Source organism: Rana temporaria, chromosome 2, assembly GCF_905171775.1.
Source record: "Rana temporaria chromosome 2, aRanTem1.1, whole genome shotgun sequence".
NCBI lineage: Eukaryota > Metazoa > Chordata > Amphibia > Anura > Ranidae > Rana > Rana temporaria.
Genome location: NC_053490.1, coordinates 194942931 through 195015019, shown reverse-complemented (window position 1 = coordinate 195015019; position 72089 = coordinate 194942931).

The window sequence follows — 72089 nt, the reverse complement described above, 5'->3', positions numbered from 1 at the left end:
TCCCTGCAAAACTATCATACAGGATCTGTCTGAATGAAAACGAGATTATCTGCAATCTCTAATAACATCAAATAACCACATTGCTCCTGGAAGCCACTATAATGACAGGTCGCCAGCAGCTGCAGCTGTTTGCGGGTCTCTGCACAGCCTGTGCATATTCTGTTTGCATCCAGCAGCACTTACCGCAGGTAATTGCTGGCTGTGAAGAGAGCTGCGAATGGCTGCAGCCACTGGCGACCTGTCATTATAGTGAACTAGGGCAACACAGAGTCCTAGCAGGAACTGCCACTACAATCCACACCAGCCTTGTGTTGGCAGAATTTTTAATAAACAGTTGTTAATGTGATCAGGGCTGTCTTAATACATGGGCACTCCTGGGCACTGCCCAGGGGCCCCCGGGTGAATGAAGGCCCCATGATAGTATTGCATTACATCATGTTTGCCAACTGTCCTTGATTTGTCAGTCACGCTTTTTACTATGCTGTCCCACGATGCCCGTGTCCCAAACAGCGTCCTGGAACCCGTAGTGTGCCCTCCTGATCCCGGTTTTGTGCCCTCCTGACACCCCTGTACGTTGCCCTACTGTCTCTACCCCTGTACTTTGCCCTTTGTGTTGATTAGTCTTTAATTTATGGAATGTGTTCTTACTGTTTAAAAAAACAATTTTATTGAAAATACTAATAAATATATGTTTAATTCTATCAACTATTTATACTTTAATTCTTGAGACTAGGTGCGTAAATTGGGGCCGGATGGTAGGGACCCCAGTGCATTACTTTGCCCAGGGGCCCATGATGCTATTAAGACCGCCCTAAATATTATTATCTACATGGGTTGAATAAACTTACAGTAGTCAGCAATATTGTGAGACAAATAGCCATTTTCCTTGGTTCTCACCATAAGTATAGTGACATTAAAAACTGTTTATTGTAAAACCTTGCAGTGAGTGTGTGTGCAGGTGTGGGGCACAGGGATATAATTAGACTGAGACCTTTTTTTTTAGTAACAGCATTACAATCGGGAATTATTCAAGGTCTTTTCTCAATCTTTCCATGCAAGGAACTGAGATAATGATCTGATTTAATAATATTTATTTTAGAAAAAGCAACTTTATTTCAGGCTGGAATAACACGGGATGGGTAAAAAAACACTCATAAAATTTGAAATCATTTCCAAAAGCCTACATGATATAATAAAATATATAGTGGGTATGGATAGATGATTATTATGTGAGTTGAGAATATCATAGTTTTTCCAGTTGGAAATTTGCAACATATATATTAATGACAAATATACAAACTTGACTTCAAATCTTACATAGCTTTGATGAAACATATAGTTTTGCAATCTATTATATACCTGAATCTCATTAACAAATCATAAATCACTTCTAAACTGAATTAATTTTCTACACTATTATTACTAATAAGCCTGAACTGCAGATTTCAGTTGGTATTGTAGAGTCATATGTTACTTGCTATGTGTTTTCATTATAAGTTGTTGCTTCAGCCATGTTCCTTATAGGAGCGCAGTGTTGAATCAAAGTCCTACAACTGGGAATTACAACTGACAGCCATAAGTGAATTAAAAGCAATGGAATGTTTAGCGAGTGAAATGTAAATGATTGTCATCCACAGACAAAAATGACATATATTTCTAAAACAAATATTTTCATGTATTGGTTGTATTACTCATATAAACATTTCTAGCTAATTATTTCCTGGAGCACTGTGTTTGATGCATAATCAACATATTGATATCCAGCCATTAACTGAGGCTTGCTTATTAACTGTATTAACTGCGTTCTTCAATTTTCTTCAAGGTCAGCTCTAAAAGGAAAAGTGAACTGTAATCAAATGTAATTTAAAAAGAAATGTCAGGCAGCTAAAAAAAAAAAAAAAAAATCTGTTAGTTACTAATGCTATTGGGTACAATTTTCAATTGTGCTAAAAAACAAAAACTCCACTCTATAGATTTTATTTAAGCTGCAGCCAAATTTTCAAAGACCATCTAACCAGTTTGTGGGCGGACGGAAGGTGTTGTCATTCCTGTGTTACCACTAGCATTAAAGCCTACAAATCAGATTAGAATTTGATTGGTGACAGTGAGAATCTTCCTTGCATTGATTTTCTTGGTGTCAGGATGTCAAGGACTTCAAGGAGCGCCTAGTGATTATCACAAGCAGGCATGTTTCTTGACCACCAGATTACCAACAAAATATACGTACAAGAACTAATTATATATTCCCACACTTAGGATGCTAACCAATGTAAATTAACCAAAATTACTGGCTGCTGCTCTATTAAGGTATTGTACCTTTAAATTACATACATAGGTGTTTTGAGTGCTAACTGGTTACATAAAAACAAATCCCCACTTGTGTACTTGTGATAAATATATTTCAAAGCAATTAAACCAATTTTGCAATAAACAATTGAAAAAATGAATTATGTGAAATAAAGAATGGATAAATACATAAATAAACATGTTGGGCCAGATTCTCCAATAATCTGCGGCGGCCTCGCGTAAGCTATTTACACTACGCCGCCGCAACTTACTGGAGCAAGTGCCGTATTCCTCAAGCACTTTCTCCGTAGTTTGCGGAGGCGTAGTGTAAATGGCCCAGCGTATCCCCGCGTATTTCAAAGGGGGCGGCTTATATTTAAATTAAGCGCGCCCCCGTTTCGATCGAATTGCGCATGCGCCAGGCTAAAAATAGCCCAGTGCGCATGCTCCAGTTCTCGGTGGAAAACGTCAATGACGCCGACGTGTGCGTCATTGACGTAAAGTCGTATTCAAGAACGACTTAGGAAAACGACGTACCCGACGGGAAAAGACGTCGTGGACCCGACACCATACTTAACATGGCATACGTGGGACTGGTGTAAGGTTACCCCTCATATAGCAGGGGTAACCTTACGCAAACGACGTAAGCGACGGTTACGTGACGCAAATTCGTTCGGGAATCGGCGTATCAGGCTCATTTGCATAAACAAATGAGACCTGAACGTAAACGCCACCTAGCGGCCGTCAGCGAATTACATTTAAGATCGACAGTGTAAGTGACTTACACATGTCGGATCTTCAGCGTATCTATGCGAAAATTATTCTAGGAATCAGTCGCATAGATACGCGGGTCAAAAAAGAGAGATACGACGAAGTTTCCTGAGATACTCCGTCGTAACTCTACTGAGAATATGGCCCGTTGTGTCATTTATAAAGCAGTCCATATCCTTGTATTTCATACGTGCCATTTTTTAGGGTGTCTCTTTAAATAAAGTGCAAATCGTGCTCCCCTTCAGTGTCCCCACTCACTCACCGACCGGTGTGGACTCCTATACTATTAACCACTTCAGCCCTGGAAGGATTTGCCCCCTTAACCCCCGGACCATATTGCTGGTCAAAGACCAGAGCACTTTTTGCGATTCGGCACTGCGTTGCTTTAACTGACAATTGCGCGGTCGTGCGACATGGCTCCCAAACAAAATTGGCGTTCTTTTTTCCCCACAAATAGAGCTTTCTTTTGGTGGTATTTGATCACCTCTGCGGTTTTTAGTTTTTGCGCTATAAACAAAAATAGAGCAACAATTTTGAAAAAAATGAATATTTTTTACTTTCTGTGATAATAAATATCCCTCAAAAATATATTTTAAACGTTTTTTTCCTCAGTTTAGGTGATACGTATTCTTCTACATATTTTTCGTGAAAAAAATCGCAATAAACGTTTATTGATGGGTTTGCGCAAAAGTTATAGCGTCTACAAAATATGGGGTAGTTTTTGGCATTTTTATTAATATTTTTTTGTTACTAGTAATGACGGTCGATCAGCGATTTTTTTTCGGTACTGCGATATTATGGCGGACACTTCGGACACATTGGCATTTTTATAGCGATCAGTGCTATAAAAATGCATTGGATTACTATAAAAATGCCACTGGCAGGGAAGGGGTTAACACTAGGGCGGGGAAGGGGTTAAGTATGTTCCCTGGGTTTGTTCTAACTGTAGGGGGGGTGGCCTCACCAGGGGAAATGACTGATCGCTGTTCATACATTGTAGAGTCATATGGACGGTCAGGCATTTCTCCCCTGACAGGACCAGGAGCTGTGTGTTTACACACACAGCTCCCGGTCCTCGCTCTGTAACGAGCAATCGCGGGTGCCCGGCGGCGATCGTGCCCACTGCCGTAGAACTGGGGTGGCTGGTCGGCAAGTAGTTTAAGACTAGCCCATTTTTTGCGATACGGCACTGCGTCACTTTAGGGGGTATGGGCGGTTACCGTCAGTGCATCGGCGTTACGTGCCATCCGAGTGATGTCCTTATTGGGCGTCGCCCTGTTGTATGGCTAGTATCCATCACAGCTGATCAAGTGGGTGTGTGCAGCATCTCTTCAGTACAGGCAATTGTGCTGTCTGATTGAGGGCCCCGCCCCCACACTGGTCAGCTGACGTGACGTTGGGGGCAGTCTGGTGCATTTGCTGGACGTATTTAAGCACCTTCCCAGCTGCCATTTTCTATGCAGGCCTTACAGCCCTCACTAGCTGTGGCCATCCTACTCGCATTCCAGGTATCCTTTGTTAATTTTAATGTATTTGTTATGCCCTTATCCCCCTACTATGTGGGTCACTGTTTGATGGACCTATTCATTCATTCATTACAGATACCTACCTGTACTATAAGGATACACTACAATTTTACTTTACCCATGGTCGCTGTGCTGTCTGGGAGGGATGCTTTATGCGCTCTGCTGTTTGCCTGCTGGTCTGCCACCTCTGTCCCGGGACAGGCATATGTTTGGTCTTAACTGTATTTACATTACCACTTTGAAATACTATGTAAGTAACCATAATTGACTTACTACCTCTTTTTTGGTGGATCCAATTTTAATACCTTGATCACTAATCAAATCTGTGTTCCAGATATCCCACTACATCCGCCCCTGATGAGTGTTTTTCATATACACGAAACGCCGCGTCGGGCTTACAAAGATGTAGCTATACGCGTTTATGGGACCCATTCTGATCAACCAGTACTTCTATGATCTATTTACATTTTATACTTCACCTATTGCGTGGTTATGCCCAACCTCTATGTGGCTATATATGTTGTCATGGACTGTTATTTATTTAATGTATTTTTACATCAATTATTGTATTATGTATGAAATGTATGTTCTGTACTTTTGTACAAGTTATTTGTTTCTACCAAATATTCTACTTTCTCAATACATGAACATTTCATCTATGGCTTGTTTCATTACTTTGTCCCCATTCAGCCCACTGTTTCATTTAAAGTCCCAAATTCCCTTTGTTGCAATTTTCCGCATACGGGATGGAGATATAGTATGGATGTAATCTCATATAAAGTCCAAGACACAAGGATGGAGATACATCACAGACGTATTCTCATTTAAAGTCCCAAACACCTTCGGGTGGTCCCCCCCCTTTTTTCTTATAGTACCAGGGATGGAAACAGTGATCGGCAGCTGGCAGTGTTCCCCTGCCAGCCCTATATGGGGCTGTCCGTGCAAAGTGTGCATATTCTGTCCACACAAACGGCATACTTTAATTTGCCATTCAGTTGCTGAACACACCACTTAGCTGCTTGCAAACATCACGCACTGTTTAGACCTTTTTTTTTTTTTTCCTTTTTTTTTTTTGTCTGCATCCCGGGATTGCGATGCACTTACTGTGCTTCCCTTTCCCCCCCTTTGGGGGTATGGGCGGTTACCGTCAGTGCATCGGCGTTACGTGCCATCCGAGTGATGTCCTTATTGGGCGTCACCCTGTTGTATGGCTAGTATCCATCACAGCTGATCAAGTGGGTGTGTGCAGCATCTCTTCAGTACAGGCAATTGTGCTGTCTGATTGAGGGCCCCGCCCCCACACTGGTCAGCTGACGTGACGTTGGGGGCAGTCTGGTGCATTTGCTGGACGTATTTAAGCACCTTCCCAGCTCTTCAGCCAGTGGCCATTTTCTATGCAGGCCTTACAGCTGTCACTAGCTGTGGCCATCCTACTCGCATTCCAGGTATCCTTTGTTAATTTTAATGTATTTGTTATGCCCTTATCCCCCTACTATGTGGGTCACTGTTTGATGGACCTATTCATTCATTCATTCCAGATACCTACCTGTACTATAAGGATACACTACAATTTTACTTTACCCATGGTCGCTGTGCTGTCTGGGAGGGATGCTTTATGCGCTCTGCTGTTTGCCTGCTGGTCTGCCACCTCTGTCCCGGGACAGGCATATGTTTGGTCTTAACTGTATTTACATTACCACTTTGAAATACTATGTAAGTAACCATAATTGACTTACTACCTCTTTTTTGGTGGATCCAATTTTAATACCTTGATCACTAATCAAATCTGTGTTCCAGATATCCCACTACATCCGCCCCTGATGAGTGTTTTTCATATACACGAAACGCCGCGTCGGGCTTACAAAGATGTAGCTATACGCGTTTATGGGACCCATTCTGATCAACCAGTACTTCTATGATCTATTTACATTTTATACTTCACCTATTGCGTGGTTATGCCCAACCTCTATGTGGCTATATATGTTGTCATGGACTGTTATTTATTTAATGTATTTTTATATCAATTATTGTATTATGTATGAAATGTATGTTCTGTACTTTTGTGCAAGTTATTTGTTTCTACCAAATATTCTACTTTCTCAATACATGAACATTTCATCTATGGCTTGTTTCATTACTTTGTCCCCATTCAGCCCACTGTTTCATTTAAAGTCCCAAATTCCCTTTGTTGCAATCTGCCGAAGAACTGGGGTGGCTGGTCGGCAAGTAGTTAAAGACTAGGCCATTTTTTGCGATACGGCACTGCGTCACTTTAACTGACAATTGTGCGGTTGTGCGACATTTTACCCAAACAAAATTTACGTCTTTTTCCCCCCCATAAATAGAGCATTCTTTTGGTGGTAATTGATCACCTCTGCATTTTTTTTTTTTGCAATATAAACAAAGAACAACATTTTTGAAACAATAATATATATTTTTTTACTTTTTACTATAACACATAACTCAAAAAAATCTATAAAAAAATATTTATTCTTCAGTTTAGGCCGATATATATTCTTCTACATGTTTTTGGTTAAAAAAAATCACAATAGGCGTATATTGATTGGTTTGCGCAAAAGTTATAGCGTCTACAAAATAGGGGATAGATTTATGGCATTTTTTTTTTTTACTAGTAGATTTTTAGCGGGACTGCAACATTGCGGCAGACAGATCGGACACTTTTGACACTTTTTTGGGACCACTGATATTTATACAGCGATCAGAGCTATAAATAGCCACTGATTGCTGTGTAAAGTTCACTGGTAGGGAAGGGGTTAACACTAGGGGGCAATCAAAGGGGTTAAATGTGTTCCTTAGGTGTGTTCTAACTGTAGGGGGATGGACTGCCAGGGACATGACAGAGATCACTGTTCCCGATCACTTTGAACAGTAGACTCCTGTCATTTGACCTGTCAGAATGGGCAATTGCCTTGTTTACAAAGGCAGTTCTGCGTTCTGCCTCTGTAATAGGCTATCGCGGGTCACCAGCGGACACTGAGTCCCCCCCGACCCGCGCGCAAGCTCCAGCTATGGCGATTTGCGCAGGAGAGCCAAACTGCCGTCATATAACGACAGAGGCTGGTTGGCAAGCGGTTAATGTCACAAGCACTTTATATTGTCCTCGATATTCTGGAACGTATAGTCCTCCATGCTGGTTATGTTCCTCAGTTGTGTGCCATAACGCAGTATTTTTGCTCATAGGTGGATATAAAGAGGATGAAAAATAAGACCTAAATAGCGAAATTCAGTTTATTAAAATTATTGACAAAGTTAAAAGTAGTGCATGAAGAAATTCAACCAAAATGACGAACCTGAAGTTTGCCTCAATGTGCGTCTCACCTGCCAGAAATTACGTCACCACCCGCAGTCAACTGACGCATTTTGCCTCTCCCACAGAGCATTATCAAAGGCTATGCTGAGTGACGTGATGTGCATATTTCTATACTATATGATTTGCACTTTATTTAAAGAGACAGCAGTTGGCACTTTAAAATGTGCATGATTGATCATCGCATTCTGCATGTATGAAGATACAAAGACATGGATTAGGCATTTTTATGTAATCAGGTAGCGCTCACAACACCTATGTATGTATGTAAAATGTACACACAATCTTATTTTCAAATTTAGACAGGGATGTATCTTTAAGGCAGTTGGAAAATGTGTTTAGTTGTACCTCATTATAAATTAGAGCTTTGTACACTATAGATTTTGTTGTTCAGGTTCAATTTAATGAATTGATATTTAGCACCAATATATTCAACAAAACTCATATACTTAGACTTTCTTTGGTACATAGAAAAAAAAGACAACAAAATGTCATATACTCCCAATTCAATTCTTAGCATTTCGCTCTAATTGTGTTCAGCCTGTCACAAACCCTTTTTAATCAAAGTTGAATCATATTTGTAAACAAATTCCCCACAGCAATATGCAGAACAGTATTGGTAATAATATAAAAGATAAAACAATTGCGCCAAAGAAATGAAATAATACAAATAATCACCAGCAGCAGGTGTAAAAGTGAGCTTACTAGCGTCACTGTGGATTGAAAAAAAGAGAAATGAATAATATTTATATATATATATTTTTGCAGTATTGGTAATAAGACAATAAAAAAATAATAAAGATATTTTAATGACACAGATTGTTAAATTTAAAACAAACTAATGTGGTAATGCATTGGTTGGCGGGATTGTAAATAGTGTGTATGTGTTACCTAGATTTCTCGTGGTGAGGGGCTCCGTACTGGGTCCTTGAGCCTAGAGACACTTATAGAGCTTTAGGTGTGATAAAGTCTCTGTTCATAAGTCCACATCTTGCCTGTTGGCTTGGCCTCATTGTTAGTCTCACAAGCCTTTATATGTAAGCCAACTAATACTCTGGGCTCTCTCTTTTTCGCTATTGCTCTTTCTGCTGGGAGGGCTGCTGCTGGGTGAAAAAGCAGAGTGCTGGCAAAACATGAAAAAATGTACAAGGACTGCCTGTTAGTTTTTGGAAATCCAATAAGGGACACTCTGTTAGTCAGGAACTGACATGAGTTTAATTAATGGCTTGTTAGTATACAAGGTCCTCCTGCCTTGAGACAGTGGGGCAGATTCAGGTAGCTTTTACGGCGGCGTATCTCCACGCCGTAGCTTTTACGCCGCCGTAATTTGAAATCTGCGCCGGTGTATCGTTACGCTGATTCTCAAAGGCAGATACGCTTAAAAAATAGGCTTCCTCCGCCGACGTAACTTGAATGCGGCGGCGTATAATTGTGTGCAATATTACGTTGACCGCTAGGGGCGCTTCCGTTGTTTTTGGCGTAGAATATGAAAATGACCTAGTTACGTCGATTCACGAACGTACGTGCGCCCGGCGGTAGTTTTTTACGTCGTTTGCGTAAGGCTTTTTCCGCGTAACGTTGCTCCTGCTATTAGGAGGCACAGCCAATGTTAAGTATGGACGTCGTTCCCGCTTCGAAATTTGAATTTTTTATGTCGTTTGCATAAGTCGTTCGCGAATAGGGCTGGACGTAATTTACGTTCACGTCAAAACCAATACGTCGTTGCGGCGTACTTGAGAGCAATGCACACTGGGATATGTACACGTCAATCACGTCAGGTCATCACACATTAGCATAAAACACGTCCCCCCTTCCACATTTGAATTACGCGGGCTTACGCCGGCCCCATGTACGCTACGCCGCCGCAACTTACGGAGCAAGTGCTTTGTGAATACTGCACTTGCTCCTGTAAGTTGCGTCGGCGTAGCGTAAATACAATACGCTGCGCCACCGTAACTAGGCGCGCAGGTACCTGAATCTGCCCCAGTGTTTATTTGCAGCCTTGCAGAATAAAGGTGAGGAATGGACCTGCTTGGACTGTTCATGGGTGCCCCATTTTGTGCATGGTTTACTGCTGCCAATACAAGTTAAGAATCTTACCTCCCCCCCCCACACACACACAAAATACTTATGATTATTTTATGCAGTACGGCACATTTGACTTGAATAACTCTGGCACACATTTCCTGGAAGCTGGGAATTATAAGAAAATGAATAAAAAATGTTTTTACTTTGTTGTTAACTAAATTTATTTTTGTACAGTTTGAGCAAGCAACTTTTCTATTCAAGCAGACTAATACATATGGGTATTCACGTCTCATTCATGCCTGCATTCTCCAAAGTATTAAAATTTCATGCACTTTGTGATCAATCATAGTGACATTCTGATCCGGTGAGTGCCAGACTCTGCAGATCTTCCAGTTAAGCTAAAACCATCCCAGGAATCTCATGCTTACTTGCTGACCAAGTAGTTTGCTTCTTTTGTCATTTGTTTCTTTGGCTAATGCCAAGCCAGCAGGGTGTTTAGTTATCATCATCTATGTGTTTGTGACACTATTTAGGCCCATTAGGCATTGAATTAGTGTGGAATACGATAAAAATGTGCAACTATAATCCATGAGAAGAAAACATGTAGAAAAAAATGCACAACGACTGTAATAGTATCTATTTGGATTTGCAAGTAGCACATGGACAGCATTAGAATATGCTCAGCATTTAAAATTCTGTACTTTTCACCCTCTATTCTATTAAATAAACTGTTTACTGAAGTCCACCTGCAAGTTATTTCTATAGTGGTTATAGTATTATTTTTATGGATGAATAAATAATAATAAAAGGGCTAACATACCTACTTTTCCTGCAGAAGGCATTCCTCTTAGCTTGCTTAGATGATGCTTGCATAACCAAAATTTTTGGCATTTAGACTAATGATTTCTGCAGAAGAGAAGGATTAACCATTGAAAACTCTGAGCTTCCCCTTCTGCACAGTTTGCAGATTTTAAAGTCCAAATGACTAGCACTAGATGAAGCCTTTAGCAGAATATTCTCCAATAATGTATTTTAGCTTCTATTAAGCTGGATACATGCACTGAAAGTTTTTTTTTTTGTTCAATCCAGCAAGTTTTAAAAAAAATAGGTACCAACACAAGCGAAGTTGGTGCAGCAATCTCCCTCACTGTGCTATTGTTTTCTCTGCGCTTGAATACACAGATCAGCACTTGCAGCCATTAGCTGCAAGCAGGACCGCCATCAGGGGGGTACAGGCAGTACACCTATAAGGGGCCCGGAGGCCCTCAGGGCCCCAGATGTCAACCCCCCTTTTGGCATAGACTCTGCGGGTAGTACGTCAGTTCCAGTCTCCAACCCCTCCCCCCCGTTATTATTATTTTTTTTTTATTAAAAGGCCCAGAGGTCCCCAGGGCCCTGGATGGCAACCCCCCCCCCCTTTTTTTTTATAAATGTTTTTTTTTTATATATATATTTATTTTTTATTAAAGGGCCCAGGGGTTTATTTATTTTTTACTTTTATTAAAGGGCCCAGAGGTCCCGGATAGCAACCCCCCTTTTTTTGTAATTTTTTGTAATTTCTTTTTATAAAAAAAAAATATTAAAGGCCCCAGAGGTCCCCAGGGTCCCAGATGGCAACCCCCCTTTTTATTTTTTTTTATAAATGTTTATTTATTTTTTTATATATATTTTTTTATTTTTTTTTATTAAAGGGCCCATAGGTTTCTTTTTTTTACTTTTATTAAAGGGCCCAGAGGTCCCGGATGGCAACCCCCCTTTTTTTTGTAATTTCTTTTTATAAAAAAACAAAATTATTAAAGGGCCCAGAGGTCCCCAGGGCTCCACATGGCAACCCCCCCCCCCTTTAAAAAAAAAATATATATATTTTTTATTTCTTTTTTTTCTTCTTATTAAAGGGCCCAGGATGCTTCTCAATTTCAGGTGACAGCACCCCCCCCCCCCCCGCCCGGGTTCTCTGCTCCAGGGGGCCCATGCCTGAAGCTGTGTAAGGGGCCCCATAATTCCTGACGCAAGAGCTGATCAGATGCTGGTTTTCCAGTATGTAGTCATTAGATCAGCTTCTGTCAGACAGACTGTTGTACACACTTACTGAAAGTTGGCCAGTTTCTGTAGAACTGGCTGATTTCCAGGCAGTGTGTACCCAACTTTACTCTTTGCTTCCCAGCAGTGCCATCAGCTGAAGTGTAATTGATGGTGTAATTGGTGATTATAGGTCCACTTTACTCCAGCCATAAGAACACACATTGTTATTTAGAGTCACTGTGATACTTTGTAATCACTGAGACGAGGACACCAAAGATTCATTTTCTTGGTTATCTCTCTCTTTTGCATAATTGGGACATAGCATTCACAGGCCATGATATGTTCTTTCAATAATTAAGATACATATGGTAATTGTGCTACTTCTCCCAACCTCCACTCTGCTGTAAATAACAGTCTATAAAATAATTGACCATGCTTTTGTATTGCCAAATATAAAAGAATCAAATGTTCACATTTAACTTTAGAAATTAATTTGTGTATAAGCAATGCAAATGATTGCATGACAACCTCATACATGTGCAGTTATTGAGAAACCAGATTTAGCATTGTATAATGGATGGGTAAAATCATTATTTGACCTCAAAAATTGACCAGTTTGATGAACTGGACCCAGCACCCTAAGCTGACTGATGATAAAGCCCCAATAGGAAATTAAATGACCCAAATAATGCATGCTTACAAGAAATCAGAAAATAAGTATCGGATGCAAATAAAGACATACAACAGTTCTGGTGTATGCTATCCCTGCAATATTGTTATAATATCTGTGTCTAAAGAGAGGTAGCATTATGGGGGTGAATGCATGGGAACCACTACCGTATTTTCTGGGCGTATAAGACGACCCCCTATTTTTCCAGTGAAAACTTGGGTTTTGGGCTATACTCGCCGTATAAGACTACCCCCTTCCGAGACAACACCACCAAAAAAAAAAAAAAAAATCAGAAACATAAAAAAAAACATCAGATTTGATTTAAAGGTACCATAAAACTTTTGATGTAGGACTTTATACTTGTAGTAGGAGACTGCAGTATATGATAATAATGCAGTATAATATATGCAGTATAATAGTATAATATGGTAATACCCTAAAATATACAGACATTATTTCAGGTTAAACGTTGCTCATTTGTAATTAGATATAGTATCTTGTACCTTTTTTAGAGGTTTGCCAACATTCGTTCTTTTTTTAGGTGTATAAGATGTGAGAAGTTAAAAATACATTATAGGTGACTACTGTGTGCATACAGTGTGCACCGCTGAGCCAATCACGGCAGGCAATGCATTTGACTAGATGGTTGATGGATGCAAAGCCTGCTCGGATTGGCAGAGGATGTGACATCATCAGCCTGCGCCACACCAATCCGAGCAGGCTTCATCCAGCAACAGAGTGCAACGTTGCCAGGATTGGCTGAGCGGCGTGCACTGTATACACAGCATTGCCGAGCACCCGACGGCCGCAATAGCAGTACCGAGGCACCAGGCATGGGTTTGGCGGGGTCTTCACACGGCAACGAGCACCCGGCAGGCTTCTCCTCGATCCGGCGGCCTCCTTAACAGGTACCGATCACCCGGCCGGCCTCTGCACCCGGCGTATAAGACGACCCCCCTATTTTGGCAGCATGATTTGGGTGTAGAAAGTCGTCTTATACGCCGGAAAATACGGTAGGTCTTTTTAAGAAAGTATTTTTGTTATAATTGTAAGTGGCACTGGGGGCAAAGCTTTCTTTTTTGTTTTGGATATAGTGGATAGGGATTTGAATGCTTGTCAATTTGTATTGCTGTCTATGCCCCAATTAAAGCGGAGCTCCACCCTAAAGTGGAACTTCTGCTCATCGAATTCCTCCCCCCTCAGATGCCACAATTGTCACCTTTCAGGGGGAAGGGGGTGCAGATATTTGCACCCACTTCCGGCATAGACTCTGCAGGTAGTGTGTCAGTTCCAGTATCCAACCCCCCCCCCCCATTGTGTTCTGGGAAACACACGGCTTCCAGAACACAACAGGGAACAGTGAGGATGGCACAGCGCAACTCGCGCATGGGCAGTAGGGAATCAGGCAGTGAAGCAGCAACGCTTCACTTCCTGGTTCCTTCACAGATGAAGGCGGTGGGGGCAGCCGAGAGACGAGCGATTGCTCGTCTTCTGCTGCCGATGTCGCTGGACTCCAGACAGGTAAGTGTCCATTTATTAAAAGTCAGCAGCTGCAGTATTTGTAGCTGCTGGCTTTTAATATTTTTTTTTACGGTGGAGCTCCGCTTTAAGGAGATTCCTCCTTTCTATTTGTCCTGTTTACCATTATCATTGAAAGTTAAAGTAAAATAAAATCTCAAATTTTGGGTTGTCCCCAGAAAAGTAATTGAAGAGAAATCTTCCAATGGGGACACTAGTTCTGGTGACCTGGGGGTCCCCAAAGGCTTCCCTTAATTTGCAGGGATTTCTTCTCACTTCCTGTTTGGCTATGGGACAGGAAGTGATGGAGAATCTCTGCAATAGGACACAGATAGTGCTCTGTTGAAAATTAAATTAACATTTTGCCTACTGTTCTATTTTAAATTAACTATGCATGTTGTGTGAATTCAACTACTACTTCTTTCCTGCATTGTTTTTTGCGTAACTCTCGTTTGTGAAAAGATAAATGGGAATTTATTATTTGTGGAAATAACAGAGTTAATATGTTATATTAGAATATTTAAATGAGTAATGAAGTAGTGATAGTGTTGTTATATTGTACTCAAGAATACCTGTGTATATTTTTTAACCATTTTAGGGTTACGCATTAATAATGTACAATATGAATGTAAGTGACATTACCTCATTTGAATCTTGGAAAAAATGGAACCTGACACCTAATATTCTACAGTAGCTCATATCATATATTAGCTCCTTGGGGACCCCAGACTCCAAAAATAATACCCTTTTCTGAAGTGACCCAATCAGGAGAGAAATACATTTTAAAATTATAAATCTATTGATCTATTAGGGATGAGCTTCGTACATGAGTTCGACTCGAACATCGTATGTTCGATCGTTCTTCGAAATACGAACAAAACGGGTCGTTCGCGCCGAATTCGAGTTACGTTTCACAGACCATAATTCACTGCGGCATCGCAGGCTGATGATTGGCCAAACATGCACTATGACCCGCATTCTTGGCCAATCACAGCTTGCAAAAAACGGAAAGCCATAATTGGCCAAAGCCAAGGTGGCTTTGGCCAATTATGGCTCAGGGGGTTTAGTACACGTTTTTTCAGGAGTCCTGAAAAAAACGACTGTTTTTAAAACTTTTTTTCCATTGATACATGTTCCCTCGGGCAAGACCCGGGTTCTCAAAGACGTTTTCACAGGCATACTATAGACACCCAGCAGGTACAATATTTAAATGAATTTTTCATTTTTTGTAAATTTTTTATTTAAGTATCATTAAAATCATTGCTTTTGAAAAAACGACCGTTTTTAAAACTTTTTTTCCATTGATACATGTTCCCTGGGGCAAGACCCGGGTTCTCAAGGATGTTTTACAACAATAACTTGCATATTAGGCTTTAAAATTAGCACTTTTGAATTTGAACGTTCGAGTCCCATAGACATCAATGTGGTTCTAAATGTTCACACGAACGTTCGGTCCGTTTGAAGGTTCTGGTGCGAACCGAACGGGGGGGGGGTGTTCAGCTCATCCCTACTATCTATATATCCATCTATGTAACTAGTGAGGCACTGATTTGAAACATAGCATGCACCTAGGGAAAATGAAAGCCCTGCATGTTTTTTTAACATGTTACTAATCCCAGGAGCCTGCATTCACTATATCTGGTCTCACACAGAACACAGAATATGGAAATGCAATTATTTTAGCAAATATAAACTGCTAAATACCTTTTCTCATTAGCAGTTAGAGCCTTGTGACTTCTATCAGTGTCCAGCCAAGCACTGGTTAAAGCTTCTAGGAGGAGTTTTATGACTACAAAACTCCTTACCCTCTTTCTGGACAGTGCTGATTGGCCTTGTGCTGATCACAAGTATTCTACCAAGAAAAAAAAAAAAAAACTCTCTAGAAATACACACCAAACTGAGCATGTGCAGCCTGACTCCATAGACTTTTTGTTATCATAAAATTATATGGGGAAAGTGGAAGGAGGGGAGGAGAAAGGATCAAACCGCCATTTCACTTAATGCAGTGGATAAACCCCTTAGGTTCCACAGTGAGTATAACAGGCATGCTTTGCTGCATATATAGATTGATTTTACTGTTGTGGCTTTCGTAACACTTTAAGCTCAGTTACAAAAGAAGTAGTGAAGCAAAGACAAGGATGACATGTTCTGCATTGCGGTGGATAAACAATAGACATGTGCACACTGAAATATTTTGTTTCGGAATTTCGTTTTCGTCCGAATTTTCTTTTTTATTTAGTTACACTTGAAATTTGTTTTTATTTATTTTGTTTTGTTAAAAATGCATTCGTCCGAAAATCCAAATTAATTAAGGTCGAATCTGTCATTGAAGGCCTATGGTGTCTGTCGAATGTTCTAAGAAGATTCGACGGAGCAGCAGAACTGTACGACGCCGCAATTGTACATTTCTGGTCGAATGTTCCGCCTACAAGCTATAGAAGAATTCTAATGTTGTATGACACTAGTAATAATTATATTTATAAATTATTATTACTAGTCAACCAACATTCAAATTCTTCTATAGCCTATGGGCCAAGCATTTGACCGGAAATGTACGATTGCGGCGTTGTACAGTTTAGCTGCTTGTCAAATCTTCTTAGATCTTTCGACAGACACCATAAGCCTTCAATGGCAGATTCAACGTTTGTATGTTTTTCGCTTCGTCTAATCTTCGTTGTTCATGTCGAATGGTCTACCCCAACACTGTCTCTATAATGTCGAAACTTTTCTCTCTATGTCGAATCTTTCCTCTCTATGTACAATAATCTTGGACTAATAGAGTTAGGTTAGGCACATTCGACCTCAGATTCAATAGACACAGATTGTTATTGTCAGCGACATGTTGAATCTCCTATCTATATCGAACTGTTGTAGCAACGAAAACAAAAATAAAGCATTTTTATGTCGGATCTTTCGGATTTCGGATTCTGCGCGTTCGTTTTTGTTTGTTAAAATGATAACGAAAATACCAGAAATTTGGATGAAAATGCATTTGGAGAAAACGAATGCACATGCCTAGTAAACAGCCCATGTTATTGCCAAAAAATAATAGAATGAGTAAAGATTTGATTTCAAATATATATTTGTATGACATTTGTAGTGTCGTGGGTTGAACAAGAAATCTATGTATGTATGACTAGCTATTAATTTAGAAGGAACTGCCCCCCCCCATGTTGCAGACACACATAGTAGTCACATGGCCTCCTTTAGTTACAGTTATGCCTTAGCACACTGACATCATGATGAAATCATTGCACTGGAGGATGAGAAGCTATACTTCTGTACACAGGTGTTCTTCAGAAATTTCATTTGCTAAGTAGGAAAACAGTGTAGCCACACAAATTAATACATTGTAAAGCTTCTTATAGTGTATGTGTGTTTGCCAATATTGACATTATTCTTAATTTGTTTAGGCAGGTCTAATAGCATACAGAGCATAATGAAATAGAAAGACGCATTCAGCTGTAGTCAGCATAGTGTTGATGATGAGAAAAACAAGACTGTCTGTCAGTAGCTGAAGTTATTGAGAAAAATGACCACGTCTTTTCTGACAGGCTTCACTTATCACTTATTTCTAAATTTACTTCAACATAAGTCACTGTGAAAGAATTTTGAACTCAGTCTTCCAGTAGAGTGCAGATGAAAAAACAACAAACAACAAATGCTATAAACTCTGAATGTTAGTGAGTATGGAATTTATCTTTTGTTTTACTTGTCTGAGCAAATAAAGTAGACTTAAAAAAAAGGGGAAAAAAAGAATGGCAGTCTGAGGTCAGGTTCTCAAGCTTGTCATCAGATTCATGCCATCTTCTTTTAACTGGGAAAAATTGCACACATGCAGGTCTGTATGGCGATTTAATTGGCTTGCTTGGAAACTGTTTAACATGTCAATGTGTTCCATTGCTTACCAATAATATGTTTTTATAGTAACAGATTCATACCCTGCAAACACTGAAAGGCCTATTGGATTGCAATAGACCTAATGGACTTAAAATTATTGTTAACAATCACCTTATAAAACAACCCATTCAGATTAAAATAAAAATGAAAGGCTAAACAAACAAAAAAAAAACATTATAAATACCTTTTTCCCTTTTTATAAGTGATCACATTCTCTCTGGTCTCAGCTGCATACGATCTGGGGGGAGGAGAAGCAACAGCACACTGAGCTGAGCTTCCCAATGAATGAATACATGAATGGCTGTGCAGTGGGCTGTGGAGTGTGCAGTGTCAGGATCTGGCTGATCATTGGAGGAGAGTACATTGAGTTCCCAGCATAGCTAGAGAACTGACCACAGTGTGCCTTCATGCTTAGTGTGGTCAGTTTTTAATAGGCATGCAGAGGGACTAGCATGAACACCAGTGATTTCACACAAAGGAAGCAATACAAAGAGAAAATAATAATTTCTCCTACAAGTACATGGTACAACAGACATATATCAGGAATATGAAATGTTGGGGTGACAAACACTTTAAAATGTATTAGTAAACATACCCATGTACAGGACCGAACTTACCAATAGTCACAGTGGGCCAAATCCTCAAAATCCTAGCCTAACTTAATTTTTCCCATTTAAGTCACACTGGCGGGAAATTTCTACCTAAGTGCCCGATCCACAAAGCACTTACCTAGAAATTTCACGCAGTGTAACCTAAATTCTCCCGGCGCAAGGCGGTCCTGTTATCCAGGGGGCGATGACAATTTAAATGAGGCGCGCTCCCGCGCCGGCCGTACTGCGCATGCTCGTGACGTCATTTTCCCGACGGGCAGCGCGCAAAATTACGTTACGCAATAAAGTTGCGTCGGGTAAAATAAAAGTTACGCGCCGAAAAATAGAATTCAAAATTTAAAAAAAATCGCGGCGATCGAAAAAAAGGTCTGTTTTTACAAGGTGTAAACAGTTTACACCTTGTAAAAGCAGCCCTAATTTTACGTATGCAAATGTAAACTTACGCAGAAAAAACAAAGCTGAAAAGCTTTGTGGATCTCCGTAAGTCCTCATTTGCATACGCAAAGCGGCATGTCAATGCGAAATGCCCCCAGCGGCGGATGCGGTACTGCATCCTAAGATCTGACAGTGTAAGTGTCTTACAGATGTCAGATCTTCTGCCTATCTTTGGAAAACTGCTTCTGAGGATCAGTTCCAAAGATAGGCACAGGGATACGCAGGCTGAACAGCAGTTCCGCCTGCGTATGCCTTTTGAGGATTTGGCCCAGTAGGCCTGTATTTGTAGACAGTGAGGGCAAAGGATCAGCTTTCCCATGCATAGTTATTAGTTAGATCATACATACAATTAATACCAAAAATATGAGAATCTATCAATAACATATAGTATTCATTAAGCGAAAAAAGTCCATGCATAAACTCAATAAAGATGTGATAATGCAAATAAATGTGCAAAGTTCCAGTGATTCAACCACTCTGTATTCAAAAAAATCCTCGGTGATAAATTTGGATAAAATAAAATAAAATGTTGCGTGATGAAAATAGGTCATCAGAGTAAAGAGTTCACCTTCACCCACTATAGATAGCAATTCACCCGACGTGATCAAGTAAAGGATGGCACCTTACTAACAGTAGTTGACCCTTTGGTTAAAAAGAGGTCAATTAAGCCTGTTTACACAAAGTGTAATGCTCCTTGCAGAACCAGGGATTCTCAATCAAGCGACCATATTCCAATAGTATGACCATGAGATATAGGATGAAAGAAAGGACCGCAATAGTGTAATACTATTTATTTAAAATTTGATTAAAAACAAAAGATGCCAAATGGCTCCTTACTATGTGCGGTGCCTGAATCCTGGCACTGAGGCTTCTGAGCGTGTATCCGTAAGGAGAGATGGCCCCTGTCACTGAGTAGTCTGGTGTGCGTTCCACCACCAGGAACCAGCTGGACCGGAAGTAACGTGACTGTGCGTGACCAGGTTGCGCCTCGACGTACGTTACGTAAATTACGTCATCAGGAAGCTTCCTTAAAATAATTAGAGTACCATCATCCACATACAGAAATATAAGGGATACTGTAAATTAAACAGTGTGTGTTTAGTATCATTTTTTTATCCTAAAAGAATTGAGCTCTGTCATTTCAGGTCCATTGTTTCTAATATTTAGAGACTCGTTAATGACTGAAATGGTACCACTGGACTGGCACAGGGCCAATGTGGTGCGCATATTTAAAAAGGGTTCAAAGTCTTTGCCAAGTAACTTTAGACCTGTTAGTTTAACTTCTATAGTTGGGAAGATATTGGAGAGTTTAATAAAATAACACATAGATAGAGTTCTTGCTGGAAAAAAAATATTTTAAGCAACAGACAGCATGGATTCATGAAAGACAGAAGTTGTCAAACAAACCAGATTTTTTTTTACGAGGAGGTAAGTAAAACCTTGGACAGAGGGGTGGCGGTGGACGTGGTATACTTGGATTTTGCAAAAGCGTTTGACACAGTTTCCCACACACATCTAACGTGTAAGGTAAAGTTTACAGGCTTGGAAAGATCAATTTGTAAATGGATAGAAAACCGTCTAAAAGACAGAATTCAGAGAGTAGCGGTTAATGATTCTTACTCTGGTCTAAGGTTATCAGTGGTGTACCCCAAGGTTCAGTGCTGGGACCCTTACTTTTTAATATATTTATAAATGATAGGGTCTGGGATTAAAAGTAACATTTCTGTCTTTGCAGATGACACTGAGCTATGTAGTGGAATAACGTCCTTACAGGATGTCTCCAATTTACTAGCCGACCTCAATGATCTGTCTAATTGGGCAACTAAGTGGCAAATGAGGTTTAATGTTGATAAATGTAAAGTTATGCACTTGAGGGTTAAGAATATGCATGCATCATACATACTAGGGGGAGTACAACTAAGGGAATCAATGGTGGAGAAAGATCTGGGGGTTTTAGTAGATCATAAGCTCAATAATAGAATGCAATGCCAAGCTGCAGCTTCCAAAGCGAGCAAAGTCCTTTCTTGTATTAAGAGAGGTATGGACTCCAGAGAGAGAGAGAGAGAGAGAGAGATATAATTTTGCCCCAGTACAAATCATTAGTAAGACCTCATATGGAATATGCAGTTCAGTTTTGGGCACCAGTTCTCAACAAGGATATCGGGGAACTGGAGAAAGTGCAGAGAAGGGCAACCAAACTGATAAGAGGCATGAAGGAGCTCAGCTATGAGGAGAGATTAGTTGAACTGGATTTATTCTCTCTTGAGAATATGGCATGTGGCCTGGTATGGTTCAGGAGGGGGGCACTCTCTCGTCCCCCCTCTTTTCTTGCAGCCTGCCAGGTTGCATGCTCGGATATGGGTCTGGTGTGGATTTTTTGGGGGAACCCCATGCCATTTTTTTTAATTTTGGCACGAGTTTTCCCTTAAAATCGGTCTGGTATGGATTTTGAGGGGGACCCCTACACCATTTAACAAAAAAAAATTGCGCAGGGTTCCCCTTAATATCCATACTAGACCTGATGGAATTTGGGGGGACCCCCACGCATTTTTTTTTGTTTCGGGTTCCCATTAATATTTATACCAGACCCAAAGGGCCTGGTAATGGACTAAGGGGGGAACCCATGCCATATTTTTTTTCAATGACTTGTATCTGTATTGCCGAAACCCAACAATTCATTATAGTCGCGAGCAGTTTTAAATTACTTTTTTTCCTTTAGAAGTGTCATTTTGTACAGAGACAGGCATACTATACACCCCCCCAGGTACAAAATTTAAAGGAATATTTCACTTTTATTGTCTCACTTTAAACATTATTAAAATCACTGCTCCTGGAAAAATGCAGTTTTTAAAACTTTTTTTGCATTGATACATGCCTCGGGTGCAGGACCCAGGTCCCCAAACACATTTTATGACAATAACTTACATATTAACCTTTTAAAATTAGCACTTTTGATTTCTCCTATAGACTTTAAAGGGTGTTCCGTGGCTTTCGAATTTGCCGCAAACACCCCAAATTGTTCGCTATTTGGCGAACGGGTGAACAGCCAATGTTTGAGTCAAACTCATTTTCAACTTGAAAATAAAGCTCATTCCTAAAAGAGGGTAATCATAGCGCAGGGGTGTGGTTATAGGCATCAAATGTTGTGTACCTAAAGGTTCCATTGAGAGAAATCTGAGCTGCTCGTGATTACTGCGTAATCAAGACACATGTTAAATATCAATAGAAGGGTTTGGTTTTCCTTTTTCTATGAAGAATTTCAAAGTCTTCACAGAGCCTTTAATTTAAAAATACAAAAAGAAATATATTTGCACATTCTGGCAGCTCCATTTGTTGGGCTGCTCTGATCAGTCAGAACTGTGACACCTCTGAGAAGTGTCACAGATCCATCTCCACACATAATGACCCATCACTGGGAAGTCTTCAGAACCTTGCGGAAGTGTCAAAGCCTTACCCATTGAAAGCAGAGAAAGCAGAGGATACAAAAAGCTTCTGCGGGCCTGTTCACTTCTGGGTGTCTGCACTTCATACGTTTTTTTTTTTTGTATTCTTAAAGCGACAAAGGCTTAATAAATTACACTGGGGATGTCTGCTATGCACCCAAATATTTTGCTATCAGCAGACATCTTCATTGGTCACCTTTGGCCCATAGTTTCTATACATTCTGAGCAAAGATGTGCTCACCCTCATTCAAATTAGCATCCATTCTGAAGCTTGCAGGTACTCTTTTTTTCTCAATGCCTTTGCCCTTTATTAAAAACACAGATATTTTGAAGCATGCCAAGTTCCTTGTCTGCAATCCCAATTACCCATACACCGTTTGATTATCTCTGGAGATGTTTGAATTGGTCTCTTCAACAGGAAAATACAGGTGTATGTAATACAAATATATGCTATGGGATTCTTCAAAATTGAAAAAAAATCACTTATTCATTCTCACAATTCTTGTATATTAAAACTGTCAGAAAAAAATATATTTATTGAACCAAAAAAATGCACATTTAATTGCTACCCGAAAGACATAATTATTTTTTAGTCTGTATGAAATATATCGCACCAGTTACAAATCTGAACCAGATGAGCATATTTCACACTTCAAAATTATTTAGGAATTCTTGACAAGTCCACTAGAGACAGAGCTACAAATGTATAAGATGTGCCAAGTAGAGACGGGAACTGTAACTATCAATCTGCTTTTACTGACTACAGAAGAAGGAAGTTGGTAAAATTCACAGAGTGAACACAAACGATAATTCATGGATAAATATTTGAGTTAAACAAACTATTCATAGACAAAAGATTGACTTCTGTTTTCAATTTCTCAACTGTAAAATCATTAACTGAATTTTTGTTTAACATCTTAATTAAAGAGAAGTAAACCCTGATGAGTTTTACTTCCTTTTTGTTTCCCTGCAAAAGTAAAGGATAATGGGCTACTATGCATCGCATAGTAGCCTATTATGTGACACTTACATGCAGGAGAAGCCCACGATGTCCCCGTCTTCCTCGCTGGCATCGAGCAACCATTCTTCACCCCTCTTAAATGAATGAATGAGTAACTTGTATAGCGCTCCTCCTCCTGTGGCCACGAACTCTGGCTCTGTGACTGGCCGGAGTCACGTGACATCACTCCCATGCATGCACGTGGGAGCCACCAGTCACGGCATGATCCCAGCTTGAAACGGCACAGCGTGCCCTTTCAAGACAGCGCATGTGCAGTAGAAGGCATTGTTCGGGGACATTGCAAATATCTCTTAAACCGTGTAGGTTTAAGAGATATTTCAAGCACCTACAGGTAAGCCTTAATTCAGGCTTACCTGTAGGTTAAAGTGGTTGTAAAGGGTTTACAACCACTTTTATTCAAATATAGCATTAAAGCATATAGCATATATGTCTAAAGATGGCTTTACAATAGGTACCTTAGTCATTCGTACCTAACAACACATACACATATACAGTTGAGGTAAGGTCTATTATCTGAAGGCCAGGTGGGAGCCTGGATTGGTTATTTGGGGATATTAAGGGGGTGTCAGATCCTGAATCAGTTCCAGAAAAACAAAAAAGAAGAGAAGAAATAGGTAGAAGTTTATAGTAAGAAGAGAAGGAAAAATAGATCAGGAATCAGACAGTAAGTAGAGAGCAAACAAAGTTTCAGGAAGGTGATTTGAAACCCCTTCCCCCAAAGTTTTAAGGAGGAAGTGATCTGATCTGCATGACAGTGAGGCCCCATACACACCATAGAATCTATCCGCAGATAAATCCCATCAAATGGGTTTCTGCGGATAGATCCTATGGTGTGTACACTCCGTCGGATATTTATCCGCAGATAAATCTCCCCTGGGATGGATTTCCAGCAGATGGATATTTGCTGACATGCTCAACAAATCCATCTGCTGGAATCCATTCCAACGGATGGATCCGCTCGTCTGTACAGACTTACCGGATCCATCCATCCAAAGGGATTCCCCGCACGCGTTGTAATGATTTGACGCATGCGTGGAATTCCTTATATGACAGCGTCGCGCCCGTCGCCGCGTCATAATAGCGGCGACGGCGCGACACGTCATCGGCAGAGGATTTCAGCGGGGATTTCAATGCGATGGTGTGTACACGCCATCGCATAGAAATCTTCTGAAATCCTCGAGAGGATTTATCCGCGGATACGGTCCGCTGGACCGTATCTGCGGATAAATCCTCTCGTGTGTATGGGGCCTGAGTATGGTTGACCACCACACATTTGCCAGGGCTTGTTTAGTAGCCATGAATAGGAAAATCAGGAGACTAACTTGCATTTTGATCAAATCAGATGTTTTCAAATTTAGGAGATCCTCTTCCCAGGACAGGGGAAGTGTACTTTATCATTTAACTTTATTAATATTCTCACACTGGCTCCTGGAGGCCCTAAAGTGGGTTTTAATTCCAGAAGGCAGTGTAGTGTTTCTCGATTATTGAATTATTTTACTTGTTGTCATTTATGATAATTATTAGTTGCACATTTATGTTTATGGTTTACATTTTTTTAACTAATGCAGCATCTTACAAAGTACTGTATTTATTGGCGTATAACACTCACTTTTTTACCCTGAAAATAGAGGGTAAACTGTGCCTGCGTGCCTGCATACGCAGGGGCTGTGGAAATTTTTTTTCCTGAAACTTCCCTTAAAGTTAGGGTGCGTGTTATACACCTGTGCGTGTTATACACCGATAAATACGGTATATTAAAGTTCATATATGTGTAGTGTTAGATTTCAGCCATGTTGTAGGCCCTACTCCACTCAGTAACTCCCTTAACCTGGAAGAATAGCCCATATTGGATTTTTTTTTTTAACAATTACCAGTTGGTGAATAATTAACATCAGACTTTTTGAGAAGAAGAAACCTTTTTTTATTAAAAGATTACAGCATATGGGAAAACAAGATTGCTGATATTTTTTCTTTTGTATGGGAAATAATTCATATTTTGGTAACTGCAAAGAAACTTAATTTAATAGTCATATTGTTACCTATTATCTTAACATTATCTAAAATTACTTACCTATGTTGGGAACCAAAATGTATTATCGTGCATTGTTGCCCGGACAAGAAAAAATAAATATAGATGCCTGTTACATTCTAATGCAGTTAACCAAAGCCTAATCAATAATGTTAACATACTCGGATTGGAGTATGGTTTGAAAAGTCAAGATCCTTTGTGCCTTTGTTTAGCATTCCATTATTTATAAGACCCTGCTTTAACCTTCCTTTCAGTGTCCCATTGTATCCATTGAACAAAGAGCAGAGAAGAATTCAGGAACACAGAGCAACAGAGAGGAAAGCGAATCTAAAAATCGATGAATGAATGGGACTGATTTATAATAGTTACATGGATGATGTATGATTTGACTAATACAAGATGTTATATAAATCCCTTTTTATACACATAAAAGTGACTATCATTTATTTTACTGCTGTTTGAGTCATGTACAGCTCTGTTACTTACACAATGCACACAACCTACTCTGAAATCTGGATGAGCAGTAATGTGTCAGAGACGTTCTTACGTTGTCACAATGTAGAACGGGGAGGTCACTGCCCTCTAGTCTTTGTAATCCTGAATATTAACTGTTAAATTGTTAAGGTTTTATCGGAAACACAGACAATGGTTATAGAGAAGAGTAGAAGGAATGAGCGTTACTTAGGAATACAGATGACTCAATAACAAAGAAATTAAATGATATTATGCACGTAGAGTTTGAGTGGTTTGTCAAGTGGTGGTATACATATTGTATGACTCATAACATGAGAACCAAACCACAAGCACTGTGTTTCACTCATATGCGAATTCCATATTATAGAGAGCCCACCCATAATCATCACCCACCTAATCCTGAAACATTTTAGGAGGATATTATTTGCAGATGATTTTATTTTCAGCTGGACTTTTTACTAACAATGTTTGAGGATCATGTATTTGATTCTAATCTTGATTTGGCCAAGCCAATAAAGGATAAATTAAACAATCATTTGATGTCTGTAGATAATAGCTTTTAAGCCAACATGAAACATTGCTAATAAGAATGCAAGTGCATTTTCAACATTTTCCTGGCCATTCCTTTAAATATTCCCCATTTTATTTCCTACAGTCCTATAGTTAAGATTCCCATTATAATTTCCCTTCATCTAATCTGTAGACACCGAACAGAGATTGAAAACAAATCTCTCTCCTGTTAGACAGTTGTCAGTGAAACAAGTGTCCCGTGTCCTCCTAAAATAAGTACATTTCCAACAGACAGCAATAAGAACCTGATGAGGGGTTCAACTCTTAACCATTCTATCTGAAGCTAAAAACAAGGTTTTGGCTTTAGATATACTATAACCTCTTTTCCTACTGAAATGCCTCTTTAAATGGCAGATCGGTAGCCCTATATTTACCCAGTGCCATTCATAAATGATCCTGGATAAATAGCCATCGTTCTGTTCTGATCATTTATCCTGAAACACACCAATGCTGGGAGACAGACTCATCCCTCTCCAACACACAGCAAGTGATTGACAGCCTCAGCTATGCATGGTTCATTATGAGACTGTAAAGAGGGGTGTATGTCAATTCCATCCCATCAGGTCTCAGATTACACACAGCTCTCCTCTCTGTGCAATGTGTGACATCAGATCCCCACCCCCTGCCTTCTTGGGCTCAGAAATGCCGTGTAAACTGTGCACATTCAATAACTGTGGAGGATAGAGTGCTGAAAAATAAACAGGGATAATATATGCAGGAGGATTTAATCTCTGTGTGTCACCTGAGGCCAGTCATTTGACTGGGTATATGTAAGCGTTTACAACCACTTTAAACGCCTTAGTGCCAGCATGTTTCTTTACCCCCTCAAAATATGCAGCATCTTGGGCTGTCTACTTTCCAATAAAGTGTAAGTTCTGGGGTTTTCATACTATTCTGGTATTTTTACTTTAATGGAAAGTAAGACTTTTTTTGTTTTTTGGTCTTTTTATAGTACAAATTTTAAAACTTCATGTTTTTTTTTTTTTTAAATACCAGCAAAATATAGCGTTATCTGCCTAAAAATTATATAAATACAATGTAGGGTACCTAACTGTACCTAGGTTTCCAAATGTTGCATGATAGAGTAATTGTCAGTCAAACTGTCACAGGGCTGAAAAATGAAAAATAGTCTGGTAATGAAGGGGTATTACAGGCTGATACAGTTACTCAAGTGGTTAATTGTCCAATCCTGAAACATTTTAGCAGGATATTATTTGCAGATGATTTTATTTTCAGCTGGACTTTTTACAAGCAATGTTACTGGCTCATGCATTTGATTGTAATCTTAATTTGGTCAAGCCAATAAAGGATAAACAAAACAATCATTTGATGTTAGCAGATAATAGCTTTTAAGCCAACAATGAAATATCGCTGATGGGAATGCATGGGCAATTTCCAAATTTTCATGACCATTACTATAGATATTGCCATTATGAGTTCCTACTGTGAACTAACTCTTCACAGAAATGAATAGGAGTACAGATTTTGTTAAGGGGCTGTGTGATTTATTCATATCCTGCTAGACCAGGGACAGGGTGTATAAGACCAGGAGGGGTGGGCCATTGGATGGGGGACTACAGTATAAAAAAGGCCGCACTATAGTGCAGCTAAAATGTAACAACTATATTGAAGCTGTTATTCTGTTCTTCCTGCAAGAGGTTTATTTTCTTGGTTAAGCAGAGATTTTGTAATTTTGTATAACATTAATTAATTTCAGTTTGCACAACCTGGAATCTTCTCACTGCTTTGCAAGTTATATTTAAATTAGTTAGACTGTTTGCCTTATTTTGCCATGTATAGCCACCCTAAGTAAAAACAGCAGGAACTATTACTTTCCATCACAAACAATACATTTCATATTGAATCAGAAGTGTATAATCATGTGACTATGAACTTCTGTAGGACAAAAACAATAAAAGTTGCCAAGGTGGCGCATAACTGAAATCAAACTCTGAAGGTACCTGCCAAATATTTCAGGTCTTGATCGAACTGGATGCATTGTCAAGTGCTTTGTTACACTTTCTAACCAAAGGAGAAATGTTTGGATGACAGACAATGCAATGGTTTTAATGGTACCTATTTAGGCTCTGTTCATAGCTATGCAAGTGTGGCAGTACGTGCCTTTCAGCACAATTTCATGTGACACATTTAGGGCAGCCTATTTATTTAATGGGCTGTCCTACATGTGATAATAGCACAAAAGTAGTACCTGGTACTTTGTTATCAAGCAGTTTGGTTCATGAAAGCAAGGTGCGTAATGGTGTAATGATGTAACGCGTAGGATGAGACAGACTCGGACTGGAAGGGATTATTTGAAAAGAAGTGCATTTAAAAGGTTTTAATTGTAAGTGCATTTGGTTTTAATAAATATTTTATGTTACCATAATACTGCACCATAAGAGTCGGTTCACACTGGGGCGACTTTTCAGCCGCCTGACAAGTCGCGTCCCGTTCTATTCAATAGAACCGTTCTAATAGGAGCGACGCAAGATGCTCCGACTTAGAAAAAGGTTCTTGTACGACTTCGGGGGCGGCTCGGGGCGACTTGCATTGACTTCTATACAGAAGTTATTTTGCAAGTTGTCTTCAGGTCGCCTTGCCGAGTCGCCCCCAAAGTCGTGCCGCCCCAGAGTGAACCGGCTCTAGGAGGCATTTTGGAATCTCTCCTATATATGAGTGAGGCATCTGGGCAGCATGAATTCAATGCAATCTTAAAGGCATAACACATCCCTAATTGAGAGCCCCCTAAAGGCAGAAAGGAGGAAGAGGAGGTGAAAACCATTTCAACCTAGGAGGATAACCATATACAAGATATATGATACCAACCTGGAAGGGAGAGTGCCGAGAGTACAGAGAACAAGAGTGGCACTTAGTGTCTGAAGTTTTAACCACTTAAGCCCAGGACCAAAATGCTGCCTAAAGACCCAAGGGGTTTTTACAGTTCGGGACTGCGTCGCTTTAACAGACAATTGCACGGTCGTGCAATGTTGCTCCCAAACAAAATTGGCGTCCTTTTTTCCCCACAAATAGAGCTTTATTTTGGTGGTATTTGATCACCTCTGTGGTTTTTATTTTTTGCGCTATAAACAAAAATAGAGCGACAATTTTGAAAAAAAATCTATATTTTTTACTTTTTGCTATAATAAATATACCCCAAAAACATATAAAAAAAAATTTCCCTCAGTTTAGGCCGATACGTATTCTTCTACCTATTTTTGGTAAAAAAAAACGCAATAATCGTTTATCGGTAGGTTTGCGCAAAATTTATAGCGTTTACAAAATAGGGGATAGTTTTTTTGCATTTTTATTTTTTTATTTTTTTTTACTACTAATGGTGGCGATCAGCGATTTTTTTCGTGACTGCGACATTATGGCGGACACTTCGGACAATTTTGACAAATTTTTGGGACAATTGTCATTTTCACAGCAAAAAATGCTTTTAAATTGCATTGTTTATTGTGAAAATGACAGTTGCAGTTTGGGAGTTAAACACAGGGGGCGCTGTAACATTTGGGGATTACTTTGTGTGTGTTTACAACTGTAGGGGGGTGTGGCTGTAGGACTGACATCATCGATCGAGTCTCCCTTATAAAAGGGATCACTTGATCGATGCACCGCCATAGTGAAGCACGGGGAAGCCGTGTTTATATACGGCTCTCCCGTTCTTCAGCTCCGGGGAGCGATCGCGACGGAGCGGCTATAAACGAATAGCCGCGCCTTCGTCCCGGATCGCTCCCCGAGGCTTACCGACCGCCGCATGTAGCGGGGGGGTCCCGATCGGACCCCCCACCCACGTCAAGCAGAGCACGTACAGGTACGTTGATGTGCCTGTCCGTGACATTCTGCTGACGTATATCTACATGAGGAGGTCGGCAAGTGGTTAAGGCACCTATTCTGAGATATCGGGTGTTGGTTGATTTATGGAACTTTTTTTACATAACAATAACTGTATTACTATTGTTTGAACTACACAGACGCTATACCAGGGGTCTTCAAACTATGACCCTCCAGTTGTTCAGGAACTACAATTCCCATCATGCCTAGTGAATGTCAGATTTTTACAATGCCTCATGTAGTTCCACCACAGCTGGAGGGGCGTAGTTTGAAGATCCCTGCTCTATACCTTTAAAGCGGATGTGTGCTCAAAAAAAAATATTAAAAGCCAGCAGCTACAAATACTGCAGCTGCTGACTTTTAATATTAGGACACTTACCTGTCCTGGAGTCCAGCGGGATCCGCAGCAGAGGACGAGCGATCGCTCATCACCCTGCTGCTCCCCCCTCCATCCACGGTGAGGGAACCAGGAAGTGAAGCGCTCCGGCTTCACTGCCCGGTTCCTTACGGCGCATGCGCGAGTCGCGCTGCGCCCGCCGATTGGCTCACACGCTGTGTGCTGGGAGCCGAGTGTTCCCAGCACACAACGGGGGACAGACGGGATGTCAGGAAAAACCTGTCTTTTGCCCGTGACGTGTGGCCGGAAGTGGGTGCAGATACCTGTCTTTAGACAGGTATCTGCACCCCCCTCCCCCCTGAAAGGTGTCAAATGTGACAAATGTGACACCGGAGGGGGGGGGGAGGGTGCCGATCAGCGCGACTTCACTTTAGGGTGGAGATCCGCTTTAAGCTAGTGCATTGTTGGTTCACTTACCTTTTCCTTCCATTTCCCTTCTAAATGTTTTTTTTTTCTTTGTATAAATTTCTCACTTCCTGTTTCTCCTCAGCAAGCTTGCCCCCATCATCTGGCTGGGGGTTAGTCATCCAGAACAGCTTACTGAGGAGGAACAGGAAGTGAGAAATTCAGACAAAGAAAACAAAGAAAAAAAACATTTAGAAGGGAAATCGAAGGAAAAGGTAAGTGAACCAACAATGCACTAGCTTAAAGGAACCTATTTAGAAAATAAAAAACAAACCTTTACAACCCCTTTAATGCAGTGGATTTCTGATGTTTTATTTATGTTATCGATCACATGATCTTTTTCGATTTAAGATCACAGTTCTCTGAGCGAACACATTATCTACTAGTTATTTATTTATTCATTGGTGTACATTGGAACACTTATTTCGCAGCGTAGCATCTAAAACATTGCCCCTACAGTTTCTTAACACAGCTGTGCACTTTTATTCTATGCTAAAACATTTTGCTCATTACTACTTAAGAAAAATATACTTAAGGTATTTCATTACCAGTATTAATGGCTCCCTAAATTGCTCTTGGGAAATATAACAAGATACAGAAAGAATAAATTATTCACGGTTTTTCCTATTCATTTTTAAAAATTCCAAAACAGGGAATATATGCTATCAGTCATCCTTTAAAGTTATGCATTATAATATTTCCCGTTAATACTCAAGTGTTACACTGGGAATATGGTGTTTAAACCAACCTCACAGAAGCATTTTTTCCACCATACAGCTGACAGAGGTCAGATGATAAGACATGTCTGCCTTTAACATTCATTGAGTAGGAGTCTTTCCTAAAGAAAAATTATCTTACTGACACTTTTGGGAGTGCATAATGTTAAAATATTTATCATCATGATTTATTTGTACAATGTATTCATCTAAATGGTACAAAGACATGTCTACTGTGCATCTGCTACTTCTTTTTTTTTTCTGTTCCATTTTCTGTAAAGAATGTTCCGCTCTGAAAGGATCATTTAAGGCTGTCATGTAGGTATCAAACATTGTGCTGTTCTCAACGTAGCTATGAGGACAAACATGAGTATATCAGCCAGGTGTTCTTTTAATGGTATGCACAGGTTGGAAAAAAATCAAGGAGTTGTCTATCATTTCCTCTCCGGTACTCCAACGCATAGTTAGGAATTCTGTCCGCTTCAATCAATATGTTGTTTATTCAGCTACTTAATCTTAAAGGAAAACTACATCCTGGAAAGTACTTCAGGTTTAAATCCCTTAACAAGCTATATTCTCATGTACATCATTGTTGTCGGTTTGTGTAAATGATTCCTGGAGTTGTTTTTGATCCTGGCTCTATCATAAGGCTTTGATGTACTATGGGTTAGCGATTTCCGCACCCATCTCATATTAATGTTCACAATGGCAGGAGAAACCCAACCAATAAGCAAATCAGTGCAAATTTGTTAAAATGAATTATTGCTCTCAGAGTTTTTCACCCATGTTAAAAAAAAATCTGCGGTTGATTAACCACTTGAGTACTAGCCTGTAATACCCCTTCTTTACCCACTATTTTTCAGTTTTCAGCTCTATGACAGTTTGACTGACAATTAGTCCATCATGCAACATGATACCTAAATGAATGTAATATCATTTTTAGGCAGATCAAGCTCTATTTTGCTGGTATTGAATAACCACTAAGCTTTAGATTTTTGATAAAGGTAAGGTAAAAGCCCAAAAATTCAAACATTTTTAAAACATTTTCCTTACTTTCAATTAAAATACGAGAATAGCATGAAAACACCAGAATTTACACTTTTGTTTTGGAAAATAGATAGCAAAAGATGCCACATTTTTTTAAACTAAGACCCGGTTCACACTGGGGCGACTCTTCAGGCGACGCAGCCGCCTGACAAGTCGCGTCCCATTCTAGTGAATAGAACCGTTCTAATAGGAGCGACGCAAGTCGCTCCGACTTAGAAAAAGGTTCTTGTACAACTTCGGGGGCGACTCGGGGCGATTTGCATTGACTTCTATACAGAAGTCATTTTGCAAGTTGCCTTGGAAGTCGTCTTCAGGTCGCCTGGCCCGAGTCTCCCCCGAAGTCGTGCCGCCCCTGTGTGAACCGGCTCTAAGGAGTTACACGCAGTTACACAGTTACAAAGTAGGTGAGGTTGAAAAAAGTCCATCAAGTCCAACCCATGTTAAAGTGGTTGTAAATCCTTACATATACCCAGTGAAGTGACTGGCATCAGGTGACACACAGAGAAAAAAATCCACCTACATACATGATCCCTGTTTATCTGCAGCCCTCTCTCCTCTAGTCATTGAAAGTGCACAGTTTACACAGTATTTCTGAGCTTAAAGCGGTAGTTCACCCTCTCGTACTTGATGTTACCATCGAGACAGGCATTGTAGCGCGAGCTACAGTATGCCTGTCCCGATTTTTTTAACCCCGTACTCACCTCGTAGTCGTCCATCGTAGATTTCGGCTCCCGCGGGGAATGGGCGTGCCTATGGAGAGGGAGGATGATTGACGGCCGGCCCTGGCACGTCACTCTCCCCGAAGACAGCCGGAGTAGGTCTCGGCTCTTCACGGCGCGTGCGCACAGGCTATGCGCACGCGTCGTGAAGACCAAGCCTATTTCGGCTATTTCCGGAGAAGCGTGACGCGCCAGAGCCGGCCGTCAATCATCCTCCGTCTCCAGAGGCACGCCCATTCCCCGGTATCTTCGATGGACGACTACAAGGTGAGTATGGGGGGAAAAAATTCGGGACAGGCATACTGTAGCTCGCGCTACAATGCCTGATTTAAAGGTAAAAGAAAAAAAAAAATTTTTTTTCCCGTCGATAGGGTGAACCCCCGCTTTAAAGAGGAGCTCCAGGCTACAGTCAGCAGCTACAAATACTAAAATACTATAGCTGCTAACTTTTAATATCAGTACCCCTATCTGTCCACAAATCCAGCATTGTCTTCATCCAAGCTGATTTTTCAAACAGCTCTCAGGTGCTGCTACCGCCATTTTAGGTAAGGGAAATCGGCAGTCCCCTACTGTCATGTACCAGGTGTGAACAGAAATGTGTGGCTAGCAGCAGAGGAACACCAAACACATATAGGTGAAAATGTAATGATTTATTTAGGTAAGTAAATAATATAAATACAACCACCTCCAATATGACACAGTGCAACAAACCAACCAACAGACAGAGACCCACAAATAACAACAGACAGATATGTACAATAAATGGGAAATGCCAGAATCAGAAACAATAGCCAGGCCAGGGTCATACACAGCAGATCGGCAGATTGACAAAGGGATATTCCAGAAGCATAAACGTTAGCCAGGCCAAGGTCATACACAGGGAGATAGGATCAGGAACTCAGGTAGCAGATTTCAGGAACAGGAACAGATTCAGATAATCAGGCAGCAGGTACGGATCAGGGCACAAGGACGATACCAGGGCAAGGTATGTTTGCACTTGCCGGGTATTTATAGAAATGCCTGTAATTGGCCTCAAGTCACACCTGAGCGCAAAAGGTGCTGTCTGCTCCACACTGCCAGGATCCATCCGCTGGTGGACGCCAGTACTGTGGCCCAAGGATGACACAACACCAGCAGGGAGAAGTTCCCTGACAGTTCAAAACTGCCAGGAGACACCTGCTGGTGGACCTCAGTACTGCATGCCAAATGATAGATGTTACCAGCGGATGGAACCTTTCCTGACACCTACTGAGCATGCGCAAAGTGTGCTGTGCTTTGTGAATGGCACAGCATCGGGGGAAGGAGGATGGGGTCAAACTTCCGGATGACTTTGCCGCAGTGAAATCAACAGGAAGTGGGAGCGGGTACCTGTCAAAACCATATACCCGCTTCCCCCAATAGGTGCCAATTGTGGCAGCAGAGGGGGAAGGAGGAAAATAAGCAGAGCTTTCGTTTTGGGTGGAGCTCTGCTTTAAAAAGGTAGGGGGGGGGGATTTAATGTCACATATTGCACAGAGAGTAGAGCTGAGTGTAATCTGAGACCTGAGGGGATGGAATAGACATACACCACTCTTCATAGTCTTATAATGAACCATGCATAGCTGAGGCTGTCAATCACTTTCTGCGTGCTGAAGAGGGAGGATCTGTCTCCCAGGATTGCTTTGTTTCAGGATAAATCATCAGAACAGAGTGATGGCTATTTATCCAGCATCATTATGAATGGTACTGGGTAAATATAGGGTCACCGATCTGCCATTTAAAGATGGAAACCAGTAGAAAAAAGGGGTGATAGTATATCTAGTATATCTAAAGCCAAAACTTTACTCCTTTTATTTGTTCAGGTGACCATTGTTACTGAGACAGAAAGTGTGGCAAAATTGTTGTCAATAGAACATGGGACATTTTATAAAGTGGATGCTTGTTCTACTGACCACTGCCTAGCTGGAGAGAGATTTCCTTTCAATTACTGTTCAGTGTCTACAGTTTCGATGAAGGGAGATAAAGGGTATTTCCTTTTGTTTGAATGTTTTATTATGTTTTCACAAAGCATAATGAAAGTCATAAGAATAATACCATTCATATTAGTACAGTACAATGAAAAGAATAAAATGCAAAAAAGCAGGTATAACTATGCTTCTCTCATGAAGTATATAGAACCAAATGTAAGGAGTATTCCTTAATGTAACATTTCAGTTATCACAACAATTTAGTGATATTATTCTAGCTATCATCAATAACAATCATATATAATTAAGGATAAAGTGTGATCAAAAAATGGCGCCCTATTGAATCACACCTCTGCGCTCAAGACAAAGACAATAATAGTAATCACAGCTGCTGTTCTAAAGATATCAATGTGAAAAAAATATATAACGTGTTTTAAACAAATAAACCACAAAATTATATACAAACAGCGCTCAAGTGTGTGTGAATCACACTGTGATAAGGTGATAAGTAATAATAATCTTCAATATAAATGCAAATGAATCAAAAACCTGTAATAAAAGTGTTCATAGGAAAACATAAAGTTCATGGAGGAGCAAAAAGGAAAAAACGCTTCTTTGCTTCTTTCAAGGTGTAAAATCTTCAAATGATATTCAAAATAATCTTCCACCACACCCGATGTGAAACAATAGTGAATCCTCCACCAATAGAAATGGCCACTCACCAGAACAATATGCCTAGCACTCTCGTGTTTTGGCACAAAAGCTTTGTTATAGTTAGTTTAAATCAGCAGGCGAGCTTCCATTCCCAGACAGGTGGACAGATAAAATCCTCAAAAATGAAAAGAGTGTAACATAGTGTGATACCATAAAAGCAATTTTAATCACAAACCACAAACAAAATCTTCAAAGAGTGCACTCACACAGTGCCAAAATTAAAAAAGCGTGATAGATACACATCAAAGACTCCTCAGTATTGTGCGGCTGAAATGCAATGGTCTCGGCGGACCCAAAAATTAACTAGGCAACTCACACCACTCGATCTCCACACTGTATTGGAAATAAACTGAAGCTGGCGTGAAGAGAAACCAGACGCCGGTCACTGGCGAGCAAACATACGACTGGCCTGTCTTCTCACGTTAGCAATTGGTCACTGATCAGATGATAACCAAGCTCCCAACATGTTTCGTCGTAAAATTTGACTTAATCATGGGATGAATCATATGATTCGTACCAGTTGCTACACAAGGGCAGGCTTCTTTTTTACCATATTTTTTTACTGTATTTACAATTCTAGATAATTATCTAACTACACATTTCTCTAATTAATTCTACCTATGATCAGCTCAAATTTATCAAATGCTTAGACATATGTGTTAAATTGCATTCATCATGTTCAGTTAACATTGCATTCACCAACTCCAGCTAATGCCTTGTACACACGGTCGGACTTTTAACTGTGCAAAAGTCTGCCGTGAGTCCGTCGGAAGTCCGACGGAAAGAAAGAGAACAGGTTCTCTATCTAAGGTCCGTCGGACTTCCGAAAAAAAAGTCTGGATTTAGGATACACATGTCTGGACTTTCCTAGAAAAAAAGCCTGAAAAATTGATTTTAACCATTTAAATAATAGTCAACCATTGAAAGCACTGCAGACAGTGTTGGCTTGCCCTGATCCCTGTAACAGTCACTTTTTCTGCCCAGCTTGATCTGCATATAATTGCAGAGAAATAGATAAATAAAGGCATGTGAAAGCTAAAAGAAGATTATATACTGAATGCTATCATTACAAGTATTATCCACATACTATTACCACATATAATATTTTTCACCATAATGAGCCATTTAGTAATTTGCTCTGTGTAGGGTGCCCAGAGATTGGATCTGTATGGCCAACCTTAAAAATAATGTGATGTCTATAGCAACAAGCTGAACATCAGATAACTATAATTATTAATATGAATATAGGGGATTTATATAGCACAAACTGTTTGCTCAGCACGTTACAAAATAAAGGGAGACCATATAGTTACAATACAATTTAACACAAGAAGGCTTGAAAGGCTCAGCTTGTGAGAGCTTACAATCTAAAGGGATGGGGAAGTGATACAAAGGGTAGTAACTGTGTGGGTATGAGTGTATCTAATAAGTAAAAAGCAGTTGCTAGCTACAGGCAGGATAGACAAGAATTGAGAGGTCAGAGTCCAGGTCTACACCTAGGACCCTGTTATGGGTGTAATGGAAGGAGAGCTTTGCTAATATTCTCAATGGAAAAGCCTTGGGAAACAGGGAGAATGAAATAATATGAGGTATCTCTGTGATAAGAAGTTTCTTTTAAGCACAGCCATACATGGTTCGAACCATTAATGGTCACTGGCAGGCTGAATGTACGAAGTTGACTGATCAATCGAATTGGGTACAACCAGCCTGCTGGATTCTCTTGCGATTATTGCAAGCGGCTGCTATAGCTGCTAGTGATAATCACTGTCATTACCTGGAGGGGACACCTTCCCTTGCCCACCCCCACCAGGAGAAGACAATGGCCCGGCAAGAGGGATTCCTCCATCAACACTGGGAGAATCTAGCAAATTTATTTCCTGCAACCAGTGGTTGCAGAAAATAAATTCAATCCATGTATGGCTGGCCTAACTGAAGCCCTGATGCAGGGGAAGTTTTCTGACACCCATAAACTAATAAATAAGTTACACAGTTTTTTCCTTTGGTCATTTGCTCCAGACATCCGTGACTGTTTTTACCTAGTAACCTACTGGGTATCCACAGGAGGGCAGCCCTGTCTGTTGTGAGCAGCTTAGTGAGCTCTCTGAATGTTTTTATCCTCTCACTACGTTTTATGAAATCACATCAAAATCTCAGTGCCTCCTGGATGGAGTGCCTTCTTGGATTCCTCATTGAATTCCTTATTGATATGCCAGTAGATTAGTAATGCACAAGGAGACTGAGGAAGTGTGCCGCGTACACACGATTGGAATTTCCGATGAAAAAAGTCCATCGTGTGTGGGCCCCATCTGACTTTTTTTGTCTGTATTTAGAAATAGAGCATGTTTTATTTATTTTTCCGATGGAAAAAAAATGATAGGAAATTCCTATCGTCTGTGTGGAACTCCGACGGAGAAAAAAACCATGCATGCTCAGAAAGGTGGACATCAGTGAAAATGTTAGTAACCCCCTCTGTAGTGATGGGGTCAAAAGTGGAGATTGTTGAATGTGACAGTAGAGATGGTTTGGTAATTGAGGGAGATGACTGAGCAGTAGCAATCTCATCAATAATTGCATCTATTTTGTTTCTGAAATAAGGCAATGTCATGGGCAACGAATAAGCTGGTTGGCAGAGGGGGGTAAAATAGGTCGGGAGCATGAAGGAGGGCATTATATTTTAGGAGCGCTTCTTTATACTGTAGAAGAAAGAAAGTCACCGCTCCAGGTGGGTCTACTATACGGTCACACACTGTTTACAGGATTCCAAGGGTGGCATGCCATGAATAAGCACTGATTTTGTGCGAAACGTCGGCTGTTCCCCTGTTCCTGTTGTTTTGATCTGGTGATGTATCTGCTGTTCATTTAATAAAAGACAACCTGTACGGTTTTTGGAGTGCGGCCATCCATCCTTCATCTATCTTTTATTCTTTATACTGTACATGGCAAAGTCTTGCAGCGACCTAATTTTATGCCATTTTTACTCAAGAGTGTGGATATATTGTTCAAGTCATTTGGTGTCATCTGTCTGTGAGGGTTGAAATGGGTAGGAGCCTAATTCCACAATAGGTAAGGGATGTAAGTGTTTCCAGTGAGAATGATAGTTAGTTGTTATTGTCTATTTGTACAGTATACACACAAAATAGCCCGGCCAACCTATTTATTTAAAGTTGAAATAAGCATATTCAGAGTTGAATTCATTGTTAAATCTATGAAAAGGTTAACTTGGTGTATACTGATTTGGTTCTCATTTCATATCCATTGTTTACAGATTTCATTTTGTATGTAGTTTAGATTAGTCATGAATGGTTCCTATTTTCCTATGTTGGTTCGTCCCTCCCTTTCCTTATTCTTTTCATATTCATTTTCAATTTTATCCTACAATTGTGTAATAGGCTTTTCACGTTGTATTCATATCTCTGGAAGCCCTTTCCCTTTGATAAGAACAGATTCAATGTTTGCAATCGGCAATCTATCTTCAGGGAGGGTCTCCAACTTGGATGCAACTGAGACTGCACTAAAACAATAGGTCTGACCTGAGAAAATATATTGTGTTTAAGAATATGCTGAAGGAAAGACACAGAACTGTATTTATACAGTAAATCCATTTCCTGTTTGACTACATTTGATTTTATTTCTTTTTAGAAAGTTTAAAATGAGAAATAAGCAGTAGAAAATGAGTTGCTCCACAGCTAAATGTATTATTATTTCTGATATTATTATGATGCAAGGTTTCATACTATATATTGGCAACAGTTTGTGTAGCGCTTTGCAAAATAAAGAGCAACATAATAAAATTTTTTAATACAAATTAAATAAAAATACAATGCAAGATAAGAAGGTTGTGAAGGCCTGTTAATCTAAAATACATAACTTTTTCCCTGCTAATCTACTAAATTCAACTTGTCACTTTTTTTTTTTTTTTTCAAATGTTCCCCACTAGTTTAAATCTTGGGGAAAAAATGTGTGGTTGTATAATTATTGGAAAAATGAGCAATAATTCAGAATGCGTCTGTTTTCATAAAATTGTTGCAGAGGTGAAATGCATGGGCAAGATGATGAAGTCCATAGGAAACAGAGCACTGACAGGCTGTTGACTCATTTCAGTGATGTCATACAGCTTTCACTTAGATGAATGCCGACACTTTGCTATTTGCGCTTTCGCTCATACGTCTAGAAAATTATTTATCCAGACAGCTTGTTTGTTTTAACTTTTGAATCAACTCTCAATGAGGGCAAAATAGGTTCCCTACCACTAGTGCAAATGATAATCAAGGATTAGACTTTGTTCCATTTTGTCCTCTGAAATGAACAGATAATGGAGGACACAAGGATAAATGTAATGATGAGGAACAATGGTGAGTTTCTCAGGGGTTAATCCAGCTTCATCACTCCACACAACAGGGTTAATCTACCAAAAGAAGCTTTAAACTATATTTAAAGAGAACATTTACTACTTGAAGTATGCCAAATAAAGGGCACTATTTGAGAAGAAGATTTTAGAATTAGGAACTGATGGGGCAGAAGAAGGAGACATGTTAAAATCCTTGTTTGTCTCTCATGGAGTCTTGTTTTGTTTGGATAAATGTCATCCACGCTGCCTCTTAAAGAAGATAAGACACAACAAAAACCAGCTTACTTATCCCTTGTGTCCAGCTTAGAATCAAGGAGACAATATTAGTCGTTCCACTAAAGTCCCTTTTTTGTAGTCATCTGACAGCAAGGATTAGCAAAAACGTGGTGGGGCAAAATAACAATTAGGGAACTAGTTAGTGAACTTATCTGTGAAATCCTGAGCATGACTAAAGATGCTAGCACAAATTAAAAACCCATAGAAAATAGATGAAAGTTTTTGGCTGGGTCAGCAGATGATCTCATGTCTTAAGCTGGATATACATGGAGTGAATTTTAGCTGGTTCCTGATGAATAGGCTGACATTCGAGCCATAGGTGGCCCTGTTGGCACCCTCCCACCTGACATACTTTGATCTCAAAATTTAAGGAGGCGGGTGGAAAATTGCCAGCTTAATAGTGGCTGCATCCAATCAGAAGAGGTCACTGTTGGGTGTCAGCTGTCAAAATAACACAGCCAGCAGGAGAAATACCTCCATCCATGCTGTTTAGCATTTATTGGGTTAAATCTTATGTAGTGCTACCTCCAAAGGAGCCTCTGGACTTTGGGCCTATTTCCCCTTCACAGCATCCTGTAAGGGCTGGGCTCAGCCCTTCCTTCTCTGTGCTGGCAGCTCAGCTGTCAGCTAATTGCCAGCTCCTTTCTCTCCACAGTGACTCACCTGTTGATGATCCTGCTCATCAGCTCTGCCTACTTAAAGCCTTCCAGTTCATTTGCTCTTTGCCTTCGCCTGTGTTAACATCACAAGAGACTTTCTCCTGCATTCCTGTTGAAGACCTGCTTGACTGATGCTCCCTCTGGCTACAGATCCTGCTTGCTGTACTACTACCTTTATTGCTGGCTCTTGGACATTGGCTTGGATGAATACCCGATACGGGTACTGAACTCTGGCTATGTTTTGACTACGCTTTCTCTGTTTACCTTTTGATTTTTATTAATAAACAAGTGTGATTTAACTGTACTTCTGTCTCGGTCTGATTCATGGTTTCTGACACACCCACAGCCAGGCAAAAGGAATTTTCCACACTGTCTCCAATGGCTCAAGAAACAGTCCAGGAGTTTTGTTTTTTAGGGTTTATTTTGAAAACGTAGAACTTGGATGGAAATTGGGGGTACATGGGATGTCCCGAACTGAAGAAGTTACAAACTCCAAACAAATGGTTGAGGACCTTCTAAAGTCTCTGGCTGCTATAATCCAAACTGAACGTGTGCTGCATAACAATGGCAGTAATGGTGCTGAAATAGGGAATACAATTCCCCAAAAGTGATGTTGATAACACTGCGACTGGCTGTATTGCACAGCACCTGGCTGATCTAGGACTAAAATTGTAAATGCTAGGGTACTCCTGGCTGTATTACACTGCACTTAAGCTACTCCTGGTCCCAGACATGTGTGGTATTGCACTTCACTGTCCTTTCTTTGGGTGTAAGTGCTGTTTTGTACTCACTCAGTTCCTTTAGGTGACTCTTAGGCCGAGTACTCACGGCAGGACATGTCCGATGAAAACGGTCTGCAGACCGTTTCCATCGGACATGTCTGGCCGGGGACTGCCCGGGGACTTCTGTTCGATGGCTATACACACCATCGAACAGAAGCCCGCGCGTAAACATTACGCGGGGCGTGTCCGCGGTGTCGCCGCGTCGATGACGCGGTGTCGCCGCGACAATGACGCGGCGATGTGGGCGGGCCGCCTTAAAAATGCTTCCACGCATGCGTCGAAGTCATTCGACGCATGCGATGGATGCGGGCGGCAGGACATGTACGGTAGGTCTGTACAGACGACCGTACATGTCCGGGCGCACAGGTTTCCAGCGGACTGTTTTAAAACAAGTCCGGGAAACAGTTGTCCGCTGGAAACCTGTCCGATCCGTCCCAAAATGGTCCGCTCGGGCCAACACACGGCCAAACATGTCTGCTGAAACTGGTCTGCGGACCAGTTTCAGCAGACATGTTTGGTCGTGAGTACGGGGCCTTAGAATCCAGAAGTATTGATGAGCTTCGTATTCGAGTCAAACTCATGTTCAACTCGAACATCGTATGTTCGATCGTTCGACGAATTACGAACGTTTTGGGCCATTCGCGCCAAATTCAAGTGGCGTTTCATGGCCCATAATTCAATCTGGCATCGCAGTGCATTGCTGGCTGATGATTGGCCAAGCATGCACTATGACCCGCATGCTTGGCCAATCACAGCTTGCAAAAAAATGGAGAGCCATAATTGGCCAAAGCCAGGGTGGCTTTAGCCAATTATGGCTCAGGGGGTTTAGTACACGCCCCACACTATAAAAGGCCGCCTGCAGGTCGGCCTTGTGTAGTGTGTTGCGGCGGTGGTTAGAGACAGAGAGAGAGTGTCATTTTTAGTAGGTAGAGCAGGTAGGCAAGCAAGCTAGTCAGTTAAAGTTACTGTGTGTAGAGGATATATATGCATCCCAGGTGTTGTATATATATTTATACACTGTATAGTTTAGCTAGATCCGCACTTCCTAATTTACTGGCAGGCAGGTGATTGTGCTAGCTGCAGTATCAGTGTCCTCTGCAGTGTGCACCTAAAGCTACGTGGTGTGTACTGCCTGTGTCCTCTGCAGTGTGCACCTAAAGCTACGTGGTGTGTGTACTGCCCATGTCCTCTGAAGTGTGCACCTAAAGCTACGTGGTGTGAACTGCCTGTGTTCTCTGCAGTGTGCACCTAAAGCTACGTGATGTGTACTGCCTGTGTCCTCTGCAGTGTGCACCTAAAGCTACGTGGTGTGTGTACTGCCCATGTCCTCTGCAGTGTGCACCTAAAGCTATGTGGTGTGTGTACTGTCTGTGTCTGTGCTATTTTTCTCAATGATTTTCATCCATATTGCAGGGACCAGACATTATATTAAAGCCGCAAGCAGTTTTAAATTACCTTTTTCTTATAGTAATCTAATTTTGTACACGGTCCACTTCACAGGCATTCTTTAGACACCCAGCAGGTACGATATTTAAAGTAATTTTTCATTTTTTTTTTTTCACTTTAAGCATCATTAAAATCACTGCTCCAGAAAAAACAACCCTTTTTAAAACTGTTTTTCCATTGATACATGTTCCCTGGGGAAAGACCCGGGTTCTCAAAGACATTTTACGACAATAACTTGCATATTAGGCTTTAAAATTAGCACTTTTGAATTCGAACGTTCGAGTCCCATAGACGTCAATGGGGTTCTAAATGTTTGCGCTAACGCTCGGTCCGTTCGAAGGTCCTGTTGCGAACCGAACGGGGGGGTGTTCGGCTCATCCCTATCCAGAAGGCTGCTGAGTAGGGATGAGCTTCGAGTTCGAGTCGAACTCATGTTCGACTCGAACATTGCCTGTTCGCCTCTTCGGCGAACAACGAACAATTTGGGGTGTTCGCGGCAAATTCAAAAAGCCGTAGAACACCCTGTTAAAGTATATGGGAGAAATCTAAAGTGCTAATTTTAAAGGCTAATATGCAAGTTATTGTCCTAAAAAGTGTTTGGGGACCTGGGTCCTGCACCAAACAAAAGTTTTAAAAACAGCCGTTTTTTCGGGAGCAGTGAATTTATTAATGCTTAAAGTGAAACAATAAAAGTGAAATATTCCTTTAAATTTCGTACCTAGGGGGGGGGTGTAAAGTAAGCACGTGAAATAGCACGTTTCCCATACTTAAAACTGTCCCTGCACAAAGTGTAATTTCTGAAAGAAAAAAAGTCATTTAAAACTGACTTGCGGCTATAATGAATTGTCGGCTCCCGGCAATTCAGAGAGAATTAATTCATTAAAAAAAGCGTGGGGTCCCCCCAAATTCAATTACCAGGCCCTTTAGGTCTGGTATGGATATTAAGGGGAACCCCGCCGTCAATTTAAAAAAAATTACTTGGGGTTCCCCCCAAATATCCATTCCAGACCCTTCACCCGACCACTTATCCGAGCACGTAACCTTGCCCGCCGCAGAAAAGAAGGGGGGACAGAGAGTACCCCCCCATCCTGAACCGTACCAGGCCACATGCCCTCAACATAGGGAGGATGTCCCCATGTTGATGGGGACAAGGGCCTCATCCCCACAACCCTTGCCCAGTGGTTGTGGGGGTCTGCGGGCGGGGGGCTTATCAGAAACTCGAAGACCCCTTTAACAAATGGGACCCCCAGATCCTTGCCTCCCCTATGTGAATTGGTAATAGGGTACATTGTACCCCTACCATTTCACGAAGGAAATGTAAATAGTTGTAAAAAAACACACACACACCGTGGAAAAAAGTCCTTTATTTAAAAAAAAAAAATCCAGCGGTGGTAATCCACTCTCGATCCCGGCTCCCCGCTCCAACGTTGTCGGTATTCAGCGAAGGGTGATCTCCTCTCCGGTCCAGCGATGAGAAGATCGTCCGGGATCCAGGGCGCAGCATCGCCAGCCGCCTGTCTGCACTGGAGAAAGCCTGGCGAATGACGCTGCTGAAGCTAGTGACATTTCTTATATAGGTGAGGCGTCCCCCTCTGACACACCCCTTGCATCAGAGGGGGCGGGGTCACGTGACGGGTGGCCCCGCCTCACCAATATAAGAAATGTCACTAACTTCAGCAGCTTCATTCGCCGGGCTGTCTCCGGAGGAGACAGGCGGCCGGCGATGCTGCGCTCTGGATCCCAGACGATCTTCTCATCGCTGGACCGGAGAGGAGATCACCCGTCGCTGGATACCGACAACGTTGGAGCGGGAAGCCGGGATCGAGAGTGGATTACCACCGCTGGATTTTATATATTTTTTTTAATAAAGGACTTTTTTCCATGGTGTGTGTGTGTTTTTTGAGCCTCCGTCAGCCACCATATTTTCACAGAACAGCTTCTGCTGTCTATGTCCAGGAGAAATCAGGGAGCTTTTTCAAACTATCCATGAAAATACAGATAGGGCTAGATTCAGGTAGGGGAGCGCATTGTTACGGCGGCGCAGCGTATCGTATTTACGCTACGTCGCCGTAAGTTAGAGAGGCAAGTGCTGTATTCACAAAGCACTTGCCTCCTAAGTTACGGCGGTGTATCGTAAATGGGGCCTGTGTAAGCGCGCGTAATTCAAATGAGGATGAGGGGGCGTGTTTTATGTTAATTCTTGGTGACCCGACGTGATTGACGTTTTTCCTGAACGGCGCATGCGCCGTCCTTGGAATTTCCCAGTGTGCATTGCTCCAAAGTACGCCGCAAGGACATCATTGGTTTAGACGTGAACGTAAATTATGTCCAGCCCTATTCGTGAACGACTTACGCAAACAATGTAAAAAATTACGCCTCATAATAGCAGGAGCAACCTTACGCCGAAAAAGCCTAACGTAAACGACGTAAAAAAATAGTGCCGGCGTACGAAAATTTGTGAATCGGCGTATCTAGGTCATTTGCATATTCTACGCCGAATACGACGGAAGCGCCACCTAGCGGCCAGCGTAAATATGCACCCTAAGATACGACGATGTAAGAGACTTACGCCAGTCGGATCTTAGGCTAATTTTGGTGTATCTTGCTTTCTGAATACAGAAAGAAGATACGCCGGAGCAGCTTTGAATTTACGCGGCGTATCTATAGATACGCCAGCGTAATTCAGTGCTGAATCTAGCCCATAGTTGGCAGGCCTGCTGTAAACTCCTAGACACTAATACAAATGTAAATTATGTATTGTGCTGCACAAATTGCCACCGTTACTTAAATATCTGTAATAAATACATACAAAAATAAGTATTTTTACCAGGAATTTATGAGAACATACAGTAGGCTAGGGTCATGATGGCTCCTTCAGTAAACCAACCTGTTGAGCAGCTCTGTCTACCAGTGCATGATTAACTTTGAGCTAGCCCTATATGGAGTAAATAGTTGTAGGATCAGACACTGATTTTGTTGCAATTGCAACAATATGACTCTACATGGAGCACATTTATTTACATAGACAATGTTAGGACACAGTTGTTACACTGGTAAGATATGTGAATCCCTGGTGCACTCCTTAGTAGTGTTGGGGTCAACTCGACCAGCATACACTTAACAATGACTGTATGCTCAGGAGAAGATACTTCAAGCATTTTACCATTTGGAGTTAAATACTAACATCCGGTTTTACAATCCTTGTGTAAAGTTAGTTTTAAATGGGTACTGTAGATGCTATAGCAAATACCTTTTTAATAGCGGTGTGCTTCCAATCCTGTGGCAACTGTTTGGGGGAGGCCTTTTTATTGTGCACAAAACCAGGTCTATAAAGGCACAGTTTGACAAGTTTTCTATGGAAGACAGAACCCTGATGGAACCTTATTAAACACTTTTGGGATGAATTAGAATGGTCCCTATTTCATCAAACATCAGTATCTGACCTCAAAAATGGTCTTTTTGCTGAATGGTTACAAAATTTCATAGACACATTCCAAAATGTTCTTCTTAAAAGAGTTGAAGCTGTTATAGACACAAAGGGGAACAACTCTGTATTATAACTGTAGCGCTACCCCCGCAGGAGCCGCTGGATAGATTTGGGATGGCGTGTTACCTTCTGTAATGCGTCTAGGGGTATGATGATGATGAGCAATGACGGAATGTCCAAACAGCAAGGTGTCTTTTTTCTGTGCTTTTATTCTTGCCCAACACGGCAAACATTGTTTCCAGCCAGAACACCACGAGAATATTTCAAGCAAAGCCTAGGACTCTATTCACACCTAGGCGACAAAACGCCCGACGCTCGATACGCTGGAGGGGCGAATTTCCATTGCTGTCTATGAGATGGTTCACATCTCACGCCGAAACGCCGTACGCCTGCCGCCTGAAAACAAGTCCTGGACCCTTTTTTTCAGGCGGCATTGGCGTTCGGCCATAGACAGCAATCGAAATGATTTGTGAAAAAAATAAAAAAAGTTACACAAATCGCGGCAAAATACGCCGCATACGCGGCGTTACAGTGTGAATGCAGCCTAAAACTTAGTATTTCTGAATTCAAATAATATTTACAAAGTACATTTATAACTTGAAAAGCAAATTTTTTCTCATCTCCCAATTATGCCACATGGTTGTCCTACAAGTTTGCCTTCAAGGCAATTTATTCAATGTTCAATAATATGTCTTTATCCAATGTGCCCTTAAGGTCAGCAAGTACAATATTTGTCAAAGTTTTTCATGGAAAATGCTTAAATAAGTTATTCTTCAAGCTACCTTCAGTACTAAAAGCTCTGATTAAGTGAGTAGATGTAAACAGGAATCAAAGACCTATTTATAATCCCAATGATCATGCATTTACATGTGAATGGGAAACACTGATCCAAGACAAGGCTGAAGTTAAATGTAAGTGAGGAAGGGTTTCCTGATAATAGAGTTTTGGCGAATCCTGCTTGAAACACAAATTTGGCATCGTACACCACTGAAGCCTATAGAAAGCTTATAGGAGGCAAATATTATTAGTAGGTAAGAGGTGGTTTGAGTCTGAACTCGGTTTAAACCCAGTTCACCAAAACCTATGGGAAGCTGTAATTGAAAAAAACAAGGTCACATGCCATATGCCTCTTGGCTTTTCTTGGAATAATTTAGGAAGTAAGAAGATCTGCACATACGGATTAGGGGGATGCTGTTGGCTTTTCCAAACATGACAAAAATTGTGACTCTGTCCCATTCCTGATGGATCTATAGGGTCCATCAGGAATGGGACCCAATTCAAAACAGCGATTCACACAGCGTCCTCCTGTGCCATCGATCTCTGTTCCCTGTGACGTTATGATGCACGGGAGCGGAGATCGGCGCCAAATTCAAAGACTCTGTCCCATTCCTGATGGATCTATAGGGTTGCAAATTGGCAAAAGAACTGTGACACCTTGCTGATGCTAAAGCTGATTTAGTGATGAATTCACATGTGCTTCCAGAGATAAATCTGCAAATATGCAGTTAAAACATTTGTTACGCCAACATTTCATTTTCCTGATATGTGCCTGCTGTACCATGTACTTGTATGAGACAATATCCTGTTTTCTTTGTATTGCTTCCTTTGTGTGAGATCCCTGGTGTTCCTGCCAGTCCCTCTGCTTTCCTATTAACCACTTCCGGACCGCCGCATGTACATTTACGTCGGCAGAATGGCACGGACAGGAACATCAACGTACCTGTACGTGCCTGCCTAGAAGTGGGTCGGGGGTCCCCCCCGTACATGTGGCGGTTCCCGTGGCTTCAGGAGCGATCCGGGACGAGGGCGCGGCTATTTGTTTCTAGCCGCCCCGTCGCGATCGCTCCCCGGAGCTGAAGAACGGGGAGAGCCGTATGTAAACACGGCTTCCCCGTGCTTCACTGTGGCGGCTGCATCGATCGAGTGATCCCTTTTATAGGGAGACTCGATCGATGACGTCAGACCTACAGCCACACCCCCCTACAGTTGTAAACACACACTAGGTGAACCCTAACTCCTACAGCGCCCCCTGTGGTTAACTCCCAAACTGCAACTGTCATTTTCACAATAAACAATGCAATTGAAATGAATTTTTTGCTGTGAAAATGACAATGGTCCCAAAAATGTGTCAAAACTGTCCGAAGTGTCCGCCATAATGTCGCAGTCACAAAAAAAAACGCTGATCGCCTCCATTAGTAGTAAAAAAATAAATAATAAAACTATCCCCTATTTTGTAAACGCTATAAATTTTGCGCAAACCAATCGATAAACGCTTATTGCAATTTTTTTTACCAAAAATAGGTAGAAGAATACGTATCGGCCTAAACTGAGGGGAAAAAAATGTTTTATATGTTTTTGGGGGATATTTATTATAGCAAAAAGTAAAGAATATTGCATTTTTTTCAAAATTGTCGCTTTATTTTTGTTTATAGCGCAAAAAATAAAAACCGCAGAGGTGATCAAATACCACCAAAAGAAAGCTCTATTTGTGGGGGAAAAAGGACGCCAATTTTGTTTGGGAGCCACATCGCACAACCGCGCAATTGTCTGTTAAAGCGACGCAGTGCCGAATTGTAAAAACCCCTTGGGTCATTTAGCAGCATATTGGTCCGGTCCTTAAGTGGTTAAAAACTGACAGGCATGATAGCACAGCACTGTCAGTTCTCTAGCTAGGCTCCTCCAATGATCAGGCTTGTCCCTCCCCCCCCCACCACTGAGAACAGAGGGAATGTAATCACATATAAAAAAGAGAAAAAAGGTATTTATAATGTATAATCCATACAAAAATGTTTTGCCTTTCATTTCTATTTTAAACTGAATGGACTGTTTTACAAGGTGATCATTTACAATCACTTTAATATTGAGCTACGCTGGCTCGACATAAAAAAAAAGATCAGACTACATGAACCACCTTAAGTGGCTCTCTTTCTAAAGACTTGTAAAGCTGTCTCTTACTGCTTCTTTCTTTCCTAGTAGTCTACCCATACAGAAACATCTTTTTTTTTTATTTATGTTTTTGAAGACTGTGGGGGAGATTTACTAAAACTGGAGACTGCAGCTGGTGCAGCTCTGCATAGAAACTAATCAGCTTCCAGTTTTTTTGTCAAAGCTTAATTTAACAAGCTGATTGGATACCATGCACAGCTGCACCAGATTTTGCACTCTTCAGTTTTCGGAAATGTCCCATAGGATAAATTTCTCCTACTTTCTTGTGCTGTAGACACCATAGGAAATCTCTAAAGTGAGAGAAATCCCTTCCTAGACAGTTTTCCTGGAACAAGTGTCCCAATTAGAACATTTTTTCTTTTCTTACTCAATTTCTAGTGACAGCTCAAAATTTAAGCTTTCCCTTTGCTTATAGTCCCAGTGGCAATGGTTACAGAACAAAAATTGAGAGGACTCATTATGGTACTACGGACTCCGTACTCTGTTCAAAACTAGATACACTTTAAAGGGGATGTTTATAAAGTATTTAGGGATGAATAGACCAGACTGGGTTCAGCTTGTAGAAGGTTTGGCAAACTCAGTGGGAAGTCTGTGATCCCAGATCTTAGATCCAAACCCCATTGAAGTCTATAGGAGGTGAATCTTGGGTAGCTGGGCTGTGCCAGGGGTACATGTACCAATGCCAAAAAAAAAAAAATCAAAAGTGCCATTCAGCAGGGTAAAGAGTATTTTCATGTAGCTTGAAGGACAACAATGAAAATATACAAAGTCTTTAAACAATATACTGTGTTTATACTAAGCAATACAATGTAGTCCTTTAAAAGTGACAAAAGCAAAAAAGAGAACATGGTCTGGGGTTCCTTTTAAAATCCCAAATCCAGACATGCAGGGTAGCTGGATGAGAAATTTAGGGCAGTGAGCATGCACCCCTGTTTCCTGAACCAAACCAGGCCACATGCGCTAAGAAAATAAAAACAATGGCCCGGATTCTCGTAGCTCGGCGCATAGTTATGCCGGCGTAGTGTATCGAATATACGCTACGCCGACGTCGCGCAGAGCGGCGAGCACAGTATTCACAAAGCACTTGCTCCCAATGTTGCGCCAGCGTAACGTAAAGTCTTCGGCGTAAGCCGGCCTAATTCAAAGTAGGTGGAAGTGGGCGTGATCCATTTAAATTAACCATGACCCCATGCAAATGATGGGCCGAACGAACGGCGCATCCGCCGTCCCGCGGACGCATCCCAGTGCGCATGCTCAGAATCACTTCGGAAATACTCCCTAAGATACGTCGAATCACTGCCTACGACGTGAACGTAACCTACATCCCAGCCCTATTCACATACTACTACGTAAACGACGTAACATACGATGGCTGTTCCCTGGTCCATACCTTAACATGACTTACACCTGCTTTATGAGGCTTAACTTTACGCCGGACGTACGACTTACGTAATCTGCGTATATTAATGCGCCAGGCGCAAGTACATTCGTGAATAGGCGCATCTCACTCATTTGCATATTCAAATCGGAAATCAATGGGAGCGCCCCTTGCGGCCAGCGTAAATATGCGGCCAGGATACGACGGCATAGGAAACTTACGTCGGTCGTAGGAAGCCTATTTTCAGGCGTATCTAGTTCTATGGGCACGACGCACAGATATGACGGCGCACATTGACACTTACGCGCCATATCTCGAGATACGCCAGCATAAGTGCTACGAGAATCCGGGCCATAGTCCCTTATTGCCAATCATGTCACCCAACGATTGTATCGTCAATCAAAGTACCTAAACAATGTTTACAGCCACCATAACGACCCACTGTTCAACAATGTAACTAAATATAATGGGGCAGATCCACATAGAATTAGATCCGCGCAGCGTATCAGAGATACGCTACGCCGCCGTACCTTACCTGGCGGATCTTCGAATCCTCAAAGAATTTGCGCCTTAAGTTACGGCGGCGTAGTGTTTTTCTGGAGGCGGAATTCAAATCGGCGGGTAGGGGGCGTGATTCATTTAAATGAAGCGCGTCCCCGCGCCGATTGAACTGTGCATGCTCCGTTTTGAAATTTCCCGCCGTGCTTTGCGCGAAATGACGTCGCAACAACGTCATTTTTTGAACTTAGACATGAGTTACGTCCATCCCTATTCACGGACGACTAACGCAAAAATTTTTTTCAAATTTCGACACGGGAACGACGGCCATACTTAACATGGCAAGTCTATCTATACGCCGCAAAATACCAGCTTTAACTATACGCCGGAAAAAAACGACTACAGACGACGTTAGAAAATGCGACGGCCACGTGTACGTTCGTGGATCGTCATAAATCGCTAATTTGCATACCCGACGCGGAAAACAACGCAAACTCCACCCAGCGGGCGCAGAAGTATTGCATCTAAGATCCGAAGGCGTACGAAGCCGTACGCCTGTCGGATCTTACCCAAATGCCGTCGTATCTTGGTTTGAGGATTCAAACTAAAGATATGACGCAGGAAATTTGAAAGTACGCTGGCGTATGAGTAGATACGCTGGCGTACTTGCTCTGTGGATCTGGCCCAATGTATCTATGGCCACTAACTGGCAGAACCCCCATCTGGTAGAATGTAAATAAACAGCTGGGGATCTTGGGTGATGTCATTGCTCAAGCCCACCCCCTTACAAGGCACCTTGTATCAATGTTAAAAGACAGGGGCCATTTACCCACATCAGGTCCCCAAAAGGATGTGGAGGTTTGTGAGGCGGGGGGATAAAAAAAAAATCAGGGGGCAATCAGATATATCCACCCTCCCAGGGAAATAAGTATTAATATAAACTCAAAAGTAAATATTTATTTGGACACCATGAAAAGATAATTTACTAAAATATGTTTTCATTTTATAAATGATTACAAACATTCTTCTGCTTTCTTATCTCTGGAAGCAGCAACGGTCTCTGCTTTGATCGTAAAGAAACTGCCTATTTACCTGTGGCCAGTTTGTGTGTGGCCAGAACTTTGCAGAAACTTTTATATTCTGGGCCCACACTGGCTGCATCCAGGGTTGATATTCTGCTGTGACTGCTCAGGTAATCAGTTACATGTGAATAGCAGCAGCACCTGCCATTGATTTGTATAGTACAAATTTGACAGCTACCGCTTACACCTGCTGCTGTTAACACACAGTAAGTGCAACAGCGTTTACATCCACCAGCAAGAATCTACTGATAATTACAAGTGGCCGCACATGAACTCCCATGTGAATGTTGCCTTATGCTTCCCAGATCTTAATTTGCTTTATTTAGATGTTCCTGCTTTCAAGCTGGTCATGTTTACATCATACAGTCACATGTGTTTAGTCGTGTTTGAAGTTTATAATCATCTAATGTATGCAGAAGTATTCAGTTTTACTAAACACAGCTATATGACCACACCTGAACAAAGGTAAAAGTTCAGCTTGAATGTTTCCATTGAAAAATCATTGCTTGCGATTTTTGATGCTTTTAGAAATACCCCCTAAATGCATATCAACAACACACGTTTGACAGTGGCAGTTTAAAAAAGAGGCCTTTGGGTGACAGCAACCACTTGCTGCACTTCTCCTTAAGGGCTCTTTCACACGTCCGTTCCGTTCGTCCGTTTTTTGGACGTCCGTTAACGGACCACAATGCTTCCCTATGGGCTAGCGTCCGTGGATGAGCATCCGCTAACGTCCGTTAGCATCCGTCTGCGTTCAGTTCCGTTTTTTTGGACGGAAGAAAACCCTATTTTTCTTCCGTCTAAAAAACGGAACGGACGAAAAACGGACGTTAACGGATGATCCGTTTATCATCCGTTCCGCTAACATCCGTTTTTCTATGTAAAAAGCCCCCCAAAAAAAAAAAAAAAAACGGATGAAAAAACGGATGGAAAAACTGATGCAAAAACTGATGCAAAAACTGATGAAAAACTGACGAAAAACTGACGAAAAACTGATGGAAAAACGGATCAACTGATGAAAAAAAAACTGATCTGAAAAACTGAACGTGTGAAAGAGCCCTTAGAGGAGCACTGCTGTCACCCTCATGTGAGCTATAGACACCTCACCCTCTCGTCAATGACAGATTGCAAATGATAGTAGGACAAACCCCAAATAATTCTTCAGATAAATTAATAGTAAGAAGGTCAGGTCTGAGCATGTTGGCCCTTTACAAAATAATCTAGAGTGGGTGACTGGGGACAAAGAGAAGGCTAATTTATTAACCACTTGCCGCCCGCCAATGACAGATTGACGTCGGCAAAGTGGTTGTAGAATCCTGACTGGACGCCGGGGGCGCGCATTGCGGCGATCGTTGTTGCAGGGTGTCAGTCTGATACCCCGCAACACCGATCTCGGTAAAGAGTCTCTCACGGAGACTCTTTACCACGTGATCAGCCGTGTCCAACCAAGTCTGAAAAGAAAAAAGTCTGGAAAAAATAAATAAAAGATGCCAAAAAAAAAGATGCCAGTCAGTGCCCACAAATGGGCACTGACTGGCAACATAAGTAAATCAGTGCCGCCCCACAGTGTCCATTGGTGCCACCCCACAGTGTCCATCAGTGCCACCCCACAGTGCCCATCAGTGCCACCCCACAGTGCCCATCTGTGCCACCCATAAGTGCCACCCCACAGTGCCCATCTGTGCCACCCATAAGTTCCGCCCATGAGTGCCCATCTGTGCCGCCTATGAGTGCCCAGTGCCGCCCATGAGTGCCCATCAGTGCCGCCTATGAGTGCCCATCAGTGCCGCCCATCAGTGCCCATCAGTGCTGCCTATGTGTGCCCATCAGTGCCTCCTATGTGTGCCCATCAGTGCCGCATATGAGTGCCCATCAGTGCCGCATACCAGCGCCGCCAATCAGTGCCACCTCATCTGTGCCCGTCAGTACTACCTCATCGATGTCCATCAGTGCCATCTCATCTGTGCCCATCAGTGCCACCATATTAGTGCCCGTAATTGAAAGAGAAAACTTACTTATTTACAAAAAAAATTACAGAAAAAAATAAAAACGTAATTTTTTTTTAAAATTTTCAGTCTTTTTTTAGTTGTTGCGCAAAAAAAAATTGCAGAGGTGATCAAATACCACCAAAAGAAAGCTCTATTTGTGGGGGAAAAAGGACGCCAATTTTGTTTGGGTACAGTGTAGCATGACCGCGCAATTGCCATTCAAAGTGCGACAGTGCTGAAAGCTGAAAATTGGCTTGGGCGGGAAGGTGCGTAAGTGCCCTGTATGGAAGTGGTTAAATACTTTCTTCAGCTCTGTGTATACAAAGGAGCATGGGGGAGCTCATGTCCATAATGGGGGTGGGAGTGACACAGCACCAAATGATCCACAATGGCTCAAAGGTGATATTGTCCAGAAATATTTACACCGAATAAAGGTGGATAAAGCACCTGGGCCAGATTCCATCCACCCACGGATCCTAAAAGAATTGAGCGCTGTAATTTCAAAGGTATTGTTTCAAATTTTTAGAGACTTGTTAATTACTGGAATGGTACCACTGGATTGGCACAGGGCCAATGCGGTGTCTATATTTAAAAAGAGATCAAAGTCTTTACCAAGTAAGTAACTATAGACCTGTTAGTTTAACTTCTATCGTTGGGAAGATATTGGAGAGTTTAAAAAAAGACCACATAGACAAGTCCTTGCTGGAAAAAAAAACACTTTAAGCAACAGACAGCATGGATTCATGAAAGACAGAAGTTGTCAAATAAACCTGATTTTTTTTTTTTTATGAGGCAGGAAGTAAAATCTTAATAAAACAGAGGGGTGGCTGTGGAGGGGGTATACTTGGATTTTGCAAAAGCATTTGACACAGTTCCCCACACATGGCTCATGTGTAAGGTAAAGTCTACAGGATTGGAAAGATCAATTTGTAAATGGATAGAAAACTGGTTAAAAGATGGAATTCAGAGAGTCGTGGTTAATGATTTTTACATTGAATGGTCTAAGGCAGGGGTCTTAAACTGGCGGCCCTCCAGCTGTTGCGGAACTACAAGTCCCATCATGCCTCTGCCTATGGGAGTCATGCTTGTAACTGTCAGCGTGGGTGAATGGAATCTGGTCCAGGTGCTTTATCCACCTTTATTCTGTCTAAATATTTCTGGACAATATCACTTTTGAGCCATTGTGGATCATTTGGGCAGTGTCAATACCACCCCCATTATGGACATGATCTCCCCCATGCTCCTTACACAAAATACAGTTAAAGCTGAACTCATGGTATAATGTGTATTGCACTTACATTGGTACTTACATTGGTCCAGCTTGGCTGATCCCTGTGGGTGGATCTTAATTATCTTATGGGTCTCAGATTGGTTGCTTGGCACAAGTGCCATTTACAAGACACCTTGCATTTTTTTAAATTAATACAAATCATTCCCTGATTGGACAAGGAAGAGGGGCCGGTCGCTGACAGTTACAGAAATCAGTGTGCAGTAACTTCTAGCAACCAATCGGTGAGTAGTGGTGGTGTGCTGTAACCTATAGCAACACAATCAGTGAGCAGTAATGGTGTGCAGTAACTTCTGCAACCCAATCAGTGAGTGGTGATGGTGTGCAGTAATCTATAGCAACCCAGTCAGTGAGCAGTAATGGTGTACAGTAACCTCTAGCAACTCAATCAGTGAGTGGCAAGAGTGTGCACTGTGCAGTAACCTCTAGCAACCCAATCAGTGAGCAGTAATGGTATGCAGTAACCTGTGGCAACCAATCAGTGAACAGTAGTGATCTGCTGTAATCTCTCGCAACCAATCAGTGAGCGGTAAGGCTAGTAATCTCTGGCAACCAATTTCAATTGCTGCTGCAGTAAACTGATTTTGAGCCGACCTGCTATTTTTTTTGTATGTTCTGCAACAGCTGGAGGGCCACCAGTTTGAGACCCCTGATCTAAGGTTATCAGTGGTGTACCACAAGGTTCAGTGCTGGGAGCCTTACTTTTTAATATCTTTATAAAGGATATAAGGTCTGGGATTAAAAGTACCACTTCAGTCTTTGCAGATGACACCAAGCTATGCAGTGGAATAACGTCCTTACAGGATGTCTCCAATTTACAAGCCGACCTCAATGCTCTGTCTAATTGGGCAACTAAGTGACAAATGAGGTTTAATGTTGATAAATGTAAAGTTTTGCACTTGGGAGCTAAGAATATGCATGCATCATACATACTAGGAGGAATACAACTGGGGTAATCAATGGTGGAAAAGGATCTGGGAATTTTGGTAGATCATAAGCTTAAAGGGTCACTAAAGGAAAAAAATTTTTTAGCTGAAATGACTGTTTACAGGGCATAGAGACATAATAGTTAACTGATTCCTTTTAAAAATGATTAAAAATAGATAAAAAAACAATCATATAATGTGCCTGCAGTGTAGTTTCGTTTTTGCTGTTGTTTGCTGGTTCTCTGATGTACAGAGAGCCACTAGAGGGCAGTCAGCCAATAGAGAGCAGTGATACTTTGTCTAAAACTCCTCAGCACCAATCCAGTTTCGTTTTACACACACCTCCTTGATTAGTGACCACCGTGAGAAATCTCCCAGTACTGTGGTTATCAGGAAACAGGCAACCAGGAAGTGTCCAAAACAGAGAGGATTTACAGCAACATCAAAGCAAAAACGAACAATGAGGACATGAAACCAGGACTGCAGCAAGGTAAAGGAAGCTATTTAGCTGAAAAAAATAATTCCTTTAGTGACCCTTTAACCACTTCAGCACTGAAAGGATTTACCTCCTTAATGACAGGTAATTTTTTGCGATACCACACTGCGTTATTTTAACTGACAATTGCATGGTTCTGCAATGTTGTACTCAACAAAATCTGTTATTTTTTCCCCCACAAATAGAGCTTTCTTTTGGAGGTATTTGATCACCTCTACGTTTTTTTTTGCACTATAAACAAAAAAAGACAATTTTGAAAATATCTATACGGTATACATATTTTTTTTACTTTCTGCTATAATACATATCCCCAAAAAATATATAAAAAAAAAATGTATTCATCAGTTTAGGCCAATATGTATTATGCTACATATTTTTGATGAAAAAAATCACAATAGGCTTATTTTGATTGGTTTGCACAAAAGATATAGGGCCAAATCCACAAACGAATTACGCCGGCGTATCTATGGATATGCCGCGTAATTTTTAAAATGCCCCGTCGTATCTTTGTTTTGTATCCACAAAACAAGATACGACTGAATCTGGGCTCGATCCGACTGGCGTACGTCTTAGTATCGTAGTATCGAATCGTAGGTGCGTATTTACGCTGGCCGCTAGGTGGCATTTCCGTTCGAATTCCGCGTTGAGTATGCAAATTAGCTAGATACGGCGATCCACGAACGTACGTCCGGCCGGCGCATTTTTTTACGTTGTTTCCGTAAGGCTTTTTTCGGCGTATAGTTACCCCTGCTATATGAGGCGTATCCTATGTTAAGTATGGCCGTCGTTCCCGCGTCGAAATTTTGAAAATGTTACGTCGTTTGCGTAAGTTGATCGCGAATAGGGCTTTGCGTAGAATGACGTCAACGTTGTAAGCATTGGCTTGTTGCGGGTTAATTTCGAGCATGCGCACTGGGATACCCCCAAGGACGGCGCATTCGCCGTTAAAAAAAAATGTAATTTACATCGGGTCAAGACGTATTAACATAAAACACGCCCCCATCACATACATTTGAATTGCGCGCCCTTACGCCGCCTAAGTTACACTACGCCGCCGTAACTTACGGCGGAAATTCTTTCAGGATACAAAAAAAGCTGTAAGTTACGGCGGCGTAATGTATCAGAGATACACTATGCCGGACGGATAGAAGCGCCGCGCTTCGTGGATCTGGCCCATAGCGTCTACAAACTATTGGATAGATTTATGGACTTTTATTTTTTTTTATTGTTTTTACTGGTAATTGTGGCGATTTGTGATTTTTAGTGGGACTGAAAAATTTCGGCGGACAATTCTGACCCCAAGTGACACTTTTTAGGGACCAGTGACATTATTACAGTGATCAGTGCTTAAACAATGTACTGATCAATGTATAAATGACACTGGCAGTGAATGGGGTTAACACAAGGGGGCAATCAAGGGGTTCACTCTGTTCCCTGGGTGTGTTCTAACTGCGTGGGGATGGGCTTACTGGGACAACACAGAGATCGCTGTTCCTGATCACTAGGAACAGCATGTCTCAGTAGTGTCCCCTGACAGAACAGGGAACCGCCTTGTTTACATAGGCAGATCCCCGTTATGCCTCTCTGTACTGGGATCGTGGGTGGCCAGCAGACATTGAGACTGCCGGACCCATGGGGACACGTGCCTACTGTATCACATGCACGACCAGCGTACAGGTACGTTGGTTTGCACAGCCAAGCCACCATGCCGCAGTATATATGCTGAAGGTGGTTGGCAAGTGGCTAATAATAGCATGCAAGCCTAAGCTGCGGTTTCCAAAGCGAGAAAAGTAGTTTCCTGTATTAGGAGAAGTGTGGACTCCAGAGGGAGAGATATCATTTTACCCCCTGTTCAAATCATTATTAAGACCCCATCTGGAATATGCAGTTCAGTTTTGGGCTCCAGTTCTCAAAAAGGATATCAGGGAACTGGAGAAATTTTAGAGAAGGGCAACTAAACTGATAAGAGGCATGAAGGAACTCAGCTATGAGGAAAGATTATAGAAACTGAATTGATTCACTCTTGAGTAAAGGAGATAAAGGGGGGGGGGGGATATGATTGTTAAGACCTGCAGTGGTTATGGTACTGCGGCCTTCTTTCTATCCCTCAATCGCCGAGCATAAGTGATTGTCGCTACCATAGGAGGTAAAGGGATAGTGGAGATGAATGCAGTTTCCAGGATGATTTTTCCCAATGGTTAGAATATTCCCCCAAACATGAGCCAAGACTTCATGAACGGTGTACCAGGCATAGAACATCTTTATTGAGAAGGCAGGCTCTTATATACACCAAAAAGAATACTTGCAGTAATCAAATGGACAATGACACACTCCACCCACAACAGCATACAATGGGTACTAACGAGCCTCCAATACACATCCTTTAGGAGACAGACATTCTGTCTCTGAGATAATCTACATGAGCTAATTACTAATCATTTACCCAGACAAGGTGACTCCGAGATAAGCTCTTCTTACCTGCTATACAATACACATTTATCATCAATAGAAATTCACACAATACAGTATCATTTAGCATCATACAATGAAAGGTTCTTGAGAGCCAGACTAAGGTTCATTTACATGACAGTAGCAGACGACATTAAACACCTTAACAGTCTGTGTTCCCACATTGAATGAATCACTCTTTCTATTGACCGGTTGGGTTTAGAATCAACAGCCTGTAATAGTTCAAGATATCCTGGAATACATTGTGAATTATCATTATTGTCCCATCTCCTGTAATCCAAGATATAATTTCTCAGTCATCCTATGCCCCTAGTGGACATAGGATGACTTTATACACAAGAGTCGTCGGTGAAGCTGAAACAGGAGTACCCCACACCCGCCTGGGAGATATTGAGATCAGTTAAGGAATAAACCAATTATCTCCAGGCAGAGAGCACACAATTTTCCCAAAAGTTGGAAAACCCCTTTTCCACACAAGGAATCCCTACAATTACATATCCCCTGATAGCCCCGATCTGGGGGACCAACATATCCAAATTTCACTCAGATCGGTCCAGGGGTTCTTAAAAAAAAAAACGAACCTATGAGAAAATACCGAAAAAAGTCTATTACAAGTACATAAGGGGTCCATATAGTGAACTTAGTGTTGAGTTATTCACTTTAAGGTCATCGCAGAGGAAAAAGGGAAAAAGGTTTCATCTCCAAATACGGAAAGGCACCCTGCCTTTTTCCAATCATGGCTCTCCCAGCAGATCGCACTGTGATTGGTCAAAGCACGCAGGTCAGGTGCATGCTTTGGCCAATCAGAAGCCGTCAATGCACTGCAATCTCGCAGTGAATTATGGGGTGCCCCACGGCGCTTAAATTTGCAGAAAAAGCCCCGTATGACCGGTTCATCTGCGGACAAACGAACACCCCATGTTCGAGTCGAACTTACATGTGATTTGAACATCGGGACCATCCCTAGTATATTAGACAACGTGTCTGTTTACGTTGTAGGTACATTAAAACTTTGGCTCTAACATTTCTTACATTCCTTATCCAAACCTGTTCGTTTCTCCCCCTTCCATTCCCTCCCTTTTTTCCTCTGATGTTTTTATACTGACTTTGGTCTAACTTTTATAAAGGATTTTTTTAATAAAAAATATTATTTTATAATAGGGTATCTGTGAACTACCTCCAGAGATATAGTTAAAGTCCCTGTTGTTTTGTCTGTGAATGGGTTTAAGGTCACATTCACACCTGCGATTGTATTTGTGCGATCAGCCATGATTATAAAGAGTTTCTACCCACAGCTATATACAGAGCATATATTTCTATGAGACTTTTTATGTGATAATGTGACCAAAAAAGGGATGAAAAAATTAAATTTGTATCTAATCAAAAATGCATGTTATCTTAGCTAATTGTTAATCGTAAGGTGATTTTCCAAGAAATCAAATGCGATTAAAAGTATCATAATATTCCAGTTTCAAAACATGCTCAACTCATTGCATTTGTGAATGGACACTACATTTTCTTTAGGTACTAGATCTCTCCTGAGAATCAAGGATGTTGAGAGATCTGCTCATCCTCATTAGAATTCCCACAGAGCTGAGACCTGCTGTGACTTTTCAGCCTGACTCAGCTGGCATACAGATGTGGGGCATGTGTGGTGAGGAGACAGCTGAGTGGGTGACCACAGATATTTTCCAGCATGTTAGAACATCTCACCGCGATAGCAAACACTTCTCACAAATAATTGTTACACTTCTCACAAATAATTGTTACTGCTCAGGCATTAACCCTATGCAGCCCAGTTTTAAAAATGTAAGGTTAACGGGTGGTCTTAGACATAATAGGCCAAAGCTGCTATGAAAGTAATTGCAGATATGGGTACACTAACAAATTGGTATAGTAAGTATTGCTGTTTAGCTATATTAAAGCAAAAGGTTTGATAAGATTTTTATTGCATATGCATATCAGGTTATAGACCTGAATTATTTTCTAAATGTACATAATTTAACTGGATAATAACATTTATAGGTAAAGTTGATCTAGGGATTATGGATGAGCCGAACACCCCCCTGGTTCGGTTCGCAGCAGAACATGCGAACAGGCAAATTAGTTTGAACACGCGAACAACGTTAAAGTCTATGGGACACGCACATGAAAAACCAAAGGTGCTCATTTTAAAGGATAATATGCAAGTTATTGTCATAAAAAATGTTTGGGGACCTGGGTCCTGCCCCTGGGGACATGTATCAATGCAAAGAAAGTTTTAAAAACTGCAGTTTTTCAGGAGCAGTGATTTTAATAATGCTTAAAGTGAAACAATAAAAGTGAAATATTCCTTTAAATTTTGTACATGAGGGGTGTCTATATTATGCCTGTAAAGTAGCACATGTTTCCCGTGTTTATAACAGTCTCTGCACAAAATGAAATTTCTAAAGGAAAAAAAGTCATTTAAAACTACTCGCGGCTATAATGAATTGTTGGGTCCTGGCATACTATAGACACTCCTCAGGTACGAAATTTAAAGGAATATTTTACTTTTATTGTTTCACTTTAAGCAATATTAAAATCACTGCTCCTGAAAAAACGTCAGTTTTTAAAACGTTTAAAACAAAACAAATAATAACAATAAAGATTACATAATAACAATAACTTACTTATTAACCTCCTGGGCGGTGTTCCCGAGTCTGACTCGGGGTGAGATTTTTGGGCTAGGATCGGTAACCCCGAGTCAGACTCGGGCTCGCCTCGCTGGATGTACAGGGAGTTTTACTTACCTTGTCCCTGGATCCAGCGATGCCACCGCGCTGTGTGAGCGAGCAGGACCTCGCTCGATTCACACAGTGCCTCCGTGTGACGCCGATCTCCGTTCCCTGCGACGTTACGACGCACGGGGACGGAGAACGGCGCCAAATTCAAAAAAGTAAACAAACACTATACATACAGTATACTGTAATCTTATAGATTACAGTACTGTATGTAAAAAAAACACACCCCCCTTGTCCCTAGTGGTCTGTCCTGTGTCATGCATGTCATTTTATATAATAAAAACGTTTCTTTCTCCTTGCAAACTGTAGATTGTCCATAGCAACCAAAAGTGTCCCTTTATGTCAAAAATAGTTTTAGATCAGCTAAAAAACAGCGATAATAAATTATAATCACTTGCAGAATTGTGCGATAGCGATTTGTGGGGAAATTCGTCATAAAAAAAAAAAAATAATGACAGCAACAATTCTGCAACTGAGCAAATTTCAGTGATTTTGATTTGATTACATTATTGAATAATTTTTATTATAATTATATTATTATTTGTTATAATTATTTATAATTATTTATTATATTATAATTTATAATTTTGTTTTTAAAAAAATGTCATACCCGGGATGCCTATTAGAATCTTGTTTGGTCAGATTTAAGTGAGTTATTTCTAAAAATGACAGACCTACAATATAAAACGCCAAATTTCCTTGCAAATAATGGTACCGCTTTCAGCATGTTTTTTCTGACAGAATCATACCGCCAGGGAGGTTAACCTTTAAAATTAGCACTTTTGATTTCTCCCATAGACTTTTAAAGGGTGTTCCACGGCTTTTTGAATTTGCAGCAAACACCCCAACTTTTTCGCTGTTCGTCGAACAGCCAATGTTCGAGTCAAACTCATGTTCAACCCGAACATAAAGCTCATCCCTGCCAGGGAATATCTGATTACCCCTTGGGGGATCAGGAAGGAATTTCCTGCTGGAGCAAATTGGATCATGCTTTGCTGTTTTTTTTTTTGCCCTCCTCTGGATCAACTTTGGGTATAGATTGTATATATGGGATTGTACATTTGTTTTCCCTTTTATTTTTGAACTGGATGGACTTGTGTCTTTTTTTAGCCAGACTAACTATGTAACTATCTCATACCTAAGCAATGCCTGCTACTACAATAATAGCAGCATACTTCGGGGGTCAGTGCCAAGTGGCTTCCCACTTACATAGTAATCACAGGGGGTCACTCACTCAGCACTGCCACCATTCATGGAAAACCATGCAATTATTTCAGCATTCTCTGTTTGGGTGAGATGTAAAAGTGGGATAACATCACAATCTCCACCTCTTCCAATCAGTGAAAGCCTTGTATGCATAAAAAAAAAAAAACAAGGCATTCTGTAAGTGGCGGCAGTGTTTCATGAGTGACTCCAGTTATAATGTAAAAGGGCACTCACTCACTGGAACTGAGTGGTGATTACTACAAGGATTTACAGCTTTCACAGGGATCACTCATATATAAAATATATCAGATATGCATACTTACATTAGGCATTTTTTGATAGCAATGGCTCATGCTTCTGTCAATCAAATGTTGTGCAGAGTGATGGGGGGGCAGGGCCAAGCTGCCCGATCTGTGTCAATAGACGCAGATAGGGCGGCTCAGGAGCTAGCCTGCATGGGTGTCCCCATGGAAGGTGCTTGCTGAAGAGGAGGAGCCTGGGAAGCTGGAAGGGGACCCCACAAGAAGAGGATAGGTGCTGCTCTATGCAAAACTATTGCACAGAGCAGGTAAGTATGACATGTTTGTTATTTTATTTAAAAAAAATATGAATCTTTAATGTCACTTTAAGACTTATGTGAATAACCCCTGCACCTGTTTTTAGGCAATGGCCCATTACTTACCATACATCCCAACCTTCCTGAATTCCATGGTACTGCCCTGGGATTTCAGTAAGATCCTGATGTCCCATGGATCCAAGGCACTATTGGTCATTGAGGTTTATGCGTCTGTGTTTAACAGCTCGATTGTTCCATTATATCTTCAATGGTTTTTGACATTTTTATGGAATAAAAAATGATGTGACTGTGGCACAGCAATCAAAACATATTCTATAGGTACAAAAGGCCTATATTTTGTATAACCCTGCCCCTTAACCCCCTCTCACTGATAACAGGTTTGTCACACTCTTCCTAGGGTGCCCAAAGGTATTCTCACTTTTTGTACAATCCATGCAATGTCCTTGGCACTAAGTAATATTGTCTCCTCCAGGCTGCTATCATTTAACCAAACTCACAGTTTGCTGCAGAACATTACACACGCCACTGATTGCTGTCTCTATGAAGTGTCCCTCAAGCCTCGTACACACGTACGGGTTTTCCGGCTGACTTTTTACTGCCGGGAAACCTGAGGGGAAAGCAGAGAACCTGCTCAGTCAGTCTTTCCCCCTACACACAGCCGGGTTTCCCAACAGGAAAACTGCCATGAGAGCTTTGGCCGGGAATCCCAGCGTGTGTATGCTCCCCCGCAGGCTTTCCCCATAGGAAAACTGCTGGGTTAAAAACCGCCGGAAATCCCGGCAGGAAAAAAGGAAACATGTTCTAATTTTTCCCACTGCGATTCACAACGGTTTTCCTGACGGGAAAACTGCCATGGAGCATACACACGGCCAGTGTGGTCGTATGTACGAGGCTTCATTCTCAAGTTCTAAAGTTGGGAGTTATGAATTACCGAATACATCTAATTTGTTAAAAAAAAGGCTATTTTTTTATTAGGTGCATCACATTAGTTGTGGCAACCTGTGTTACTGCCTAATTTACATAAATAAATAAAAAATAATTCAATATGATCCTACATATTTAACTGTGAAGTTGTCACCTTTAAATGATTGGTTATTCTCTTTACAAAATAACAAGAACCATTAAACACTAATTTCCCTTTCTTGGTATTTCCCTAACTGTATAGTTTGACAGCTTATGATCATTTATCAGACAAAAACAAAATTCCCTTTTCCTGGACTATTAGCTTTAATGCCTGTGTTCATATCTTCCTGTTTTTCTAATAAAACACATGAAAATCTCATTATATATATTATTTTTTTATACATCAAAAGAAATGTTAGCAATACTCTAACTTGAAAATAAATGAATACTGTTCCTTAACAGTATCCATTTGGATCAAACCTGTTCTTTGCCCATGCCCATTCCTTGGTAGATGATAAATACCTGTTGCTTCTGGGAATGAAAGCGCAAGGGACTTACTGCATGTGAGAGCACTACGCCAATCAGCAAGAAACACCATTTCAAATGATGGGAGTCTATAGCCATTGGTAAGCTACAACTTGTAGTTTTTTTGAGATGGCTTCTATTGCTACAGACATTTAGTGGGAACATCAGGGTAGTAAAGCAAGGCTTTGTCCACAAGGGTGATGTGGGGCAGGGGGTTCAGTCTTATGCATTCAGGAGCTAAAATCCACATTTGGATGCAGATGCATTCTGTTCTATGACCACATACTAACCAGTCTATTAGCTGCAGTCAGATCGCCACAGAAATGCCATCCCTGGACACACACTTTCTGTGACCAGGGTCAGTTGCATTTGTAGGGCCCTGCCCTGGTCAGGCTAAATTTCGTTTTTGCTCCGCTGTGCTCAGGGGAGTGGAAATCAATTTTCTGGGTCTGGCCAGGTTTCTCTAAGCTTGGGGGTTTATTGCCCCTGTCTGACTCCAGCAGAAGCTTCCAGAGATAGAGCAGGAGTGCCAGCAATTGATGTTATGAGCATTTACCTGACCTCAGCCAGTCCCTGGGAGAAGACAACCATAAGGTGGCTGGGGAGAGGATACATTTTTGGGAGACCTGTTTAGTGAAGTTAATCTCCTGGGGCTGCTGCCCCTGGGAGGCAGCCAGTGTGAATTACTGAGGAGAGTTGCTGTTGGCCCTCAGCCTGTGCTTGTTCCAAAATAGGTTTGCCTAAAGGATACTGCTAGAGGGTATCACCTGTGGAGACTGGCATGGAGAATGATCCTTTTCTTCCTCACTGGAGAGTGTTACATTGAGGCTGTCCTTGGACATTGTGAGTAGGACCTGATCTAGGATCCCATATGTGCTTTGGTGGGAGTAAATACCATAGGATGCTGGAACCCCTAATATAACAAAAAAATCAACAAAAGCTGCTGGTAAAGAATGTTTGTGTATGCCTTGCATTTTGGGGTATCTTTCACCCTCATGCCTCTCTCCTGTTTGAAACACTTCAATAAATCTACAAAAAAGACATCCTGGACCGAACCTGTGTGTGTTGGTGTGCTTGGAACTGGTATTTGGGCCTAGCAGCCTCTTAACAGTTAGTAAGAGCCTGACAGCTACCATTATTCACACACATTATGTGCACACTGGCCCAGATTCAGGTAGCCTTGCGCTTTTTTTACGGAGGCGCAGCGCATCGTTTTGCCGCTGCGCCTCCGTAAACTTCCTGTGCTACGCGCGATTCACGGAGCAGTAGCTCCGTAAATTGTGTGGGCGCTCCAGGAAAATGCCCGGCGTAAGCGCGCGGAATTTAAATGATCCCGTAGGGGGCGTGGATCATTTAAATTAGGCGCGTTCCCGCGCCGAGCGTAGTGCGCATGCTCCGTCGGGAAACTTTCCTGACGTGCATTGCGGTAAATGACGTCGCAAGGACGTCATTTGCTTCAAAGTGAACGTGAATGGCGTCCAGCGCCATTCACGATTCACTTACGCAAACGATGTAAATTTCAAATTTCACAACGCGGGAATGACGGGTATACTTTAGCATTGGCTGCCCCTGCTATAGAAGGGGCAGCCTTATGCAAAAAAATGACGTACGCAAACAACGTAAACTGCGTACGCAGGGCTCGCGTAGGGTAGTGAATCGGCGTTAGTATGCAATTTGCATACTATACGCTGACCACTACCGGAACGCCACCTAGCGGCCTGCGTAAGAATGCAGCCTAAGATATGAGGGCATAAGAGCCTTATGCCACGCATATCTTAGGCTGCAGTCGGCGTAACGAGCTCTCTGAATCAGGAGAAGTCGTTACGCCTGCGTAAGTAAGCAATTGCGCTGCGTAACTATGGTTATGCAGACGCAATTGCTTCTTGAATCTGGGCCACTGTGTTTATAACTGACAGCAAGGCTACTGATTCTCGCTGACAGCCATCCTGGCTGCTCATGTGCACCCATGTAAATGTAGCCTTAAAGTATAACTAAAGGCAAAACTTTTTTTAGTATTCGATAGAGGGAAGAGGGATAAAAACACATGTCAGTTTTTATTGCTGCCTGTGATCCTGTTAAGGAGATTTATCCTCTCTATTTGTCCTGCTTACTATTAAAATGTAACCGCTTGATGACCGGCTCATGCCGATATATGTCGGCAGAATGACACAGCTGGGCAGATCAGCGTATATATACGCCACCTTTAAGATGCAGCATTGTGGGCACCTTTGCACAGCGAGCTCCATGACTCCGACCAGGATAACCGCGATTGTCTCACGGAGAGGAAGAATGGGGAAATGCTGATGTAAGCAAGCATTTTCCCATTCTTCCTAGTGACAGGACACTGATCACAGCTCCCTGTAATCGGGAGTGGTGATCAGTGTTGTGTCACACACAGCCCACCTCCCCCACAGTTAGAAGCACTCCCTAGGACACACTTAACTCCCTCATTGCCACCTGGTGGTTAACCAATTCACTGCCAGTGTAATTTTTACAGTAATTCGTTCATTTGTATAGTACTGATCACTGTATCAATGACAATGATCCCAAAATGCCATCAAAAGTATCCGATGTGTCCGCCTTAGTGTTACAGTGTCGATAAAAATTGCTGATCGTTGCCATTACTTTACATTAATTAAAATGCCATAAAACTGTCCCCTATTTTGTAGAAACTATGGGGCAGATCCACAAAAGGATTACGCCGGCGTATCTATTGATACGCCGGCGTAATTTTAAATTTCCTGCTTCGTATCTTTGTTTTGTATCCACAAAACAAGATACGACGGCATCTGGGATCGATCCGACAGGCGTTTCCATCGAAATCCACGTCGAGTATGCAAATCAGATATTTACGGCGTTCCACGAACGTACGTCCGGCCGGCGCATTTTTTTACGTCGTTTTCGTTCGGCTTTTTCCGGCGTATAGTTAAAGGTGCTGTTATGAGGCGTACTCAATGTTAAGTATGGCCGTCGTTCCCGCGTACAATTTTGAAATTTTTACATTGTTTGCGTAAGTCGTTCGCGAATAGGGATTTGCATAGAATGACATCACCGTCGTTAGCATTGGCTTGTTCCGGGTTCATTTTTGAGCATGCGCACTGGGATACCCCCACGGACGGCGCATGCGCAGTTAAAAAAAAACGTTGTTTACGTTGGGTCACAACGTATTAACATAAAACACGCCCCCATTACATCCATTTGAATTCCGCGCCCTTACGCCACCAGAGATACATTGCGCCGCCGTAACTTACGTCGCAAATTCTTTGTGGATTCGAAAAAAAAAATAAGTTGCGGCGCCGTAGTGTATCTTAGATACGCTACGCCCGGTGGGAAGATGCGCCCAGGTACGTGGATCTACCCCTATAACTTTTGCACAAACCAATCAATAGACGCTTATTGAGATTTTTTTTTTATCAAAAATATGTAGAACAATACGTATCGGCCTAAACTAAAGAAAAAAAAATTATATATATTTTTTGGGCATATTTATAATAGCAAAAAGTAAAAAAATATTGTTTTTTTTTTTCAAAATTGACGCTCTATTTTTGTTTATAGCACGGCCGCGCAATTGTCAGTTAAAGCGATGCAGTGCCGAATCGCAAAAAGTGCTCTGGTTTAGCCAGCCAAATGGTCTGGGGCTTAAATGGTTAAAGTAAAAGTAAAAGAAAATTCCAAATGTTGTGTTCTCCAATAGAGGGGAAATCTTTCAATGGGGACACTAATTCTGATGACCTGGGGGTCTCCAAGGAATTCCCCTAAATTGCAGGGATTTTGTCTCACTTCCTGTTTGGCTGTGGGACAGAAATTGAAGGGAATTTGCCGCAATGGGACATAGATGGCGAACTTTCCCTAAAAAACAAAACAAAAAAGTTTTGCCTATAGTTCTACTTTAACCAATTCAGCTCTTTGGGCATACTTATAGCTAGATTCAGGATGGCGAGCGCATACTTGCGGCGGCGTAGCTTATGGCATTTAGGCTACGCCGCCGTAAGTTCGCGAGGCAAGTACATGATTCACAATGTACTTGCCTGCTAAGTTACGGCGGCGTAGCCTAAAGCGGGCGGGCGTAAGGCGCCAAATTCAAAATAGGCTGAGGGGCATGTTTTATGTTAATTAGGCTTGACCCGACGTGATTGACGTTTTTTTGGAACTGCGCATGCGCTGTGCGCCTACATTTCCCAGTGTGCATTGCGGCTAAGTCCGCCGCACGGGCCTATTGATTTTGACGTGGACGTAAACGACGTAAATCCCTATTCACGGACGACTTACGCAAACGACGTAAAATTTTTGAATTTCGATGTGGAAACGGCGGCCATACTTAACATTACTATTCCATCTATTTGATGGAATAACTTTAGGCCGCTAATGCGTTACGTAAACGGCGTATCTGTACTGCGTCGGCCGGGCGTACGTTCGTGAATAGGCGTATCGACGGATTTACATATTCTACGCCGACCGCAATGGAAGCGCCACCTAGCGGTCAGCCGAAAAATTACACTTTAGGATACGAGGGTGTAAGACACTTACGCCGCTCGTATCTGAGCCTAATTTAAGCGTATCTGGTTACCAGAATACGCTTAAATTAGCGCGGGCGCACATTCAGACTTAGGCTGGCGTATCTACTGATACGCCAGCCTAAGTCTCTCTGAATCTGGCTATTAGTATGTCCAAAGAGTGAACCTTTAATCACCATAAGCCTTTCCTATTTTACGTAAAACTGAAAAAAAAATGCAAAAGTTAGAGTAACATAAAAAGAAAACTATAAAAAGTCCTTAATAGTTTGTCTTCCAGTATCACAAAGATCATTGCATGGTGACTAGCAATAAAGGAAAAGCATGGAATAAAATCATACCGTTTTCACACAACACTACACCGATTTAGTCTATTATTAGCTTAAAATGTGCTACAGACATTAGTCATGTGCTTTTTGTATTGGGCAAGCACAAAAATTATTTCCTGCATACTGAACTTAATGATTGGGTTCAGTAACTTATCTGACAAAGCTGTCACTGCTGCAGGCATCACATAGGGCTTCATTTACTAAAGTTATAGGTTCCCTAGTTGGGCTGTCCATCTCAGGTTGCTCCAGGGTGATCTGTACATATGTAGTCAAGGGTAGTGTAATGCACACACATCTGTACAAGCCATATACAAGTATCCCTAAGAGGGGAAAAAGTACATTAAAGTGTAAATGCATATTTCTAAAGTACAAATGAACTGATCAGAGAGCCAATAAAGCTGACATGTTATTATGAAATAAATCACTTTTACAATGCTTAAATAAAATAGTAATGTTTGACAATTTTAGCTTAAATAATGACAGTTTGCAAACTTATAAACATATCATTATTTCAATTTAGATGTAAAAAAAAATACTTATCAGCATATTTCTTACACAATACCATGTACTTATACTTTGCATTTGTAATCATTAAAGTATCTCCAGCCAAAATATTTTTTTTGTCCAGGACTCTGTTAGGACCTATTAATGCCAATCCATTCTGGTAACATATGTGATACATGTGTTGGTGCTCTGTAGTGCCATTAAATGTTAATTCCAATCCAGCACACCTCTATGTGCACTGCAATACATGTTCAGTTTAATGGGGATTGTGATGTTATACCCCAATCAGAGGA